The sequence below is a fragment of the Sciurus carolinensis genome, chromosome 10 (assembly GCF_902686445.1).
Source record: "Sciurus carolinensis chromosome 10, mSciCar1.2, whole genome shotgun sequence".
Taxonomy (NCBI): Eukaryota; Metazoa; Chordata; class Mammalia; order Rodentia; family Sciuridae; genus Sciurus; species Sciurus carolinensis.
In genome coordinates, this window is record NC_062222.1 from 97,857,357 (window position 1) to 97,929,445 (window position 72,089).

Genomic DNA, 72,089 nt, shown 5'->3' on the forward strand with positions numbered 1-72,089 from the left:
TAGCCTGTTGCCTATCCTCATATGTACTTGTTAAGATATGAAGTCCAAAGTAGTGATGGTGATGAAACCAAATTCGGGGGCCACAGAGTGTAAAATATGCAGTGTGTTGGATGTGCACATTGTCTATTCTGTGTGCACAGGTCCAAAGAAATAGCCGGGGATGCAAACAATTCTGTGATTCAATTAAATTTTCCCTGGGTGAAGTTGTTGTGATGACTGCTCATTTCTGCTCCTATTACTATTATTTTCATCACTGTAACCCCAGCTCCTAGTATACTACCTAACAGATAGTAAGTGCTCAAAAAGGAACGAGTAAGCCTAATCTGCAGTTTGAATCTTGGCAGCTGAAGGAGTCTGTGCACTGTAGTAGTATAACCAAACTTTGCAGAATGTTTCTCAAGGTGTATCAAGGTGAACACCTTGTCTGGGAGTGCCAGCTGCTGAGTCCTATTCTAAGTGTTTTACATGTATTAATTCACTTAATTCTTGTAAAATCTGTATGAAGAGGATGCTATTATAATCCTTTGCATGTTTTATAGAAATGTAACCCATAAGTTAGTCAAGATCATATAGAGACAGTAAGTGATATATCTGGGAGCCAAACCTAGGCAGCATGGCCCTGGAGACTGTGCACTTAGTCACTCCTCTGCAGTTTCTCTGAGTGCCATCTATGGAACACAGAATATACTTGGGGTACTTTGCTAGGTGATGGCCATTTTATAACATCAAATTAGCTTACAAAAATCAATCCTTTGCAATGCCAGAAAATGGGAGGCAGGCATTGCACATGGGACATTTTTTTTTTTTTTAACAGACCTTGCCATTTTTCACAATCAAGGCACTTCTAAGTGCTGTGTGGGAGGGAATGTGGTAGACTGATTTCATTGAGATCCTGCAAAATTCTGGTCCTGTGGCCATCAAAGATACATCATTTCCTCCAAGACTTCTAAAGGGGCTTTTACCACGGGGCCTGCAGGTTCTGGTTTGCATTTAGAGGAGACACTATCTTCGCAAGTAAGACATGGAAGAGGAAGTGTCATGAATTGTAAATAACGCTTCCAGAGAGAAGAACTGTTTGGGAATGAGATGGAGAAACATTGCCTTCTCCAAACCAGGATCCATCTCTCTTCTCTTTATCCAGTTCTGCCAGACCCCATCCTGGTTTATTTGCTAACTGTAGTAGCAGAAAGAGTTTCTTTAAGGATCTTCTCCTCTCTTCCCAATAAATACCTAGAAAAATATTAGTAGATCTACACAGTAGAACACTATTTTTAATGGTGTTAAAATAATGAGAAGGGCTGATGGAGAAAAATCTCCAAGATCTATTAAAATTCAAACAACATGAAGGCTCAAAACTGTTTATACCAAGCCACCATTTGTGAAAAGAAGGGTGGGAAATACCTATACCTATATGAACATAGAATTTGCTTGGGAAAAGGAAACATAAAATGTTTGACTGCAAAGGAAGATCTTTCGACTCCAAAACTTTTCGTATTTTTTCTAAAAAATTTAACCATCATATACATTATTGTGTTTCAGACACTGGTAAAATATTTCTAATTGTCAACCTGGAAAAGTAGAAGAGTAAATACAGTAAATACTTTTAAACAGAGAAAGAGAAACACATTCCATTTTCTGTGTACAATTAATCTGATTTGAATTAGATATAGAAACAATAATTCTGTTTCTTCATCTTGCTGAATGATGTTCAGCTTGTCATTTAAATAGCACCTGCTTATATCTGGGAAGTAAAAGACTATATAATCAAGAGGACATCTGATGTCGCTCCCCAGGCGTGGGAAGAAATAGAAAAGAAGGGACAAATGACCTAAAGGAACCAGGATTCCCCTCCAAACAGTGCTACACGAAGTCAACACATGAGAAAGTGGTGAAATTTGGTCAGTGTCCGGGCCCCCAGGGTCTCGGAGCCTTGGCTTCATTGCTCCTTCAAAGACACTGACTGGCCAATACCTCCTTTCCGTGGTCCAGCCGAAGGATATCTTGGTTGTGGAATCTCTGCTCTGAAAAGGGCCTGGTCAAAGTCATGCTAGGGTTCCTTGCCTGGGAACACAGTAGACAAAAGCTTCTCCACAAGGCCAGCCTCACTGGAAGAACCAGTCATCTCCCTGCGACTGCGACTGCGCTGCAGCCCTGAGCACCTCCAGTTCTCGGGAGCCCTCCTGTAGGTTTTTGGTCAGAACCAGGCAGGAGTCCTGAACTGAAATACTTCCTGGGTCCAGGAAGGTAACTTCAAAATATTTGAGGCTACCGGGTAGGCGAAGAAATAGCGGGAATGTTGGCAAATTGGACAAGTGTATTTTCTAAATAAAGCCGTTTAGCCAAAGTTGTCTAAAACGAACACTCTAGTACAAAACTCAAAACTACTGACTGAGTACTGCCAGGTTGCGACTCCACGTATGTGTAGGCTCATTATCCACTTCTCACCGGTTGCCCCAAGCTGCTGCGGATCCTCTGCCACTTGGGACTCACCGAGCGACCAAGCAGGTCCTGCTTTTTGACGCGCCTGGCGAGGGCGCAGTTTCCCTCGCAGCGCTTCTGCCGATGCTCCCCAGATCTCCTGGGTCAGCCACTGACTGAATCTGAGAGGGCTCAGGGCCCGTTACTGGCTACTGTTTATTTCCACCAGAAATGAAGTTCTAGCATCTGGACTTTCTACTCCAGGGCGATTCGTGGCACAGTCCGGGACAGGTGCGGTAACACCGAATACAGTGCGCACTGGGAGCAGGGGATCCAGGCCGGATACCCAGTGGTGGGCCGGGCTGGTCGCAGGGGAGCCCCGCCTCGCCCCGCCCACAAGGCCCTGCCCCCGCGATCTAGAGTTTCAGTCCGCGCTCGCACTGGGCACTGAGTCCCGGGACTCCGGGAGAGCAGGCTTGGACACTGCATTTCTTCTGCCCGAGCGGGACATTACTTGCGCACTAGAGTCCAGATCCCCTCCCACAGCCAGCATAACTTCTCCTACCCGCACCCGCAGAAGCCCCTGCAGCTGCGGCCGGAGCCAGGGCGTCCTCACCCTGAGTATCCTGGGGTCCTGCGCTGGGGAGCGCGTTCCACCTCTGCGTCCTCTTTGCACGCCAGGCGCGGACAGAAAGAGCCTGAGCTCGAGTTCTGGGCACTATGCCCCGCGCCAGGTGCAGAATGGAGGGCAAGGCGCTGCTGGCCATCGCTCTGTGGCTCTGCGTGGAGACCCGGGCCACCACTGTGGGTAAGGAGCCCACTCAGTAGGAGAAGGCGGAGAGGTCGGGTGCGGGTGGTGAGATGGGCCGTGAGAAGATCTAACCTGGAATCAGACAGTCAGAGAAATTGGAAGGACTTGACACGTTGGGGTCTTTCACTTACCCATGAGGGAAACTGAGGCTCAGAGACTGACCCAAGGTTACTCTGTTTCCTGAGCCCTAGTACAGTTCCCTTTCCAGGACTATGGTATTTTACTGGGGCCTCGCCAAGAGCTTGTCCTGCGGAGCCGAAACACCCTCGGGCTCTGGGGAGGCAGGAGTGGGAAGGTGCCTTGGGCTGGCGGGCTGGAGGTGCTCCCGCAGGCAAGAACAGGCGGTGAAACCTTGTTTGTGCACGACATCCTGAGGGGAGCGCGAACCTGGCTGTCTGGATCTCACAGTGCTCTGCGGTCCCTGAGGGAGTGGAGCAAGGTCTCCCAGGCTGCTGCTCCCTTTAAGCTCGAATACACACGCGCACCTATCCGATGAGGTGGGGTCCAAACGGAGGGAGACTTTTTTATCTTCCTTGGTGCAGGATGACACTTTTCTAACACAGAGAAGGGGAGGACATTGGGGCTCGTCCCTAAGGTTCCCTAAGTGTCTCCAAGAAACTATCAACTTTTTGTGCAAAACAACATCTTACGAAGTTCTTTAGTCGTTTGGTTAAGAGAATCGTCAAAATTCAGGTCTGCAAACCTCTGCGGAACTTAGCACCTAGTTCTAGAAGGCGCTCTCCTTGTCCCGTAAAATTTCCCTCTCCTTTAGATTAGAAACACACAGGGTCTTGGTGTTACAGCCCTCCCTTCCTCCTCCTCCTTCCTCTCTCTCTTTTCGCTGTCCTCCTCTCCCTCTACCTTTTCCTCCTCCTCTGTTCCCCTCTCCTCACTCTTATTCTTTTCTGTAGCTACAGCTTTCCAATTTCCAGATTTCCACCCTTTGGAGGGTGAGAAAGGGGACAGGGTGCAAGAAAGGAAAAAAAGCCAAAAAATTCCTTATATCAAAAGAAAAGAATACTTCGTCTTAAAAGACACTGGCACTCACATACAGTACCAAGATCATCTGTCAGCAGTTATTGAATTTTCTTAATAATAACTTGGTTCACTGGGGCCAGCTCCACCATGGACACTCATTTGTCCCTGACAAGACCTCCATGCCTCACTCTCCCCCTTTCTTGGAAGAGAATGAAGGTTTGGAACATGTGGTTGTTCTGTATTCCAAAAAGAAGTGAGTGGCTTTAAAGCCTGGGGTGTTTCCTAGTGCAGCAGTGGTAACTGTGATCTGGTTGCCCTGAATATAATGGTGAGGTTGCCCTTTTGGAGTGTGCAACTTGCTTAATTGGATTGGGCTATAATTGGTGCCATCGAATTCTAGAGACAGAGCCACTGTTGTTTTTCCTGCCTGTCTTTGAGCTGGAAGGGTAACAGTGCACAAATTAATTAATATTGGTTATGGGATTTGGACATAAAAGGGCTTTTTATTGAGTAGTAGCATATGTACCTCTTATAGTCATTTTATTTAGAACTTTCTGAAGAGTAAGACTCAAATTTGCCAATGAAAACAAATGAAGCTTAATGGAATCGAAAAAAAGAAAGAAAGAAAGAAAGGAGTCTTGGTCTACAGAGATAAATCTGTAGTTATTATTGATGGCCTTGTTGAATAGATTTTTTGTTGTAGATAGGGCTCTAGAAGAGTATGGTGATGTCTTGGCTGCCTATGAATGAAGAACATGTCTTTAAAAAAATTACATAGCTAATATGTCTGGAGTATGAAATGATCTATGGCAATAATTTATGATAGAACCTAAAGAGTATCTTAGGAGTTGGGAGTGTAGTGTGGTAGTAGGGTGTTTGCCTAGCATGCATGAGGCCCTGGGTTTGATCTCCAAGACTACAAAAAACCAACAACAACAACAATGAAAAAGACCCCAAATCTTTTACTTTGGTGGTGGAGTGGGCATAACTTATTGAGCAGCCAGTCATTTTAATGTGTTTAATTTCTCACACAAATGTGTTTAATTAATGGTTTCTTTCTCATTTGGATCCTTGTGTGAATTGTGTTAAGTTAGTGTGTCAAGGGGAACTCCCTTATTGGAAGATTTTCTTTTGCTCTTAAACACTTTGCTCTATGTTTTGCTTATATTGGAGACAATTATTTCCTTCATGTTGCAGAATGTTATGCTAATTAACAGACTGTCCATGACTAGGTACATAGCTATCCAAGAGTGGTCCTTAGACCTTCTACGTTGGATCAACTGAAATGCTTTTACAATGCAAATTTTGTAAGTCTAGGAATATCATAACTCAGTATGAAGTTTGAGAATCACTGCCCCAAACACAGGTTAACACTGATGTCAATTAGTTTCTGAGATTAATTGATCTAACTTAATTTCCAGTGCTTTTTTCAAAATGTTATTGTTCAATAAATCCACAGTGATGTCAGCAACCTATTTTGCACATCTGTATGGATGTGAGAAAGTGTGCTATCAGTTGCCCATTTTACCTCCAGTTGTTCTTGTTGGGACCACAGAGTCAGTGCACTGAATATTTCTACTGGCTGTTTACTTACACTCTCTTTATTCATACTGTTTCATACTTATTCATATTTGTTTCATCCTCACTTATTTTCCCATCAGTCAATGACAGCGTAGGCCTAGGGAGTCATTTGTCCTTAATTGATCTGAGTTAGAAAGCTGGGGTGCTTGCCCAGTGTTAGTTACTTTTTAAGCTGATACCTTAAAGATCTTGATATCCATTAAGCGCCTAGCAGGGCGGACAGTTTTTCTTTCTCTGATGCTTTTCAGCACCTGCTGGCTTTTCACCATTAATTGACAGAGAACTCAGTTATCTTGGTGTGAAGTGACCCACAGTGAAGAATATGTCCTATGGTATTTTGCTGCCTCCTCAGCCTTTAGATAAATACAAGTTTACAGGTTTGAGTTCCAAACTTGGTGTCAGGGTAAGCTTAGAGCTTTGATTAATAAGTTAAGATTTCCCACTTAGAGTTCATTTGTATTCCATTAGTTTTAGTCCTGCTCTCTAAGGGAAACTATATTAATATGCATGTGTATGTGAAATTGGGAGATGTTTTCTCTTCCTGAATTCCTCTGCTTCCATTTTAATGTGTGATCTTCATGAGCCATTATTTCAACTTTTGAGGTCCAGTTACCAGAGGAAGTGCACTAGAAAATTGACAAAGGACAATGTGATGGGGTCATAGACACTCTCCCACCCGCTTCAGGGTACGTAGATAAGCTGTATAGAAATCCCTCCAAGTGGTTTTTCATTAATCAGCGATTTGGTCAAATGTGTACATCCTATGTTTTATAAGAAATGTCAGCGGGTCCTTTCCCAAGGGACTGAGATCATCCGATGAAGGTTCATTTGGTTTCAATGTCCCATATCCTTTTGTAAGACCTTGAAGTTGGCAATGCAGGAAAACAGGAACTCCACCCTAGCTCCATGAATTGCAGAACTGTTGTGTTGGTTTATGACCATCTGCCCATTCTTCCTGTTATGACACAGCTTGTGAACTTTTACTGAGAATGGTGAAAAGCAAATCCCAGTTTCATACAATGAATTGCTGAAGAGGCCTTTTAAAGTGTAGAGTATGCATTGTTTATGGAAGGTGTTTCCTATTGGGTCTAACTCAATGGCACCTACATTCATTTATTTAATTTGTTTCTAGGTTTGCCTAGTGTTTCCCTTGATCCACCCAGGCTCAGCATACAAAAAGACATACTTACAATTATGGCTAACACAACTCTTCAAATCACTTGCAGGTAAGGATTCATTTTAGATTAAGATATCCTGTGTTGAAGAACTTATTGTTTATTGAGGGAAAAACAATTTTCATTATAGCAGAATTATAATAACATTATAGTAATTGTTCATCAGTTATGAGGTTTCTAAGCAGTGATGTAATCATGAAACTATGACAAAGGTCTCTTCTCAAGAATTACGTACAATTTTGCTGGTATTTTTTCTACTACTCTTTAGCATGCACGTATACAACCCCCCCCACACACACACACAGAGGTCAAAAACCAGTATAGCACCTGGCATACCACATAAATGAGGTTTGAGGACATAACCTTATAGAATAGAGTTGAAGAAGTAAGAGTCATTATTTATTTTACTCAGTATGGCTTTTGGATATCTTTTAGTTCTTTGTAGGAACTTTATTTCATGAAAAAATTCTGACTGTAGTATCAGTTTAACATTAAGCCAGTGATATTATTGAGTGCATGTCCTGCTTCACGGACTTCATGCTCTGGCTTGCTGTTCTGGAATGTCTCTCCTCCCACTTGCCAGCAAGAAGTCATGCTATTGATTTTTGATAACTGCAAAAACAGATCTCTTGGATAAGAACAGGGCTTTAAATTTTGTTTTCTAACTAGAAAGCAAGAAAAGAAAACTCGAAGACCTTGGATCAAATGTAGTGATCATTTACGAAAGACCCACAGGCTTCTCAGGACTAGTATGCTTTTGGCAGAGCATGACAGATTAAGGCAAGATCGCTCTCTTGTGTGTTTTTGTGACAAGAGTTCTGGGGTCCACAAAGGATCTTGGGCAGCTAATTGCCATTGCTCCATACTTGCAGAATACCAACTGGTCAACAGAGTGACACACATCTGTTTTAGATTGCAGAGCAGAAAGGGTATCCCCCTTATTCAATGGAAGGTCCCTACTGCCCACTCTGTGGGAAAAAACATAGTAGCAGGTGCTGCTTCTTTAGCTTTGCTAATTCAAGACATTCCCCAGAAACAAAAGTTATTTAAAATCCACCAAGATTCCACACTTCTTTTTGCAGCTCTGCTTGAAAATTCCTTAGAGTCTGAAAAAACTGTGGAATATATTAAAAGTAACTTCATTGATATAGCTGCAACCTCATGGAGTTTTGGAGTTCTTTGAATAAGGTTATGTTCTTCTTGATGTTAACTATTTTCTGTGGGGTCTTGCAGAGAAATGCTATGATAAAATTAATCTATGCTTCAATGCAGTTTTTACTAGGTCCTTACTAAGGTCCTGATCAGCCCTTGGTTCCACCTCCGTCCTTCCTAAACTCATCTCTTACTCTCTGCTTTGCCCACTCTTAACTGGTTACTCTTTGCCAGTAAAGGTAACTTTACTGTTCCCTCTGCCTGAAATATCCTTCCTCTCAATTTTCATACGTCCTGTTTCATCAAGCCCCTTCCCTCCAGGACAGTTTGTGCTTTCTTGCTCTCTCTCTCTCTCTCTCTCTCTCTCTCCCCTATTTTCTATATTTTTTGGCATAATACTAATCCATGTTTTATACGATAAACTTTACTTTTTTAAAAAATTGACTATCTTCCACTAGACTAAGACTCTATAAGGACATTGATTTTCTTTTTCATGTTGCTGGGGTTTGGACCCAGAGGCTTATAGCCTTCAAGCAGGGACTTTACCACTGAGCTTCCCCCATCCCTGAAGGCACTGATTTTTGCCTGACTTATTTGCTGCTGTAACCTCAGTCCTCAAAAAATGATTTACACATAGTAGATGTTCAATTAATATTTGTTTAAGGAATGAATGTTTGAACTAGTTGAAAACTCAGGACTCTTGATAACTGATTCCTGAAGCTAAGTCTATGACCTTTTGTCATATGTCAGTCCAACTTGTTATTGGTAGAAGGCTCTGAATCTGTCTGCTAGGAGTTTATGTAAGTTTGAGGAATTTTTTTGTTTTCTTAGAAGCAGCCTCATGGTGTGACACTTCCCATCAATATCTTCCTGGAATTAATTTTTCAGGGGACAGAGGGACTTGGACTGGCTTTGGCCCAACAGTCAGATTGTCTCTGAGGAAAGGGTGGAGGTGACCGAGTGCAGTGATGACTTCTTCTGTAAGACACTCACAATTCCAAAAGTGATCGGAAATGATACTGGGACCTACAAGTGCTTCTACCAGGATACTGACGCGGCCTCGGTCATCTACGTCTATGTTCAAGGTGAGTGGTGGAACAGAATTCATTTCCCACGTTAATTTTCCAGTTATAAAACACAATAGACACAAAGAAGAATTGAGTCCAACAAAGACTTGCTCCAAAGGCTGATTGCCAAGCGGAATCTACAAAATTCTTCTCTCCTGGGGCTTCCTTTGAGAAATGACTCACTGGTTGGGTCTGGAACTTGGGCCACGTTTCATTGCTTTTGCCCAATTAGTTCAGCTCTGATCTCTGTTCCTATGGTAAATCTGTGTCCCCCATTGTCTGTGGAGGCTCATAAAGAGCCTTCTGGTGTTTGAGGGAAAAAAGCTGAAATCTTTGAAATCAAGAAAGATTGGAGGGTGAATTGGAGCGAGGTTTCTGTGGCGAGATAGGTTATCTACAGCAGGGTAGGAGATTTTCACAAGAATGTATAGGAAAACAGCCGAAGATTCTGGAGTATTTTTGTACATAGGGGCTTTCTTTTTCCTACTTACACTTTGTAAAATATAATTCACATACTGATGTGCAAACAATGACTCAGCCTCAAAGGGCCCTGTGAGGACAGCATTTCTTTTCTTTTGTTGTGTGATTTGACAAAATTTGCACTTTGGAACCGACACCAGAGACTCACCTTAGTGTCCTTATAATGTAAAATACAATGTTTCGTGTATTTAGCATTTTAACACAAATTATGCTATCTTTTATGATGTAAAAATCTGATACTACCTTAATTTTCTTGCGTCCTAACTAATGAGATACCTATGATACTGTATAATTTTGAAGAATGTAAGTGTTGCATCATGTTTTGTTTGGCTATACTAAAGTATTTTTTCTTTTCAGTGAAGGATGAATTTTACTTATCTGTGTATATGCAACTTTACATCCCAGGGGATTTGAGGCAGATGAACACGACTTACACTTTTTCCCAGAAGTGACTTTTACAGGACAGGAATTTCTCAGCTTTGGGAAACATTCTTGCATATCTTCACTTACATCTCTGTGGTGCAGTGTGATCAGTCCCATGGAAGAGTGGAGACCACATCAGAATAACCTAGGTCACTCCTGCATTGCACAATATTTGAGAATGATTTTTGCCCAGGGTAAACATAGTGCAAGATAGTGCCCTCCTCCTCCCCTCTGCAGGATTTGAAAGAGACAGGGCTCAGATCTTGGAGCATTTCTGGCTCCTTTTGATCTGGCAGTCTTGGGAGATGAGGCTCTCTCAGAAGATTGTAAGGATTTCCTGCTTTCGGCCTGTCTGGAAATACTACAAGACGAGCCTCTCCCATTATATCTCGTTATTTCCTTCTCCCCAAGTCAGGAAACCTGGAGACATGTGAAGATGCATTTCATGAGTTACAGTAAATATTTTATTTTGAAAGGGTGGGTGGTTGTTTGGGTTTCTTTTGTTTACTTCCTATTTTTCAATTACTGAAAATAGAATTGATTTACTGAATAGCTTTAGTCTTACATCAAAGAGTTAATTTAACTTCCAAAGGTTTGCAAGTCATGTAATAGTTTTCAACCCGTCGATGAAACGTAGGTGATATTGAAAAATATTGATTCCCAGCACTATTTTGATATTACTCGTCTTTGGGTATACCATTCAATTTCACTTCCTGTTTCAACTTAATGTTCCTAGTTGAGCTATCTAAGATTTTGGTCATGAAGCTTAACAATGGGAAAGAATACATTGAATTTAGTATGCCCTATAGACAGGTCTTTAATGTGCCCTGTGGTCCCCACCTTACTTCCTTAGTCTTTTGACCCCATTCCTTCCAGCAGTGGATGGAGCCAGGAAGTAGGCCCTGGCCTCCTGAGATAATGGCTATGGCATGTGGTGGGCTAGATTGGCTGCTTTTCTGTGCTTTCCAGCTGGGAAGGAAATCAAACTTCTGCTGTTACACAGAATAAGCTGCTTTTCTTCCCTTTGGTTCAATTAACGCTTTCTTCACCTCTGAAAATGCTCAGTCAGATGTGTTGGGCATAGCAAGATGAAATGTTATCTTTGAGCTTTCAAGCATCATCGTTCTCTCTAGGGAATGGAGTAGGTTCCCTGTACAGCATTAACATAATATGAATAATGTCTGAGTGACAATAAAGTCTTTTTGTTTTTTTTTCCTCAGTCTCTGACATTGTGGCTTTTCAAGTATTTGTTATTGGAGATATTAATAACTGTTGAATCTTAAACTAAATGTAGTAACTATTAAGCATTATTTTATAAAGACTCACCTCTAATCTTCATTCACAATCTTAAAATGCCATATAAAGTATTTTCATGAATAAAAATCACTACCTACTTTCTGTTAAAGATCTTAAGTTGTTTTCATGGCATTTACATTATTTGCCTAAAGAGAGAAGATAGATTTTTCTTGACATCAGTAAAATGTGTAGGTAAAGCATATAGATTTAGCTTTAAAATTTAAATTAAATAGCCTTCTTCATTTTGAAAAAAAATTATAGTAGTCTGTCAAAATGCAGAACTTATAAAATATATTCTACTTGTTGATGTTCCTTGTGAAAAGAGTCAATCTCATTCTTAGAGATTTCAGTTTTTTTACACACGAGCTTGTGCACATGCGCGCGCACACACACGTATCTTTGGAGCCAGGTATCCCCCAGCAGATTAACGTGTGGACAGTGTTGCCAGTGTGAAATGTCATTTCCAATCATTCACTTGGTTGGAGTTTATGAACCTGAAAAGTTTATGAGCTTTTCTTCCAGTCACTCACAGTTGAAATTGCATTTTCTTCTAGATTACAGGTCACCATTTATTGCTTCTGTTAGTGACCAGCATGGAGTTGTGTACATTACTGAAAACAAAAACAAAACTGTGGTGATTCCCTGTCGTGGGTCCATTTCAAACCTCAACGTGTCTCTTTGTGCAGTAAGTTATGTCTTTTCTAATCATCTCTCTCCACGGCTTTCGCTTTGGGATTGCACTGGATTAAATATTTAATATTTCTCTTTGTTACCCAGAGGTATCCAGAGAAAAGGTTTGTTCCTGATGGCAACAGAATTTCCTGGGACAGCAAGAAAGGCTTCACCATTCCCAGTTACATGATCAGCTATGCTGGCATGGTCTTCTGTGAAGCAAAAATAAATGATGAAACTTACCAGTCTATTATGTACATAGTTGTGGTTGTAGGTAAGAGGACATTTCCTTCCCATGTTATTAATGTCAGACAATAAAGAGTGGCTTTTTGCAGGAAGCTTCTGGAGATTAAGGTACAGGGTGAAGTACAGGGACATTGGCAAATATATTAACTCAGGATATGGAACTGGGCAATTCATTACAACTACCCTTCCCTATCCTATAAATTCTTGTGTAATTGAGTTTTTCTCCTTTCTTATCAACACCAAGAATGAAAAAGAATGCCAATTCAGAGCACATTTTATGAAAAATTCAGTATTTGGAGCATTGTTTGGCATCAGTTCTTTTAATTGTGCCTGTTTTATGGAAAATTCAACAGTTTGCTAAAGCTGATCCCATTGGCCTAGACTTTTATTTTTTTATTATTTTTTTATTTTTATTTTTTTAATTGTAAACAAATGGGATACATGTTGTTTCTCTGTTTGTACATGGAGTCAAGGCATACCATTTGTGTAATCATAAATTTACATAGGGTAATATTGTTTGATTCATTCTGTTATTTTTTTCCTTCCCCCCCACCCCTCCCACCCCTCTTTTCCCTCTATACAGTCCTTCCTTCCTCCATTCTTGCCACCCTCCTTAACCCTAACCCTAAGCCTAACCCTAACCCTAACGCTGACCCCTCCCATCCCCCATTATATGTCATCATCCGCTTATCAGCGAGATCATTCGTCCTTTGGTTTTTTGAGATTGGCTTATCTCACTCAGCATGATATTCTCCAATTTCATCCATTTGCCTGCAAACGCCATAATTTTATCATTCTTTATGGTGGAGTAATATTCCATTGTATATATATGCCACAGTTTCTTTATCCATTCATCAATTGAAGGACATCTAGGTTGGTTCCACAATCTGGCTATGGTGAATTGAGCAGCAATGAACATTGATGTGGCTGTATCTCTGTAGTATGCTGATTTTAAGTCCTTTGGGTATAGGCCAAGGAGTGGGATAGCTGGGTCAATTGGTGGTTCCATTCCAAGTTTTCTAAGGAATCTCCATACTGCTTTCCAGAGTGGCTGCACTAATTTGCAACCCCACCAGCAATGTATGAGTGTACCTTTTTCCCCACATCCTCACCAACACCTATTGTTGCTTGTGTTCTTGATAATCGCTGGCCTAGACTTTTCTATCCACTGGGTTACAACATACTTGAGATCCTTGAAGGTGGTGCTTTGTAAATCTCTGTAAGCCATTTTCCTGAGAGTGACCAAGTATTTATCGATGAGGCCCTTAGGGGAAAATGATGTCACACATTTTGCGTCACTTTCAAATAAATTTGGACCAAGTTATAGGTTTCTTTTTCCTCTCACTTTCTGTATTTTTAATTTGCTTGCTCCAGGGTACAAGATTTATGATGTGGTTCTGAGTCCTCCTCATGAAGTGGAGCTATCTGTTGGAGAGAAGCTTGTCTTAAATTGTACAGCAAGAACTGAGCTAAACGTGGGACTTGATTTCAACTGGGAATACCCTTCTTTGAAGGTAACACTAACAATTCAAAGTCAGACCTCTAAATACTTTGATAATAAACCCCAACAAAGTCTCGTTAAGAGATAGGACCCTCTCTGGCCAGATAAAATATGAGGACCTTAACACACACACACACACACACACACACACACACACACACACACACTTTAAGTGCATTGCAGAACATAACAAACCACAAAAAAAGATGCAGCACTAAAAATTCTGCTCCACTCTGCTGTAATCAGGCTGAATATTCATTTTCGTTAGGTGGTTGCTTGCCTCCCCCTTTAAGGAAGTGTCTCTTTAAGGAGAGACACTTCTCCTAAAACAGTGGTCACTTTTACTTGTGTTTCTGCAATCCACAGGCATCTCCTTCTCCCCAGGTGGGATTTTTACATCCTAATTCAGTTGCTTCCATTTATTTCTCCTGAATCCAAATGAATTTGCTGTCTACGTGATGTTAAAAGTCCCTTTACTAACATTAAATAGTTAAGCTTGATTTCTTGGGCCTCTCGCAGCTGTTGGTTAATGTTATGCTGGGCTTTTGAAGTTTAGGAAACTCCTTTTTTTCAGCATCAGCATAAGAAACTTATAAACCGAGACCTAAAAACCCAGTCTATGACTGTGATGAAGAAATTTTTGAGCACCTTGACCATAGATGGTGTCACCCGGAGTGACCAAGGGCTGTACACCTGTGCAGCATCCAGTGGGCTGATGACCAAAAAGAATAGCACATTTGTCAGAGTCCATGGTAAGTTGGCATCTCCTTGGGAATTATGCTCTAATGCTGTACCTAGAACAGTGAGATAACTGAAATATATTTAGGTCACCTGAAGATTCCTCTTTTGTTCTTTTAGAAAATACTTTTGAGCTCTTGCCAGGGAGGATATATGACCTAGAGGTCAAGAGCATAGTTTTAGAGTCAGGATTTTGGGTTAAAATCCAAATTTTAAAATACAATGAGCTAATATTATAATTGCTTACTAAATAATGCTTGTTATAGTTAATTGTGATTATAATTATTACTACAACAGGCATAGTATTAGTGTCTAAGGTAGTTTTAAAAATTTTCATTTTACTATAAAGCTGAGAGGCCTGAGTATGAGCTTTGCAAATTGGGGCAACTCAGATTCAGTTATTTACTGTAGAGTTCTGGGCAGAGATGCCGTGTGGCTCTGCTTTTCCTTGGAAATCAACTTAATTTTTCACTTATTCTCTTTCATGCATGTACATTTCTCAGTTTTAAATAATTTACATGGTTCCTTTTTTACAAACTTTGGAAAGGATTTCAGATTTCATATATGGAAATGCATCAGAGAAAGAGGAGCGTTAGCTTCTGTTTTATAGGATTACTCTGTAGCTTGTAAGGAATACCAAGTAAGTAAGTAAGGGAAAGAGAAGGGACACCAGGCAGGGGCTCACTGCAGTAATTCAGATGAGAGAGGGTGAACGATGTGGGTAGTAGAGGTAAAGACAGTGAGAAGTGTTCTGATTCTGCCGGTGTTTGAAGGTAGAGTCGACAGGGCCTGCTGATGGATCCTCTGACTGTGAGTGTAAGAGAAAAAGAGCGGAAGGTGACTTGAACTTCAGTTTGAGCAGCTGAGGAGATGGTGATGTCTTTACTGAGACAGGGAAGATTGAGGAGGGAGTGTGGTTTGGGGAAACGGGTTGGGTATGATTATTCAGAGATGCCCATTAAACATCCAAGTGGAGATAGTTATTATGTAAACCTGGAGAAGTCCAGACAGGAGATGGAAATTTAAGATTATGTACCTGGTACTTCGAACCTGAGACGAGAGCAGGTGTAGAGAAAGAAGTAGGTCTGGAATCTGAGTCTTGGGGCACATAAACACAGGGAGGGCGTGCGGAAGTTGTCATGGGAGCCGAGGACCAGAAGTACCCTTGGGTCCCTGGGAGACTTGGAGAAGCTGCACGGAGAAGTGACTATTTTGGGATAGTGGAAGTGCACTGGAGGGGTGAGAAAAGTCAGTGCAGAGACTGGAGACAAACTGGCATGTGCCCTACAGAAAGACAGAGCAGGGAGATGCAGAACTATAGCACTCAGACCCCAAAGGGCTTTCACTTTTCAGTTGAAATGAAAAACTAAACCAAATCACCGTTCACAATACCTTGACATTTAAGAGAATAATTGTTTTCATTTTCTTCTAGCAAAACCCTTTGTTGCTTTTGATAGTGGCATGGAATCTTTGGTGGAAGCCACAGTGGGAGACCGTGTCAGAATCCCTGTGAAGTACCTCGGTTACCCAGCACCTGAAATCAAATGGTAACTCTTGGAAGTAAGGGCAAAGTGTGCTTCCCATGAGAGCACACCCTTCAGTTGCACTAATTTCTAGAATTTCTCTCCCTCCTACAGGTATAAAAATGGAAGACTCCTTGAGTCCAATCACACAATCAAAGTGGGGCATGCGCTGACGATTATGGAAGTGAGTGAAAAAGACACAGGGAATTACACTATCATCCTCACCAATCCCATTTCAAAGGAGAAGCAGAGCCACATGGTGTCTCTGGTTGTGAATGGTGAGTCCATTCAGTTTTCCCCTCTGCCCAAGATTTATTATGCAGAGTGTGACTGTGTCTTTCTAAACTGTCAACCCACACTCTGTTGCCTCCTGCTGCTCACTCACATCATGGCTGGGCCAATGTGCAAATCTGAAGGGGGTGGAGTTGAGATGAGATGTGGGTCAGTGTGCTCTGGCCTTGCTTCCTTTAAGAAGCCATGGACACGAGCAGTTTGGTGGTCAAATGAGAGATTAGTGCACTCAGTGGTCCCATACTGTGAAGTAAGAATGCCCGCAGGGCCAGTTTGCTCCTGTCTTGGGGGCTTGTGCACCTGGTCTGCAGATGGGGAAGACTCTTGAGTTTGGTGCCATGCATCTGTGATGCATGGGCAGACCCCACTCAGAAGGCTTTTGCAGAGTCACACTGACAGCTTGCCTGGAGTCCAGGATCTGACTCTGAGTCTGTAAAAGAAAGACAGTAAGCATTTGATTTAAGGAGGATTTAAAATTTGTTTCCTCACCTTGAAAGATATTAAATATTTGGAGTGGGGGAGAGAAAGGTACTATAGTCAAGTGACTATGGGGGGGGGTACTAAGGTGATGTGAAAGAGTTTCCTTATTGCAGGACTTCTCAGGACCTTTACCAGGCTAATGAACATTACCATTCTCCAGGGGAAAGAAGGAGTATTCAGGATTTAATAAACTTATCTGGCCAGTGCACTTTTTTTCCCTGAGTAAATCCAAAAATGTCTCACTCCAAAAACAGTTAGAGAAATGCTTTTCTGTTGTAATTCTTTGTGTTCCCTACTGACATGCCACATTAAAACTTTAAGATGCTCTCATGACGTTAAGGCACTTCCCCACATGTCCTGATATTCCTCTGTATGTCTGCTGAACTTGGCTTTATTTCTTTGTTCAGGGAGTATTTTATAGATAACAGGTTCTAGAAAGTTGCTTAGAATCAGCCTGGGTATAGGAGATGGGGGAAGAGAGAAAACTGGAAAATTGAAAAGAAGGACAGGAGAAGGAAATGATCAAGCAAAAGCAAAAGAAAAACGAACAACAAATGACTCCCATATTATCAATTTATGAAGTCATGAGACACTTGATTCACCCCAGCATTTTCCCTTCTTTTGAAAGTAGAGAGGAAGGTGTAAATCTTTATAGAATGCATCCCTGTGGCCATCAGCCTTGGTTTTCATTCTCTTTCTCTCTGAGACAGGATTTATGTTGACTGTGATAAGATCATCATTTTATACTAATGACTTTGGAACTGAAGAAGAATGAAAAGGGAGAAAAGGAGGGAAGGAGGGAGGAAGGAAGAAAGGAAGAAGGGAGGAAGGGAGGGGGAGAGAGAGAGCAGGATGCTCTCTAAGGATTTACAACTTCCTTTCTAATGCCCTGATTTATCAGTGCTTGCTTTCAGAAGTGAGAGTGTCTGGGTTTGTGCTGGTTTTTGCCTCATATTGACTGGGTGACCTTGGGCAAGTCTTTGAACTTTTCCATTTCATTTTCCTCAGATGTAAAGTGATTAACCAAAGTCATGCACACACAACAATGCTTGGTGCATAATAAACATATTTACTATATTATTCCAACTATTTCCTTCTGTAGCCGTGCTCTGATGTCGAAAGATTGGGAAGACAGGGAGAATTATCTCTGAAACACAGATGAGGAAAACTGAGGCATACGATTGTGAATCTTGCAGAAAGTCATGCAGCTTCTTAGTTTTTATTATTCCTGGTTTAGTGTTATTAGTATGAGTACCACCAGAACTCGAAACTTCTGTTTTCAAATTTAGATGTTCTGTGGCAAAGAAAGTGGAGGCAAAAGCAAATGCTTAAAAAAACCAGCTTCTGTAGCTGAAATCCTTTACTTTTATTCCCCAAAGGTGACTGACAGTTCAAAATTGTTTCTCCCATCTCCAGTCCCACCCCAGATTGGTGAGAAGTCCCTGATTTCTCCCGTGGATTCCTACCAGTACGGCACCACGCAGACACTGACGTGTACGGTCTATGCTGTTCCTCCCCCGCGTCACATCAACTGGTATTGGCAGTTGGAGAGCGAGTGCTCCTACAAGCACAGGTGGGTAGGGCCACATGCCCTTTTTCCTGCCAGTTTGCCTTTCTTATAGCCACACTATGCCATGACTTCATTCTGCACCAAGGAGACTGTCTCAAAGCAAGGTATCCCTCCAGTGGAACTTGGAATCACCTTCTGTCTTTTTTTGTCTTCAGTTTTAGCAGGTATTTTGGCTTGGGGTATCCCAACATGTGATTAGCTAGCTCTCTTTTCTTGGTCCTGATACGCACTTCTACAAATGCCGGTTATTTGCTCCGTTTGCTAATTGCCAATCTTTGACTCTTCTTCTGACTGTCAATGGGAGACCACACCACCTCACTCTCACTTATCTGACAGAAGGTCCATCTCTCAGAGGAAGTGCGGATGGATGGGAGGCAGTGATAAACCTCGTCCAGCCTGCTCCCAGAGTCTCAGGCCCAGCTTATCAAGTCCCAACACAAATCCAGACATCCTTAAGGAAAAACAACAACAACAACCAACCATCACCACTGAAAGCAGTCCACTTCCTGTTGTTGTTTTTGAAATGGCCACTACTAGTTTCTTCCTCAGCTGCTGGCCATTTCCTACACAAAGGCCATGGTCCCAGAAAGAAATGACTTTAAGAAGCCCAATGGCTTCTAAGTTTCCTTACCTTCCTTTGAACTAAATTAGCCTGAATTGTCTTGTCGATCCAATTTATGAATGGAGGTTTGTTCCCAAAATAGCTGCTTCCCTCCTGTATCCTGAATGAACCTACCTAGGACCTTTTCCTTCAATGCTGAGGCCTATTTTTAATTGGCGCCAAGTCTTGTAAAGTGGTAGGCTGCTTGGAAAGTTATTTCTAAGAACACAATCACTAAACTCTGACCCTTTTCCTCACTTGTACTATTGATTTGAATAAAGAGGTTAAATCATAATGTATCTGTTATCTCTTTTGTGTAGCCAAGCTGCCTTAATGACAAACCAATATACCTGTAAAGAATGGAGAAATGTGGAGGAGTTCCAGGGAGGAAATAGAATTGAAGTCAACAAAAACCAATATGCCATAATTGAAGGAAAAAATAAAGTGAGTTGGAAGTTCTTTAATTTGAAAATCTCCTTATTTCTCTTTATTGGAAGAACGGTATGATAATATGTGAGGCACATTGGAGATTAATAATCCAATAGAGAGATTGATAAAATAATAGCATATTAAGTCAGTTTTAAAATACCATTGACTTTTAGTGCTGCCATTAGCTTACTAATAACTTATCAGAAAAAATCGAAATATGAATGCTATTTAATTTAGGCATCTATTGTAAAGTGATTTCAATTTTATAGCTATGAGAATGAGAAAATGCACCTGTTATATTAAAACACATCATTAACCTAATGATTTCCAAAACACTTTTGTATAAAGTGTGAACTACACTCCTGCATAAGTTTGAGAGTGGTCAGGGTGGTAGTGTGAATGGAGTGGGCTGGTCTTAGCAATTGTGAGGACTGCTGAGTTTTCTTCTGAATACATGTGCACAAACACAGCCTGCATTGTTGATGGCCTGGGAATTGTTTTCCCCGCAGACTGTGAGTACTCTTGTCATCCAAGCTGCGAATGTGTCAGCTCTGTACAAATGTGAAGCCATCAACAAAGCTGGGAGAGGAGAGAGGGTTATCTCCTTCCATGTGACCAGTGAGTACTCCTCTCTGGAGGGTGGGTTGGGTCACTCACCACTCACAAGGGGCTACTGAGCTTGGAAATTCTCTTGTTCTTGCCATTCATGTGAGAGGGATGGAGGGCAGGAAGAAGACTTGGATCTAGAACTGGTGCTTTTGTTCACAAATTAAAACTCCCCAGGTAGCTCCTGGGCTATGTGAAGTCAGTTCATATACCTTCACTGGAGAATCATACGTGGGTCATCTCTCATGCTCAGCGGAGTCTAACACAGTGGATGGCTTACTGAGGGTCAATAAATATTGGTGGGTTTGCTCTGAACAACTGCTGGAGTTGGGGCTTCTGGGAGCCATAGGAATGACATGGAAACAGTACTGTCCAGTGTTTCTGATTTTTGCCTGTATATCCTAGTTTTTTGGATAAACCTTAGTTGACTGTACTGGATAAAATATTTTAGCCTGGGCTAATTAGTTGTAATAAATGTAGCTGTATTGTCGTGGAGTATTGTGTGTTAATAAGCAACTGATTTTTAGAATTCCATGATATATGATTAGATAACTTGCTTTGGATTTTACTTTTTAAATCTTAAAAGCTGTATTTAGAGCTCCAAGTGGAGATGTGATATATATCTAGGGAATTAATTTACATTTCCAGATAATTAATTTTGGTACTGGAGTCATTCAGTTTGGTTGTCTCTTTGTAGTAAATTGTCTGAGACTGCTAGAACTTAACTTCTCTTGGTACTTTATCACAGTTTGAGGACAGCAAGAAGATGGTAGAGTACTATACCAAGTGAAGTCACCATTCTCTAACTATGGGCTTTATATTTCAGAGGGTCTTGAAATTACTTTGCAACCTGCCAACCAGCCCACCGAGCAGGAAAGCATGTCTCTGTGGTGCACTGCAGACAGAACCACATTTGAGAACCTCACGTGGTACAAGCTGCGCCCTCAGGCTATCCCCATGGGAGAGCTGCTCACGCCTGTTTGCAAGAACTTGGATGCTCTTTGGAAACTGAATGCCACCATGTTCTCTAATAGCACAAATGACGTTTTGATCATGGAGTTCCAGAATGTGTCCTTGCAGGACCAAGGAGATTATGTCTGCTCTGCTCAAGACAGGAAGACCAAGAAGAGACAATGTGTGGTCAGACAACTCATAGTCCTAGGTAAAGAGGCAGCTCTGGATCATTGTCCCAAGACAACTGGAATGCCATAAAAATAGTGCTTTCAAGTGCTGTGTGAAGATTATTGTCCTCTAGGAGCTTGTGAAGTAGACTGTACACACTGGGTCACTGAAAGACCTCAAGGCAGAACAAAGCTAGTAATGATGAAGTGATGCATTAAAAAGAAGATAATGTAGCTCTTTTTAGCCTTTATGATGGGGTAACTCGCTAGGGTCTGCATGGGATTTACTTGAACTAGGGAACTCTGCATTCATTTATTTGAATCAAGACTTTTGTGGAATACTACTATGAGCCAAGAAAGTGCTAGAAGTTGGTTTTGATGGCCAAGATGGACAGGATAGAATGTAGGCAATCATGGGCAGGCACAGCACAGTGAGTTCTCCAAGTCCATGAGGGTAGGGACTGGTCCTGTTTTGCATCCTCCTGGAGCTCTACTCACAGAATACAGTGGCATCTACTAGGTGCTCAATGAGATTCCTGCTGTGTGGACAGTGACAATGGTTTGAGTTTAGACCTAGCAGAGTCCATGGGAGGGCCCCTCCATTCACTGTCAGTCCCTCTGGGGCATCTCACATGGCTCAGGACAGCTCAAGGTCAATAAGATGATACTTTTGGTAACCAGAAAGCTTTGTAAATTCCTAGTTGGAGCTGCTCTCTCTGTAAAGCTTACCTGACCTAGTGCTTTATACAAAAGCTGGGTAGTCATAGCTTTGTTTCTGGGGAAAACTGGGTGAATTTGGAGAAATTCTCTGTGCCATGTCCTTCTATTTTCTCCTTCTTATAGGGTCCCTTTCCAGTGCTTAGAATGAATGTGTTCTCTCTTTTCTCTCTCACTGTCAGGAATGGGAACTTTCCAGGTAAACTAATCTATATGAAAGTTTTAAAGGAAATAGTGCCTTGCTCAGAGAGTTGGTGTATTTTAGGAGGCATCTTCAGATAGAGAGTTATATATGATTTGCTGGTTTTAAAACTCAGCTGACAGAAGAAAAGATATTGTGGGATCAGATCATCCCCAGAGTCCTTGAAATTATACCACACACATGACCACATGACCTTGTATTTTCTGTTGGCATTAGTGGCTGTGCTGGTTTCAAGCTAATGGAAGAATTCAGAAAGAGCTCTGAAGGAGGCTTCCGGCTTTGCCCAAGGAAATATGAGCTCCCAGTTAGCTGGTTTGCTTCTCTAAGGATGTCTAAGTCACTGTCCTGAAATCTATTCTTAGAAATAGACTGGATGGAGTCCTGTACATTTGCTCCCATGGACTGCACCGAGATTATCTTATTTTCTTAAATATTGCAGTGGATTCTTCCAACATGACTCTTTTTGATGTTCATTTGTTTTTTTGAGGGGGGGAGTACCAGGGATTGAACTCAGAGGCACTCAATCACTGAGCCACATCCCCACCCCTATTTTGTATTTTATTTAAAGACAGGGTCTCACTGAGTTTTGTAGCACCTCACCATTGCTGAGGCTGACTGTGAACTCACTGTCCTCCTGCCTCAGCCTCTGGAGCTGCTGGGATTACAGGTGTGTGCCACCACACCCAGCTTGTTCATTTGTTTTGGACAAGATAGTTCTACAGCACTGTGGATGATTTGCAGGGAAAGGGTAAATCTAATTTTTCACACTAGAAAAAATTTTCTACACTAGAAGAATAATCAGTCAAAGGAGAAACAAATTCAAATTAAAAACTGGAAATAAATCAAAATGACATGGAAAAGTTATTTCTCAATAATAACATTGAATGTGAATGGCCTAAACTCATCAACCAAAAGACATAGACTGGCAGATTGGATATGCTTTTGTTGTACATTTAAATGAATTCCAATAGACTTCGTGTACTTTAAATCCCTGACTTTCCTCAGGATATTGTTCTTTTAGTTTCTGTTTTAGTGGAAATAGCACTGAACTTTTTAGGTTTACCAGGTCCTGTTATTAGTTCAATTGTTTTCTTAGACAGAGACTAGAACAAGTTGTTCGAACCACTGAACTGTAGTTATTTCATCTAAAAATAAGGCTACCAGACCTGACCTGCTCATTCAAAAGACAGGTATTATAAACAAATATAGTTAGTTTATACCATAGTATATATTATAGTTATAAACTATATATAGTTTGTATATAGTTACAAATAGTATAAGCAAATTTTGTAAAAATTACCAAATATTAGGCATTCATTGTGGAATTACACTGAAGTCTGGTAATTTCCAAGAGAAAACACTGCAGCATTCTAGGGTATCATTGGCTAGAAATTTTATGAGAGCAGAGTTTCACATTGGGGAAATCTCAAAACATGCCCCTGAGCCTTTATTGTGTGATCTCCAGGAAGAATCACTAATGTGACTCTTCAGAGACATGCAGTGATCTGTCTGAACACTTTTATTTGACTTTATTTTTATTTTATTTGACTTTACTCAGCCACCAGCAGGGCTGTCATCAACTTCTGTGTATTTTCAGCTTGGTAAATCAACAGGTCGCTGTTCAGCAGTTCATTGATACTAAAACCATAACCAAAGTTATGACTGCAGGTTCTCTGATTTTATTTTCATGGGCACAGAGCGCATGGCACCCATGATCACAGGAATCCTTGAGAATCAGACAACGAGTATTGGTGAAACCATCGAAGTGGCCTGCACAGCATCTGGGAACCCTCCTCCACAGATAACGTGGTTTAAAGATAACGAGACCCTCGTGGAAGACTCAGGTGAACAGAACTTGTCTATCTCTTTGGTTGTAGAAATGTGCAGGAATGTTACCCAAGACCCACATTATTTCTTGACTTAAGTTAGACAAAAAGGCAGAGTTAGTGTACGTGGTTCTGCTCATTTTATAGTCATGGAAGCAGAGTACTGATGAATTCTCATGGAAGCCTCCTGGGACATGGGTCAGCGGTGGCTCCTGTGGGAATCTTCAGAGTTAGAGAAGAGCCCAAGATGAAGGGCAGCATTTATATTTTTAAAATTTCTTACTGAAAAACTCCATAGATCACATCATCAGAAGTAAGAATAACTATTTCCGCCCTCTCTTAGGCATTGTGTTGAAAGATGGGAACCGGAACCTGACTATTCGCAGAGTGAGGAAGGAGGACGAGGGCCTCTACACCTGCCAGGCCTGCAATGTGCTTGGATGTACCAAAGGGGAGATGTTCTTCATCATAGAAGGTCAGTGTGGGGTCACGGACTCATCACCGGGTTTTGAAGATTGTATCTCTTATCCCAAATGCTTGGAACTAGAAGTGTTTCAGATTTTGGATTTTTTTTTCAGATTCTGGAATATTTGCATATATATTAGATCTTGGATGAGACCCAAGTCTAAAATCAAAATTCATTTCTGTTTCATGGAAACTTCATATACATAAGCTGAAGGCAATTTTATACCATCTATTTAATGTTGCCTGTGTTTTGACTGAGACCCACCACATGAGACTGGGTGTGGAATTTTCCTTTCTTAGTGTCCTGTCAATGCTCAGAAAGTTTCAGATTTTGGAGAATTTTGGAGTTTGGATTTTTGGGTTAAGGATGGTCAACCTGTACTTTATAAATTTTTGTCAATAACCATATATCCTTTTAACAGAAAACATAATGTTTTTTTTTTGAATTCTGCTTGTATCACATTTCCTATCTGTGCAGATCTCATTGTGGAAAAAGTCTTAGCCAGGCAGGGTTAATGCATGGAAATGATACCTCTGCATTTATTTGGAAAAACATTAGAATTGCTGTTTAATCCTGAAGATCAATGCTGTCCAATGAGTTTCAAGGGTGCAGAGTTTTCATTAGACTAAGGATAGTCAAGATTCACTTGCAAACAATAGACCTTTGCTTTTCTGAAATGGAAAATTTTGGTTCTCATGTAAATCTGAATGGAAACCTGGGAGTGATGTGACATCTGGCATTTTCTCAGATAGGGAAAGCAATTTGTGACAGAATACTTTTTCTTAAGACATGTATTCCTGTGTCTTTTTGGAACCCACCAGGGGAACATGAAACCATACTGTGTATGGGATGAAGAAATGGTGCCCAAGTGCAGGAGAGCAGGGTGGTGGTAGAAGAGGGACTAAGGGGTTTCTACGAACTCATCCTAACTTGTCTCTTGGTCTCGATGGTTTCTACGAACTCATTCTAACTTGTCTCTTGGTCTCCCTTTAATCGGTCATATCCAAGTTATTGCATCTAGACATATTGACATATTTTCAAATCTGTAGGTTTATTACTATTTCATAAACTGCACTTGCAAGTAAAGGATGTGGCGGCTTTGTTTCTTTCAAAGGAACTCATGTTCAAGGGTGAATCTTAGGGAGCCCTCTTCCATGCTCTGCCTCCCTCTATCAGCTGTCTGTAGCTGGTTACTGATGCCCAAGAGGGACTATTGGGACAGAGATTACAGGGACTTCTTACCTGCAGAAAATGCCAAGAAAAGGAGAGGTCAATGTTTGATTCCCCTGGTAGGTTCCCAAATGTTCACATAGGAATACTGATGCACATACTGCTACAGACAATTGAAATCTTTGAACTCTCTGCTCTCCCTGTTGAGATGGATCTTAACTCTCTCTCTCTATAAATGCAGAATCACTTCCTTAGGACCACTAAGGAGAAGCAAAACCTACTCCCAGACACTTGGAATCCTGTCCTGTTAACTCTTATTTTGTCAACTAATTAATTGCTTGTCTCTTGTCTTCTGGAAGCTACTGTGGGCCTTTCCCACAGCTTGTGGCCTGATTTGAGCCACATGGCACTCTTCCAATGGGAGACCCCATGATGATCACTTCTTCATCATCACTTGTAGTCCAGGGCCTCCTTCTCACTGATTTCTCCCACTGGGAGCTGTCCTCGGGAGCCTAGAACACCTGCAGCTTTCCTGTCCGCCTTGAGCTTCTCCTCTTCTCTTTCCTTTCATGAGTGGTTTTAAACTCCTGTTCCTAGGTCACGCACGATGTGCTCATCTCAGTGCTGCCTTTTCCTCACTCAGGACCCTGCTATGTGGGGGCAGGGGAGTGTAATGGTCAGCTCATGTTGGACAGACCTGGTTTAACTGTTGACTGGCTCACTCACTACTGCCTGTGTGCTTCCAATCAAGTAGTGTAACCTCTCTGATCTTTTCTTTTTTCTTCTGAAAACTGCAGGTTGCTGAGAGAATTAAGTGGGACAGCATATTTAAAGTGCAGAGTAGGCGTATGGTCACGTGTAGCTCTCTGGTTAAAGGACTTGATTTATTTCCTATGTGGTTTCTTAAACAATCCTTTTTCAAACTCCACACATATCAAAACATTGACTGTCAGAATAACCAGACTTTGTTATCCCCCAACAGAAGTACCTTTCTTCTTTTTAGAATGTCATCTGTTTTCTCATCAAATAATACTTTCTCCAACCATATCCTATGTGTGTCTTTAAGGACATTTATACTTCTATTCTTCATTACTTTAGAATTTTATCCCTGGAAGTTTTCATGAACAACATTTTTTAAGCTTTAAAATTTCCACAGAATGCTCTAGACTCCATGCAACTTCAGGGTGCATGGTTATTTCTAAGATTCTTCAGAGTGGATAAGCTTGAGATCTTGTCTTTTACTACTGAACCTGCCTCCAGCTGTGATGCTCATTCAATTGTGTCCTCCAGGTGCTCAGGAAAAGACCAACTTGGAAGTCATCATCTTAGTAGGCACTGCAGTGATTGCCATGTTCTTCTGGCTACTTCTTGTCATCGTTCTACGGACCGTTAAGCGGGTAACAAAATAATTTCCCTTCTGTCCCATGCATGTTGGTTTTCATGATTAATGAAAGCTGACTGGGCTTCTTTGAGTTGTTTCTTCCCATTGTTATTGGCTCAATGGGCACATTTTTATTTCAGTACAATAACATTCTTGCCCATTTTCTTTGGCTAGACCATTGGGCATTAATTGATAGAAGCCACTAGAGGAGAAAAGGGTTTGGACCGTCTAGTGTAATTAAGATTTAAAAACTTAATTCTGCCCTCATTTTGGGAGAGGAGGGGACACTGGAAGCAGTCTGAAAATAGGACGACTCTCAGACTCCAAGAGTTTTATTGGACAATGAGACATCAGGAATGAGGTTCCTATTAAACAACAACAATAAGTACACAAAACAAGGGCCAAACAACAGGGTGTGTGTGTGTGTGTGTGACTGGAAGGATTGATGCTTTCCAGGCCAATGGAGGGGAACTGAAGACGGGCTACTTGTCCATTGTCATGGATCCAGATGAATTGCCCCTGGACGAACACTGTGAACGCCTGCCATACGATGCCAGCAAATGGGAGTTCCCTAGAGACCGGCTGAAACTAGGTGCCTTTTCAGTTGATATTAGTTTGATATTGGGTTTACCAAGCCATCTTTTCCTCCCTTAGAATGACGACAGACCTAGGCTATTTAAATGTAATCTAGTTCCGAAATACTAATTCCACCTCTTGAACTGGGTAATCATCCCTTTAGCCTCATAGAGGGAGGGTCCCTGTATAATCACCCAAAGCAGGTCATTTGGAGAGTAATAGTCTTAAATGTTTAATCCAGGACAAAGGAGTGAACTGTGTTGTCTGTATTAAGCTGGGATGTATGATCACACTATCCAGTTGGAATCTTTGCATATAGAGTTGGTGTTGTGATAATCCAAGTCCATTTTGTCATTGCCATTGTTGTTTTAGGTAAACCTCTTGGTCGTGGTGCCTTTGGCCAAGTGATTGAGGCCGATGCCTTTGGAATTGACAAGACAGCAACGTGCAAGACTGTGGCCGTCAAAATGTTGAAGGGTAAAAGCAAAATTATATGGTGATTTATCTTTGGTGTCCTGTCATTCTGTGTATCAGTGGCTCTGTGCTTATGTGGACCCGCTAGCAAGCACGCAGCCAGTGTCTACAATGCCTTCATGTAAATTGGAAAAAGTTTCCTCCTTTTTAACCTCATTCCAGAGTGCATGGCCTAGCAAGCAAAGTTGGGAATGGATTTACCCACCATGCCTGTGCTTCTGTGCAAGGCTCTGCTTGCATAATTGTACTGATGGTTCTGGTTATGAGGAAAAAAATCCGTTAATATTAAAAATTTTTAATATGTTGTGGTGTAAGGTAAAATTATAGACCCTCTGAAACATGGAAAGGAATTTGATGTCAGTAAAAATAGTAGAATGCAAAAACCATATTCTCTAGTATTGAAAATATGTAAAAGAACTTCACACATAAAACGTAATGTGCAAAATAAGAATGGTTATGCAAAGGAATAAAGGATTATGGGTTGTTCTTTTAAAATCAAAAGCTTTGTAAGGAATTGTTAGTCCTAATAGTAATGGAATTCTGGTCTTGCCATTTTGATTTGGGGAGGGAATGCTTATGAAGTCTTTATGCTCCAACTGTGAAGTGCTTTCATTAATGAGGATGGTGCTACTTACCCTCTGTCAGAAGGTGCCATTTCTCTCTTATGCCTTTCCTCTCTAGTGGCGAGAGAGGTATATAGTTTTTGAGATGGCTTGCCAGGCTCTGAGGTGCAGACCATGCCTGTGAATTAAAGGGACGTGCAGCTGTCCGTCCAGGATCAAATGCTTAGTCTTAGCTCCGTCAGTTTCATGTGCCAACTGGCCTTACCAGCTGGCCCTTGTTAAGTGGCCTGTTGGCACAGGCTGGTTGGAACATCAGTATACACAAGGGGAATATTTAATGCATGGCACCAGAATGATCAGGTCTTAAGAAGCATAGTAAACCTGGAATATCAAAATCCAGTTTTGTACAATTAAAGACTCTGGACATGATTTAGCTGCAGGCAGGTTCTTTACTTCACAGAAAAATTTCACAATATCGAACATTCTGGGCTCACTTTAAAGTAAGAAATTGATTTCAAATTAGAAAATAGAATTTACACTTGATTTTTCAGAAAAATGTTCCTAGTCTCTAAATTAGGTTACAATTATATTACCCAGAGAGGGTAAGTTGCACAGTCGCGTGCTCTGGGGAAGGAGCATCAGTTATTCCCAGGTATTACCCATGTGGATAATTTTCCTTTTTATCCTGAATTTGTAGAAGGAGCAACACACAGTGAACACCGAGCCCTTATGTCTGAACTCAAGATCCTCATTCATATTGGCCACCATCTCAATGTGGTCAACCTTCTAGGTGCCTGTACCAAGCCAGGAGGTGAGTACCGAAGGGTGGCTCTGGTTGCTTGATTTTGACACATGCTTCTCTGCTAGCATTTGAGGGAAATGATCACTGCCCATAGCCCTGATTTCCTTAATCTAGAGTACTTTGCAGATTCCTAGATGTACTTACATTTCACAGAAAGTTCATGAGCACTATAATTAAAATATTCTAAAACTTCCTGTGCATTAAAGAATGTCCCATCACTATGATACAGTTAGTGCTTCTTGTGTACAGGTGTTCAGATAAGAAAAATAAACTCCTCCCAGAAGAGGTCATCTCTGTGCTTACATCCAAAAGGAAAAGGATAGGTTTTCATTAGAAATTTCGGTTAATATCTGTGCAATCAATTTTTGGGAAAAGAAAATCTACAGCATCAGAGGGATGGGCCCAGCTGATTTCTGTAATTCTGTCTCAAGGAAAGGTTGTATGAAGGCTTCTTCTTTTGGGCTTATCAATATATTAAGAACTTAGGGAGAAGCAAGTGGAAATGGGTCTTCCTTTCCTGACATGCTCTGCCCATCTACAGGGCCTCTCATGGTGATTGTGGAATTCTGCAAGTTTGGAAACCTGTCAACCTACTTACGAGGCAAGAGAAATGAATTTGTTCCCTACAAGGTATGTTGTTTCCTAACTCGACTTTGCCATGTGGTAAAATGAAGAAAAACTCAATGTGGTGCAGGTCAGGATTTTAGTTGAATTTCTGTGACGAGCTTGTGAGGAATCTTCTCACATGACCTCTTCCTTGTTGTAACATCCGCTCTACATGTGACTTGAATCCTTGACCCAGTACAGAGGGTGCCACAGTTGGGAGAAGGCAGTTTGATTAACAAAAGGGAAGGGTGGAAGACAGCTCTGGGTTATACTCTCCCTGTATTTGGCCCTGTGAAGTTCATTCCCTCTGTCAAGGGCACACCAGTTTTGGAATTGTGTGTCTGGGTGCAACTTGAAAGAGGTATTTATCTCTTTGAGCTAAAGAAGCAGCTTGGTTTTATGGAAGAAACCCTATTATATACAAAATATGCCCCAAATTTCTGCCCAGCAATAGCATAATCCTAAAATTGATGTTTGTCTTGTCTGCTTTTATAGAGTTTCAGTTGTTTCTACAGTTTATTACATTTTAGGGACCCATTTTGTATTCCAAGGATTTGTTTTCTTCATTTGTTTCTTTATAGACCAAAGGGGCACGGTTCCGTCAAGGGAAAGACTATGTTGGGGAAATCTCTGTGGATCTGAAGCGCCGCTTGGACAGCATCACCAGTAGCCAGAGCTCAGCCAGCTCTGGGTTTGTTGAGGAGAGGTCCCTCAGTGATGTGGAGGGAGAAGAAGGTACATGCCTTTGCTAACTCCAAGCCTGACCCCTGCTCATAGGAACAGAAAAGGTGGCAGATGTTACCAGGACTTTGGTTGTGGCAAAAGGTTCATGTTGGAAAGAGATCTGAATTCCTAGGCAGCTTCTATTCAGTCTCTCCAAATTTGAAGCGTGAAAACCCTAAATAAATACTGGGCTAGGTACAGTGGCAAAACAGGGCCATGCTGAGAAATCTGGGTGGCCCAAGTAAGTACTTGCTAGCAATCAGACCAATATTGTTAAAATCCTGGATCAGCCTTCCTTGGCAGGAAGGCTCAGTAGGAAGGAGTAAGGGGCTCCCTGGGGCCTGAGTGGCCTCCCCATTGCTTTAAAAGATTAGCCCCACGTTGCACACTTCATCAGCAACATGGAAACCCTTCAATCCATCCTATGCGATTTTCCCCAAAGCAGTTTAGGAGCCAGTTTTTGTGTCTGCTCCACCCTGAGTGGCTTTTCATGTCTTGTCCCAGCCATTCTTCCTCGGTGGAATCTTGGTAAATATTCAGATATATTCCCAGCGATATTTTAGTGCTGTTTGTGGGTGGAGCTGTGCCCTCAGCCTTATCTCCAGGACTTCAGTCAGCTCCAGGACACACTGTGTATATGCTTTCCTCAGAAGGAGCAGAGATGGCCCCATGGATGGAGACATGGGACTTCCTGATGTCTGGTCCTCTTAAGGTGTGGGTTTAGAAGAAGCCAGTCACGAAACAGTGGAATAGATTCACTTCCATTTTCTTTGACATACGTCTACAGGTAGAACTTAAATCTAGCTTGTTCCCCTTAGAAGCCGAGCAGGCAGTGTGAATTCAGGCCTTGGGCTAGAAGAGAGTGGGGAGATTGTCTTTAACTCATCTAATGTGGGCTCACAACCAAGCCCTGCTCTCTGTCTGTCACAAAATGGTGGCCAATGAGCTGGAAACCTCAGGGGATTAAGGTAGGGTGTTGAGGTACAATGGGTGTTGGCTTGGAATTTTGCCTCCATTTCTTCATTAGGAAAACAAAGGGGTCTCACTAATTGTCCTTGAAGACCCCCTTAGCCTTAAGTATAAAAGTCATTGAGGAAAAGGTTACAGCCTTTTTAATACTTACGAGGTTATTATTACAACTAAGATTGTGTTTACTCTGGTATTTGTGTCCAGGAAAGAGGTCATAAGTCTTATCTTATCCGACCAAAGTTAGAAGATCATTTTGAAACCCCATTAATGTCCCAGTGTTTATTTGTATCAGTTGTACCAATTTACGTAAATTCATCTTTCTGTCGTGCTCCTGTTATCTCTCATTTGTATCCTTGGAGGAAAAAACATCCTCACAGGGGAGATTTAGTGTATTGACAGCACTTTTTAAGTGTGAAAGTGAGAGAAGTAAGTCTGTTTCTGGCATTTTTAATTATTCATCGTAGATTATAGTTTGACCTTTGGTCTTTGTCCCAGGACAAAACCTGGAAAGAAAAAAAAATTTGATGACCCTGAATATTGTTGTTTTATTTTTAGAGTTTTTGATATGAAACTATTGTTTAGCCCTCTGGGTAGATGAAAAAAGCAATTGCTTAAAACAGCAAATTTGAAAAGGTCCTTTTTTGCTCCCTGTTCTCTAGGCCAATTTTACCTCTATTCTACTTCCTGTATTTACTAGTTCAATTTGACTAAAATGGAAAAACCAATACTTTCCCTAAGGGTATGATGAAGGTTAATAATACTGGGATTTAGCAAATTGACAGACGATAGAAGTATTTTCTCTCTGCTTCTATTCTCTGAAATTTACCTCCCAAGTCTTAAAAAGATCATTTACTCTAGCAGATTTAGAAACAAAATGTACTGACTGGTGGGAATCCTCACCTCTGTCCTTCTGCCTCTTCTGGCAGCTTCTGAAGATCTGTACAAGGACTTCCTGACCTTGGAGCATCTCATCTGCTATAGCTTCCAAGTGGCTAAGGGTATGGAGTTCTTGGCATCACGGAAGGTAAGATGGATCCAGGGCAGGAGACTTCTCCCTTCAGAGCACAGGCATGCAAAGAAGGTGTCTACAACCAGTCACTGTGTCTGTTTGGGACAGAAATTCCTTCATCACTTGTAGGATTCATAAAAGAGTTCTGCTGGGGAGGCTCTTTTTCTGTTAATAAGGGTTGGTTAGGGATTTCACGAAATTAATTCATGTAATAAGTACTTGCTGAGCATCTACTAGATGCCAGGCAGTCTTCTAAGCACCACTGTGGTGTACCAACCAGCAAAGTGCGTCATGGAGTTTCCTTTCTAGTGGATGAAACCAACCATAGTGATATACGTAAGTTACGTACATAGCAGGTTGGAGCATTGGTTGTGGGGGGAAGGAAGCAGGAAGGGCCAACAGTGTATACAGGAGAGGTATGTTTGTGTGTGTTTCTATGTGTTTGTATTTTGATTTTAAACAAGGTGGAAGAGGAGGGCTTTACTAAGAACATGACATTTAAGCAACGACCTAGATGAAGTGAGGAGCTGGGCCTTGCAGATATCTCGGTATAAGACAGTCTATTTTTAGTTTATTTTACATTCATCACCATCCACCAAGAAGTATTTGTAGTAGTATAATTAGAAACCAGGAAGGACGGGTTTCAGATGAAAGCGATTAAAAGAGCTAAAATTAGAAAAGTAGGGCAAACAAAGGCTTAGGTGGGGACGTGACAAGTTACAAATATTCCAGAGGTTGTAAACACAGGGTGAGGAGAGGGAGGTTGGTGGAAGTCACCACCAACCCTGGAAAGGGTCAGATGTCTAGTTTCCCATTCGACGGGAAAAAAATTTTTAAAAATTCTAATTAATGTTCAGGAAAAGCTGTCTGTTGACAAAATGTATGTGCTCTGCTCATACCAGGGAAAGAAAGACTTAAGTATTTTGTTTTCCAGATTACATTGAAATTCCTAACCCATTTTCTCCACTGAGGGTTAAAGCTCAATCACAGTTTCTAAGGCCTCAGGATCTCAGATGTCTCTGATGGGGAGCTCTGGTGTCCTCTCTCACAGGGGCAAGGGAGATAACCAGGGCCTTTCAGGGTGTTCCCAGAGATGGCCTTTTTTTTACTTATTGCAGATTATGATTTATTATTATTAATGTTATTATTGTTATTTAAGGCTGAAGCTCACCATTTAGTCAGGCTTCCTTTTGGCAACTAGGAAGGGAATGGGAATGGGATTGGGAGGTGTGGGAGTGAGAGGCCTTTGACTTCTCTTGAATCTATCAGATGATTTCTTGATTACTACCTGGTTGCTGGCCTTAAAAAAGGAAATTCTTTGTGACCGGGTAATATTCCATTGTGTATACATAGCACATTTTTTTAATCAGTTCAGCTGTTGAAGGGCACTTAGGTTGATTTCATAGCTTCGCTATTGCAAATTGAGCTGCTATAAACATCGATGTGGCTGTGTCATTGTAGTATGCTGATTTTAAGTCCTTTGGGTATAAACTGAGGAGTGGGATAGCTGAGTCAAATGGTGGTTCCATTCCAAGCGATCTGAGGAATCTCCATACTGCTTTCCATGGTGGTTGCACCAACTTGCAGGAGAATTTCATCCCCTAAAACCAGTGCCTGAATGTTCTCTCTGATATGTGGATGCAAACCCACAGTAAGGAAGGATGGGGAGGGGAAGATTCAAATTTCAGTGGATTAGACAAAGGGGAATGAAGTGAAAGGAGTGAGGATGGGAATAAGGAAGACAGTAGAATTAATTGGACATAACTTTCTTATGTTCATATATGAATACACCACCAGTGAAACTCCACATCATGTACAGCTACAAGAAAGGGATTCTAATTAGAGTAAGTTATACTCTATGTATGTATAATATGTCAAAATATATTCTACTATTACATATATCTAAAAAGAACAAATAATAAAAAAAAAAAAAAGGGAAGTTCTTTGGTTGGAAAGAGAGTAGGAAGTACTGAGTTTTTAGGAATTTCCGGTGTTGCTCAATCATGCTAGACAAGGTGCTTCTGAATGTACCTTGTTCTGGGAGAGAGCTGTATGCCCTCCAGATGCAGGGTGACAAGGGTGAGTAACGCCTGGCCCCGTAACTATGCCTACATTGACTTCAGATTCTCATTTGGTTTTTCATTCATTTCTCCAAGATTCTTAATCCCTCACAACTTTATCCTGTAATCTTAGAGGAGAATCGTGATAGTAATTAGGAGAAGTGTTTAGTTGCAGGAAGTTAGATGAAATTAGGAAATAGAAAAGAAAAATCGAGAAGCTGAAAAGAATAGAAGGTTTAAAGCCAAGGTGAGTTCATCTTGCTTTTCAGTGCATTAGAGAATCACCTTGACTTATGATAGGCTGAAATTGCTATAACAGACTCTTTTTTTGGGAGGGGGTACCAAGGTGTGAACTCAGGAGTACTTACCCACTGAGCCATATCCCCAGCCCTTTTTTGTGTTTTATTTGGAGAGGGTCTCACTGAGTTGTTTAGGGCCTTGCTAAGTTGCTGAGGCTGGCTTTGAACTTGCCATCCTCCTGCCTCAGCCTCCCAAGCTGCTGTGTGATAGACTGTTACGGTAAAATCTAACACTTTGGAAACAGGATGGGCCCCTCTGAGAACTGCTTGCCACAGCCAGTCCAGCTTTAGTCCATGTGGAATAGGGAACTCAACAGAGAGCGCCAAATAGGAGTCCTTGTTTTGGACTTCCGTGCATTAATTCAAAATAAATCCATTCAGGGATCTCCTTAGAATAGTACATTTTTAACTGTATACGGCACCATACAAAAGGGATGTGTGGATGTGACCAGAAACACATTTTATAATTGTGTCCGAGAGAGGTCTATTTATGACCCCATCATTACGCTATGACTGAATTATTCAACTCCAAAGGCTGGGGCTGTTTATGGAATAAACAGATGTGTGTCTCAACGAAACTCACAGACTTCTTTCCTGAAGTGTTGATAAAAGATACTAGCCCAGTCCTTGTTAATCAGTTGGTTCTCTGATGTGGGATTGTTTTGAAGCATGAGGTCACAACAGATGTAGAAGAGATCAACTGTGCAGAGACCTAATATATATACAATTCTCTTTGCAGTGTATCCACAGGGACCTGGCAGCACGAAATATCCTCTTGTCAGAGAAGAACGTGGTTAAAATCTGTGACTTTGGCTTGGCCCGGGATATTTACAAAGACCCAGATTATGTCCGAAAAGGAGATGTAAGTTCCAAAAAGATGAACCCTGTGATCTGTTAAAATGCAGAATTCAGACTCCTCACAGTAAACTTCAGGACCTGTGTTCAAGAACAAAGGGAATTTTTCCTTCAGTTAATTGCTAATTTGGGTTCTGATTTCTTGTCTCCCATTCTCTTAGGCCCGTCTCCCTCTGAAATGGATGGCCCCGGAAACAATTTTTGACAGAGTGTACACAATTCAGAGTGATGTGTGGTCTTTTGGTGTCTTGCTCTGGGAAATATTTTCCTTAGGTAAGTCGCTTCTCTTTGTCCCTCCCCCCAGACTCTCAATAGGATGGTAAAAGTTGATAACGTCAGTCCGTCTTTTTCTTTCCCATAATCTGCGTCAATCATGTGGAATTTCCCGGAAGCTTTGGGTTGTAAAATTCAGAAGGAAAAAAAGATACAGGGGCGATGAGGATGTTCAAGAACCAGGCTCAGGCCTCCTGCGAGGGAAAACGAAATCCCCTCATGCCCTTCTCCTGTTTTGTTCTAGGTGCTTCTCCATATCCGGGGGTAAAGATTGATGAAGAATTTTGTAGGCGATTGAAAGAAGGGACTAGAATGAGGGCCCCTGATTATACCACACCAGAAATGTAAGGCTTTAAAAAGTACCCTTCTGTTCTCTCTTTTGGCTTGCAAATCTCCCCGCCTAGAGGGCTTTCCATGATGGACACCTTCCTCTGGGCCTAGTTCATGTCTTTCCTCTGCAGCTTTCTATAATCTCAAGCACAGAATCATTGCTTCTTTAAACAACAGCATATTATTATCCATACTGAAACAGTTTTTATTAAATGAAAGGTGCTTTCTTTTCTATACACACTTGGACCTCCAAGAATAGGGCTCCAAGTTATAGAGATACAGCATCTCAGCTCATGGTGGGCTTTTTATAAATGTTCACCATTCTGCTGCTTTTTTTGAGCTTCACATGCAGGGGTGGGGCATGGGGGGAGAAGCAGATAATGCAGTCAGTGTTTTGCTCCTCTAGGTACCAGACCATGCTTGACTGCTGGCATGAGGAGCCCAATCAGAGACCCACGTTTTCAGAGTTGGTGGAACATTTGGGAAATCTTCTCCAAGCTAATGCTCAGCAGGTTGGTAAGCCTCCATCTGAGAAACTTCTTCAAAGAGTGCTCAGATACAAGGACTCCTCTACCTCTTGAACTTTCTCAAGGCTACCATTCTCTCTCAGCCACTGAATAAGGAACCTTGGTCTCCAGATGTGAGCAATGGCTCTTTTCTAAAAACTATAATTACCCTTTAGACTTTAGATTAGATGAGATCCTAATTCATAATTGGGGAGCAGACCACTTCTATTCCTACTTACTTATCTTTTTGTTACATCTTCAAATATTCTTCCAAAGTTTAAAAAAAAATCTGGTTGATCCACAGAATTTCAACAGAGGAAGAAAATGTAAAGAATTTTAAATAAAATTCTGCAGGCAAAACTACATCCTAGCTGTGCAAAACAGAAGGATTTTTCCCTCTTGGTAAAATCTCAGACCCCACAACTCCCCTATAACACATAGGTGTGACCTTTACCATTATAAAGTTACTCTCCAGTCAACATCTCTTATGACAATGAAGCCAGTTTCCTTCTTTTCTTTTGAACAACTGGGGGACAATGGGTCAAATCTGTTTTTATCAATAAACCGTCCAAGCATTGAAACATATCGAATTACCTTTTCTTTCTTTCTCTTGAGAAATACAGTTAAATAGTGCCATCTTTTTTTCAGAAGACCTGTTTTCCTGCCTGTTTCTTGTTTTTCTTTGGTCTGTCATCCCTTTTCCCATTGCCTTGAAATGCAGAGGCTAAAACTGAATGCTATGCCTTTTTGAAGGATCTGAAGGTGGAGAAATGATTTCTCTCCTTCTCTACAACTATGGCCTCCTGGACCATGTAACCAGGTTCTCCATGGCCCCTAAACCCATCTTGTGTTTACTTTACTCCTTGAGTATACCTTCACCCGCACATCCCTTCCAAGTGCCCTTTGGCTTTGACAAATTGTTTTTAATATTGTCTTGAAAGTCAGTTCAGTTGTTATGAGATCAACACATCCATACTCAAGAAGCCCCCCTGGCCTTTGTTTTTATGAAAAGGCCCTTGAAGGACTGAAGCCATAACAATAGTGCTCTGTGTTTATTGTTTCAGGATGGCAAAGACTACATTGTTCTTCCAATATCAGAGACTCTGAGCATGGAAGAGGATTCTGGACTGTCTCTGCCTACCTCACCTGTTTCCTGTATGGAGGAAGAGGAAGCGTGTGACCCCAAATTCCATTATGACAACACAGCAGGAATCAGGTACAGTATATGGGCAGCTTCCTCTGAGGGGCTTCAAGGCCATCTCTGGGAGGGGGCATGGAAGGAAGACATTTTATAAGGCTGCCACATGCATCACACTCCAGGGACCTCGAGCCCTGACTCTCACATAACGGGCCACGCTCCTTGAGAAGGTTCTGGGGAGGTGAGCGATTGCCCATCTGTAGCCCACACTGCTGCCACGGCTCTTTAAGAATTCTAAGCCCCGCAGCTGCAAATAGCTGGAATGCCACAGTTTGTTAATCTCTAGAGAGAGACAGTTTTACCAAGACATCTGTATTGAAATCATCCCCATGTCTGCTTTTATTAATGTGAATTAAGTGGCTTAGGAGAGACTTAGGGAGGAAGAGTTCTCTGCATATATGAAAACACACGTGTGGCTCCCTGGCGAAGACACAGCATGCCACGGGGCTCTGTCCCGAATGAGGCTGGACACCGCATCTCAGAAGCCTCTCCACGTCTGATTTTCGGCATTTTATTTGCATAATGGGACGTCTGGGCTTATTTAAAACACATGCGCCCCAGTCCTGTTCTGAGCCGTAAAGGGGCTCCTCAGGCGACTTCCTTTTTTCTGTCTCCCAGCACCTGTGCGTCAGGAGAGAATTGATGCTGTTTTCTCTGATATAATATTAAAATTGCCTTTACTAAGTCTGGGGCCACTTCACTTTGCTTTCGGTGCTTTCCTCTTCTAACTGGAACCCCTGATAGCGCGGGCCTGGCCTGCCCTCCTGTGTGCCCAGGAAAGCTGAGGAGGCCTTGGGGACAGTTTGCCTCACGGGATCCGCAGGGCAGCAGGAGCCCTGGATATAGAGAAGAGAGCCTAGAATGATTAGAAGCCAGGCTGTTCCATTTGTGTCAAGAGCAGTCTGCATTTTTTGCATAACTTTTTCATGTTTTATCAAATTTTGCCCACATGACAACTCAGAGTCAGGCAAGGTAGAAACTGTGATCTCTTCTGGATGTTGATATTAAAAGTGAGGCTCAGCCCCATGGCCTGCGGGCAGTTCAGGGTCGTGGTTAAAGATCCAGGCCTCAGAGTCAGACGTAGCAATCCCAAGGTTGCCTTTTAGTACTCTGTGACGTGTGGCAAATAATACAACCTCTCCCTCAGTTTCTTTATCTGCAAAATGAGGTGAGATCACTGGTGCTGTTTGAAAATGGTTGTTGGGAGAGTCACATGCTATAATGTATTCCTAAGTGCCTGGGACTCCAGGGCATGTATTAAGGACAATGATTGAGTTGCTTACTGTGGCATCCTTGAGATGGACCTGGTTCCTCTGATACCTAACTCTGCTGTTTTCTCATGTACAAGGAGGGGCCCTCAAAGAGAAAGATTTTTCTAAGACAACTACATTTAAATCATCCCTGTGTACGCTTTTCCTACTGTGAAATTAAATGGCTCAGGAGAGACTGGTTTCACTCCCACATGTATGAATTCCTAGTTCAAGTTCATCTGGCCTTCTAGCCTGATCCCCGTTCCTGCAACACTGTTATTGCTTTCTCCTTCATCAGAGAGCCATTTGATGGGTGAACTATATTCCAAGTGTTTCTGTGACCAAGTAGAGTGGAGATCCAAGCTGGCAGCCTCTTGGCTCTCCTGGGCGCTTTGCATACGGTGCAGAACAGGAGATGAAGTCATGTGGTTGTGATGGAAGTGCCAAATGCAATGCTGGATCTAAAAAAGGGCTGCTAACATTTATCCCCAGAAGCGTGGACAAATGTGACACCGCCCTCCAGCACAGGCCTGGCTCCTATTTTCTGCCTGTGAGTCTTGAAGTGGTCTTCCCACTCTTCGTTTCTCTTTAAGCCAGCCATAATTTGAAAAATAAAATGAAAATTGGAATCTTTTGTCTGCATCCCCTCCCGACTCCCTCTACCTCTTTTTCTTTCATACAAATAAAACTCACGCTTACCTTGTAATCATCTCTGAGGCATCCGCACACATTGCACTTCACCGTGGGGTGCTGCTTCTTTTGGGGGAGTGCAATGAGGCTGGGGTACCTCTCCGGGGACTTGTTCTGTCCTCTTTCCAGTCAAGTAGAAAAGCTGATTTCTCACTTGCTTTCTTCTTATAATTTTCAACTCTATCACATTATAAATAGAGCTGGACAGAGACATCACTGCGGGAGCCAGCCTCCTGGTTTGATGCCCCTTTAAACTCTCTTAAAAATATTTGTTCAGCATTTATTTAGAGAAGAGGCTGAGAAGTGTATAGGGAAAGGACCACTTATGTCTAGACTTAGCTTTGTCTCTAATTTCCCCTGTAGGTCAGCTCTGGCCCCAAATTTGCATGCTTCCTGCAAAAAACACATATTCATTGGATTCATCTCTTTGAGGTCAGTTTGGGGACCATCTGTGGTTACCTCTGTCATTTCCTCTGGGAGTTTCATCTCCCACTCCCAGCAGTTTATCAAAGATGTCTTTGCAGTTCTCCCCCAAAGACAGGCTTTGGTGCACGCTATTTTCTTCATTCTGTTAATTGCTGGTGGTGATTAAATGCCTCTGGTAGATTGATGTCTGGGACAGCCGGCAGGGCTGGATTTGGCTCTGATGTTAGGCTGCTTGAAGTGGGACTGTCCTTTGTCCATTTTTCGTCTGTTCCACACCCCACACTTATCCTTGCCTCAGCCCGCTACACGATCAGTTTACACATGAGCATGAGAACAGGGCTGTGCACATACTAGGTGCTTAAAAAAGACCCGAATGGTCTTGTCTTCCACTGCCTTCTTCCTTTTCCTTTCTCTTTCTTTCAAGGGAGTCAGTGTGGAGTAGGGGAAGAAAGAACCCACTTCCTATCTTTGGAGTGTGCAAACCTCAGTTTGAATCTCAGTTCTCCCTGACCCTTGGCTTCCTCATTTCCAAGTGGGAATAAGAAGTTCTATTTCATAGTGTTGTGAAGAGTGGATGCAATAATGCCTGTGAAAATGCCTTGCCAAATGTGAAGGACCTTGCCACTTTTTAAATTAGTGGGCTTGGCATTCAAGGAACGGAAGGCAACTGCATCATTTCCCAAGCCCTCTGATGCTGGCTGGTTCTACACCCAGGTCTCTCTGGAATCTCTTCACTTCTCCAAAGTCACTGGACATCCCTTTCTTTAATAAGGCTGCCCTTCTTTCTCCCAGACAAATGCAATATCCCTTAATTGGTCTCTCTGCCTCTTGTCCTTCCTAAAGGGCATATCTGACCTTGTCATTCTCAGGCTTACCATCCTTGTCCTCAAAATAATATTCCAGACATTCCGGTTGTTGTATTTTGGACAAGTTCTTTAACCTTTCTAGCCTCAATTTTCTCATCTGGAAAGTTGAGTTGATAATACCCACCCCTGAGGTATTTACCCACCACCATTGTGAGATACCATGAGATGATGTTTGGAGGGTATTCGGAACAGTGTCTGGCCGGTGCTGGATTCGCAATAGGGCTTCCTGAATGGTTGACTGTGGTACCAGTAGTTTTTGGTAGTCACTAATTTTGGGAACTGGACTTGGAGAACATGGGCGTGCTTGCTCCCTGTACCCCATGTCCCCTTTCTTGTGGAGTTCCCACAGGGATGACATCACTGGTAAACTTCATTCTCCCCTCACTAAGGGGAGGAACCAGCATCCTGGGGAAGAGGAGACTCAGCTTCTATTCTCCTTTGGCCCAGAATCTGTGCAACATGTTTCAGAGGCTGCTTGTGAGGAGAAGTAGGTGGAGAGGAGGGAAGACTTGTTCTCCATTCTTGTGACAAGCTCTTTCCTTCTCTCCACTTGGAGGCTGTAAGTGGTTTTACTAGAACGGCCTAGACTTACCCAAAGCCATGTGTCAGGGGAGGAATGTCTCCCAGGGAAGAGGTGATCTGCTGCCTGATGAGTCTCATTCTTTGGGCTCCGGAGGGAAACTGTCACCCTTTGGAATTCAAAAGAAAAAAACAAGCTTTGGTTGATAGAGTTTTATTCTTCCTACCAATACCAGGCCCAGCATTTTCCATGTTATTCGTCAACAATACACTCTGAAATATACATATCTTAAGATTCTCAATCCACTGCCCTTTCCTGAGACATGCTATTGTGGGAAATAAAAACAGCAGGTGGTGAGACTCAGTCAACCTTCCCCTCTGCACACTAGACCCCTGTCACCTGCAAGGGTCTAGAAGGGGTTCTCTTCAGATCATTCCCAAGTCAGTATCCTTAAAGGAGAGCTACAGGTGTTTTTTCTGTTCAGGTTGCTCTATGAAAGTTATCCAGAACAGCTTTCTAGGAGATGTCTGGAAAGATGTGAAATACTTGGTAAAATATCTGGAGCTCAATGGAGGAACTGCATACCGTCAGGGCCAAGGAGAAGGTAGCTGATCGCTAAGTCTGCTGTTGTTGTCTAGAGTCCAGTCCTGGACCTCAGAAGCAAGATTCAAAGAACAGGGTCTCCTCTAGGCTCTGCAGTTATATTATACTTTTAAATGAACTTTCACAGGAAATTAAGCCTTCAGTGTGTGCTAGCAAAGAAAGATTTTTGTTTTGTTTTTCTTTTTCTAAAGGATGTTTTGAAGGTTGCTATTAAACTTGTGGTCGAAAGATAATGAACTTAGGTATCGCTTGTGGTATCTGCAGCCAAATATACCACCACTCAAATATAAATATTTGTTCTTTTGCAGTCAGTATCTGCAGAACAGTAAGCGAAAGAGCCGGCCAGTAAGTGTAAAAACATTTGAAGATATCCCATTGGAAGAACCAGAAGTAAAAGTAATCCCAGATGTAAGTACATCTTTTAAAAATAGTCTTAGAAATAATACCAACGATGAAACACTAGCTAGATAAATATTAGCCTAAGCATTAGAGTCTTGGAGCCTCATTATAAGACTGTTCTTGAGAGTATGTGTCATGGGGTCATTATGGAGATGGAACTTGGGTGTTTTCATAAGAACAGTGCCTGGTCTGAAGTTCAAGGTAGTCTAGCTTTGTACTCAATTTCACTGAAGTGCAAAGGGATCCTTGTGAAAGAGGGATGGAAGCAGGAATCCTCAGCTTCTTCCTACATTTTATCTTCTCCTGGGTGTAGCAGTGGCCTCCTTTTGTATCCTGCACAGTTTCTGGCTAGGGTACCTTCCTTGGCAAGATGTTGGAGCATACTGTCTGATAGATGGGTTAAGAAATCAGAATACACTCAATCAACTGTGCCATCTCAATGTCTCTTAAAAAGGACAACCAGACGGACAGTGGTATGGTTCTTGCATCAGAAGAGCTGAAAACTTTGGAAGACAGAACCAAATTAGCTCCATCTTTTAGGTAAGACACAGTCAAATAAAAAAGACAATTTTCAATCAGAAGTTTTGGAAGGAATTTAGGACTTCCAACGTAAGTGTAGCTTTTCCTTTTAGTGTCTTTGATGGCTGAGGAAATTAGCATCCTAAATTAGCAACCTAACAAAGAACAGACAAACCAAACAATGAAATTTAAGTGACAAGTTGAAAGCATATCCAAAAAAAATTAAGATTTGGTCAATTTCTATGACCAAATGTACAAACACTAGGGAGTTTCTGAGCATGCGTACTGAGGCCAGTAGTTTGTATGGTACTGGCTAAATAATAAAAAGGTCATTGGATGTGACCCCTGAGAGATGATTAAAATCTTTGTGGACTCTGAGGAATTTTGAAACTGGTATATAAATGAATGCATCTGTTCTTAAGAATTATGGCATATAAACAGATACATATCTATTTGATTAAGGTGCTTAAATGCTATCATCTGAATTATTAAGCATTTAACTGTGGGAAAAGTATAAAATTTGATTTTGAATATAATCTTACCCATATAGTTCAGTAGGAATTTGTTGTTGTTTAATAGGTATATCTGCTTTTGGTATAAAAAATTAATGAAAATCTATATTTTTAAAAATAATAGAATAAGAGTAGTTATTCATTTATTAGAGGATTCTTTCTGGGTAAGAACAGAAAAACGATTTTAATCTACATAACTGCTGTATAAAATGGGAACACTCGTGGGTTTTTGAGTGATGCTTATTGCAATAATAGTAATGACAAATGTGTCACTGTGTGATTTTATTGTTTTCTTTAATGCCTAATAAGAAATTGTGAGAGTCAATCATATGTTTCACATATTGATTTAACACATTTATTGAGCAGCTGCTATGTGCCAGGCACCATACCATTGCTTGAGACACTTAAACTAGTTTTACCGTGATTGGATTGAAAGAAAAATTGTATTTCTAGTTCTTTGAAATAACTTTTAAACCGTATGTGAACACAGAGTTAATAAAATCCACTTTTTGCAGTTTTGAACACGAATAATTTAGGTAGAGCATCTATTAAGGAGAAAAGACATCTTAGAATGACTTGAGAAAGTGTAAATCCTGAAGTTTTGGATCCACACAGCCTACATTTATAAGCTTTGACCTGATTACCATGCCATTGAAAACATTCTCCAGTTGCTGCTGAGTGATTGGGGCCTGAGTCCATCCAAGGAATGTGGTTTTGATGAGTAAAGAGCAGTTTTTGACATGTCTGGCTTGATTGCACACACGCTTGAAGTTATTAAAGTTTAAAGTTGCTCAAGAACTTTATTAACACCCTACCCATGCCTTGTGGCCCCCTAATTGACAGAATGGGGAAAGCCCAAGTGAACTTGCAGAACATCCCAGTTTCCTTTCATATCATGAAAGAGGCCCATTGGCTGCTATCATTGTATACAAACTTGTCAATCTGCAAGGCCATAAAAATGTTCCATTGGTTGGAGTCTGTGCATAACTCAGCAGAACTGCCTTTCATCTCATCCCGGGCTTGAAAGACTTGGACCAGAACAAGAGGACTTATCTGCATCTACTAATTCATGCTAGTACCTGAAAATAGACATTGTCTGAGCAAACCCGATATGCTGATTAACAAGTGAGAGAGATAGGGAGCTTGTGTCTCCAGGGAGATTACAGCCCACGGAGAGCTGGGAGTGGGGTTAGGGTGAAAAGCCAAAGAGCTGTCCTCTCTCCTCCAACTCACTCGGTTGTCATTTCTTCCACAGTGGAATGATGCCCAGCAAGAGCAGGGAGTCGGTGGCATCTGAAGGCTCAAACCAGACGAGCGGCTATCAGTCTGGGTACCACTCCGACGACACAGACACCACCGTGTACTCCAGCGAGGAAGCAGAACTTTTAAAGCTGGTGGAGGTTGGAATGCAAGGTGGCAGCATAGCCCAGATGCTCCAGCCTGACTCTGGGACCATGTTGAGCTGTCCTCCTGTTTAAAAGGAGGTTCCCATGCTCCCCCACTCCTGTAAATCACATGAGAGGTGCTGCTCAGATTGTCAAGTGTTGTTCTTTCCACTGCCCGGAAGTAGCCACATTTGATTTTCATTTCAGAAAAGGACCTCGGACTGCAGGGCTAGTCCTCTAGGCATTTCCTGAGAGGTTGCTTGTGACCTAAGAATGTGTTTGTGTCTTCTCCTGGTATTGACTGTATTCTCTTTTTCATTCATTTAAAAACATGTATAGTGCACCCCACTGTGGGTCTCACCATGGGTTAGGACAAGAATGACCCTCCTAAAGAAGTGGCAATACCTGGGGAGTGGACACAGCTGTAAACTAGAAGATAAAGCAAGCAGTGTAAGTGCGTTAGGTGTTGAAGATGGGAAAGATTTGCAGGGCTGAGTTCAGCTTTGTCGAGCACTTGGGCTGTGAGTCCATCTTTTCTTAAGTGTGGGGTTTGGATTGAAGGAAAGGAAGACTCGAGCTTGCTTTGGAGAGAGCGCCGGAGTCTGCGGATGCTCTGTGTGGGCTCTGGGGAAGTGGCGTGTGGTCCGTTGGGAAATGTAAAGGCTTCAGACGAGGTTTCTGGTTTTAGAAGGTTGCGTGCACTTCACAGTTGGGCTAAAGGCAAGTTCCTGGTGCTGTTTCCGACTCCTGATGAGAGTTCCTTCCGGACCCTTACGTGTCTCCTGGCCGAGCCCCAGGAAGGAAATGATGCAGCTCTGGCTCCTTGTCTCCCAGGCCGATCCTTTATTCAGAGTGCCACAAAGAAGGGACATTCAGCCTGAGGCTCCCTGTCGTGTTGAAGGATGCGGACTGTACCAACCAGTTTCTGGCTTCTTCTGGATGAATGCCCACATGTGTCCTGATGTGAGTGTCCAAGATTGAATGCCGTCGGTTCAGTGTCCAGCTGTGGTGGCAAAGCTGCAGGAAGGGTTTTACCCTTTGTTTCCCCATCCTCACCCCCAGCCCATCAGTATTATAGTTATTTGGCTTCTCTACACTCCAGAAAACCTGATTTGGTTTGTTCACTCACTGAATGATTATTAGCCAGATTTCAAAATGACCTTATAGCCAAAGTTATAACAACTTCTATTGTATTATTTAGACTTTTAACACATAAAGCTATTTCTACTGATTTTTTGCCCTTGTTCTTTCCTTTAAAAAAAATGTATTTTTTTTCATTTGGTACCATAGTGTGAGATGCTGGGAACAATGACTAAAAAACATGCTATGGCACATATATTTATAGTCCGTTACGTAGAACAAATGTAATATATTAAAACTTTATATTATATATAATGATCTTTGTACTTTTCACATTTTGTATCAGTATTATGTAGCATAACAAAGGATGTGATGCTTTCGGCAACTGACATCATTTTATTAAAAAAAAAATTGAAACTCTTGAAGGAATCCTTTTCAAGATCACATATGCCACCGTATCATTTACCTCATTGCCAAAATGAAGGAGGAATTAGACATAACGAGGTTGTTTTCTATATTTACTTGTTCCTTTATTCTCCCTATAAAGAATATTTCTGCAAAATGTTTATATACTTTAAAATCCAATAAATGTATTCATAGTAAAAAATATAATGGTATACTCTCCTCACAACCATTTTGCGGATGAGCACTTCTGTTTGGAGGCTGATTGCTTCTTCCTCCCTCTTCTTCCCTCTACAAAGAATTCAAAGCCACATTCTCACCATATTCTGACAACCTTTGAGAATGTCAACATGTGGAGCAAGAGGTATGTGATTCGGTGGCCTCCAGTGAGCTCCATGTCTAGCCGACCTCAAAACTCAGGGGGTGAGAGATCCTGAGACAGGTAGCCAGAGCTCAGGGAAGCATGGACCAGGTGTACAGTGTCCAATAACATTTTACTCCATACTTAGAGAGTCAGAACATCAGGTTCCTTGTTGCCATTTTGAATGATTACCTTTGTCTGAATTTAGTTAGCACAGTTATTTAACTAATCATTGGCACTATGAAGAGACTATAGATTTTGTAGATTTATTTTAATATAAGATTTTGAAGTATTTATCTAGTCAAATATGCCTCTTACATTTAAAAAATGGCTTCAGGCTTTTTATTTTCAGGAAGTTTTTCTTAATTCTAAAAAAAAACCCAAATTCTAAATTTTCTGGTTTTTTTTCTGCATTTAAATACGCTTAGTATATATTTTATACATGGAGTGAGATAGGGTCTAACTTTATTAAGATTTTTTTCCAAGCAGATTGTGAAACATGGCACCATTGCTGGGGAAAATATCCCTCTTCTCCCTGTGGTTGGAGAAATGTGTATGTTGTAAAATTTTTCACTCCATATTACCTCATGGAGACATTCTGCACAGCTTGATGGTGAAGAAGATGGTTGTGCCTGTGTGTGGTTCCTGGGGACAGCACTTAGCAGATTGTGCGATTGACCGGGATTAGCGGGTTAGGTAGGATCCTCTGCCAACCTTCGTTAAACCAGGTGTTAGGTGGCCTGAAAAGAGTTCTTCCTCTGTTCCTATTATTACAGCCTCTTCCAGCAAATGAATGGAAGAAGAGTCGAGGCTCTTCACGACAGAAAAGACCTCATATAAAAACACAGGATTTTCTTCACCTTAGGAAAAAGAAAAGATTGTGTTTCTCCTAAGTGGCTCCTGGCTTTGTTTCCAAAGTAAGGAATTTGGATTCAGCTGAAACTTCACACTTTATTAAGAAATGCTTCCTGCACCTTGGACAGAATGATTAGGGGAGCGGTTCGGCCTTCTCTCCGCTCACTCTGTTTTCCACGTGTCTTATTCTTGGCTCTTTTTTCTTTCCTCACTTGCCCCTGTAATGAAGAAAACTTTGTGGCTTTTTAAAGAGCTTCCTGCATGGTCTTGCTTTCAAAACTTTAACTGGAGTCATTTGGTGTGTGTTAGGCAAGGGGACACTCTTTCCTTGGGGCTTCAGCCTCCGTCATCTCCCTCTTCTCAATGCCTTCTGTCACCTCATCCTCCTCTTCTCTTTCTACTGACCTTCTCCTTTGCACCCCACCCTGGCAGCCCTCCTCCTCAGCATCAAAGGAGAGGGATGAGTTTGGGAAGGTTCAAGTTTGTTACCCCAGGACCAGAGTTACCCCATCATTGCATATTCCTTTATCCTTTTCAAGGACAGGAAAGAAGAAAAGGACAAAATCTCAAGCCCACAACTTTGCATTTGCTAACTTAATCCAATTATACTGTATCTCCTTAGCACATCTTTCTACCTCTGACTCAGATATGCATCACTGGATGATAAAATGTAGGAAAACCCAGAAAGCTGAAGTCTTTGGTTTGGGGTGGGGGCAATGCTTTTCCTATACTGCTTTCCACATGCTCATGTCCTTTTCCTCTTAAGGACAGTGGGCATGTCCATGCATTCTTGGGTAGGCAGTGAGCACAGCCCAAAGTGGTTTCTAATTACTTTTGATAAAATTGCATTTTAAGTGAATCCTCCATGTTAAGGTTTAGACATAAGTAAAAATCTGTACAGTTTTTTTCAAAAAGTAATTTTAAATCGAATTCTTGGAAAAGATGCAGAATGCTCCTAGGTGATAAAATTATTTATTTTGTTTTTGATTGGAATGGATAGAAGTGGTAGAATCTGGGAGGAGCACCCCAGGAAGAACTTTAATAGGTTGGCCTGAAGTTCTGGAGCTAAAGTAGTAGATACCAACCCAGAAGCATACCAACCCAGAAGTCTAACTCAGAGATAAGGGTTCTGAGTCAGGACAACATATTCTAATGAAAACCACTGATAAGACAAGGATTACAGTAAACTGTAGTTGACATCAAGTGAATGTTAGTGAGAAGACATCAAATTGTACCTTAGATTCTTCTTTATGACACATGATTTTTATGTAACTTTTTAATGCTTCTAAAATAACATCAAATTTAGTGGTTTCACTATTTTTTTGTTTCAGTTTAAAAATAAAAGGGTGAAGAGAAAATATGCAGTTTGATTTTTTTTTTCATTTTAACCTCACCATTTGTTTATACCCAGAACGTATAATAATGTACTTACCAAAAACTGATGTCAGCATACCCTTATACCTTAATTGCTTGAAGTTCTCAACTTTTAGATCATTGAAATAGAAAAAGGGCAAGGAGACTGGCTTTTGCCCTAGTTTAATTCCATTTTAAATTCTGCTTGTCTTTTCATTTCTTTGGAAAGTGATATTTTGGGGGACGTCTTAGTCTATTGTCTGTTACTGTAACTGAATACCTCAGACTGAGAGATTTATAAAGAAGAGAGGTTTACTTAGCTTATGATTCAGGAGGCTGGGAAGTCTAAAATCAAGGTTTTGGCTCCTTGTGAGAGCCTTCTTGCTGCATTGAGGTAAGTCAGAGCAAGTGTGCTAGGCTGGGGCCTCTTTCTCTTTCTACAAAGACACCAATGCCATCAAGAGGGCCCCAATCTTCTGACCTCATATAATCCTAACTACCTCCCAAAAGTTCCACCTCCAAATATCATTAATATACGATTTGGGAGATTAAGTTTCTAGCTTATGAACTTTTAGGGCAAATATTAAAACCACAGCAAGGTGAATAAATTCAGGAAAGTAGGTGGAGTTCTTTAGTTAAAGGCACTTTTCCAATATCTGACTTTGGGTCCATGTGTAGCTCACAGGACATGGGGAATGGACTGATTCATCAAGAGTCCTCTGATCTAGCATTACTAGGAGAAGATTAAGGGGATCCTGGTCTATACATGGGGGATCCTTTCAAGATCAAGTGACTTATCCCAACAAAAGGGATTGAAGACATTCCACATTCTATTTTTGCCATAGAAAGAATGAAAATTCAGATACAAAGCAGAGGATTCAGGATAGATAGAAGATAAACAGAAACATCTTATGTGCATTCCCCAGGTTAACAGGAAAAATGGCAGACGGCGTCCTGCAGCATATACTGGGGAAAAGCAAGGTCTTCCATAGATAGCAGATGTCAAAGTTTCATACTAAATTTGACATAAGGAATTTTTTTTGGGGGGGTGGGTTTGGGAAGTTGGGTACCAGGGATTGAACTCAGGGTCACTCAACCACTGAGTCACATCCGCAGCTGTATTTTGTATTTTATTTAGAGACAGGGTCTCACTGAGTTGCTTAGCACCTCATTTTGCTGAGGCTGGCTTTGAATTCGTGATCCTCCTTCCTCAGCCTCTGAAGCCTCTGGGATTACAGGTGTGTGCCATGGGGCCCAGTTTATAAGGAATCTTTCATTTCTTTGTTTCCATTTGATTCTATCTGTAAAATGCTTACAATGTGCCATATAATCTTTGCAAAAGTTTACTAATATTAACTCATTTAAGTGGTAGGAACCTAAAAGTTAAATGTGTCCCAGCATAGCTCAGTTGGGTAAGCCAGAGCAAAACATACTAAAGGACCCTCATTAACAGCTTCCACAAGTGTTTTTAAGGATTTAGAATGTGCCAGACATCCTACAGCTGGTGGTAAGAATTATTTGCTTAGTTGCATGGTCCAAGAGTTATTAAAAAAAAAAAAAACACCATAGGAAGGGGGAACTCTGTTCTTCATCCAAAATTCTCTGTGAATCTTTATGGTCTTGCCTTAATGAATTGAGCATAGTTTTCTTATTGGTTCAGTCATTCTTTATCAGTCATTCTTGATTAGGTCCAGGAACCATGTTAAGTATTATAATACACAGATGCACCTTGGAGGCAGCTAGTCTGATTTTAGAGTCTGGAGTCACATGGGAACAACCAGGTAAGAACCTTCTTACTGAAGGCTGAGGAAATTAGGCTAATCTTTGTTCTCTTTGTGTAGCAAGATTTGTATTTCACTTGTAAAGCAAGGTGGGATTCTGTTCCACAAGAATTTTGTTTTGGCTGTCCTGAGGAGTGCTGTATTGCTTATTAAGCTTCAGTTCTGCATTTTAAACTTTTCCTATAGGTGAAAATCCGGAGTACAGAAAGAATCAATTTTATTATTGGCATTAGTGCTACTAGAAATTATTCAATAGGAATTGTTTCATGTAATGATTTCCCCTTGAGCATGTCAAAATATCATCAGGTTACATGAAACATTTACTAAACACATCAGTTTTGCAAAACAAAGTGAACTTCTGTATGAATCACTCTGAGAATCCTTTAAGTACTCTATAATCAGAATCAATAGAAATGAATTTTTTGTCAGTTCAGTCGCTGTGGATAGATCATGATATATTGCTATGTTAACACCTGCCCTGTATACTATGATTGGCAAATTACTTTGAAGATTTGTCATGAAGAGAGACAAAGATCCTTTTTTACTGAAGGAGAGCTCCTTTCTGCTTAGACAAGGAACAAGGCAGGAGGATGTTATGCCAGAATCCCTTCCTGAGTCAGATCCCATAGAATTTGTTAATAATGCTCACTTAAAAAAATGTTCCACTGAGTATTAATTTTGAGTGACATATATGTTGGAGCAAATTTAATCATGGAGTAATAGAACTTCTAGATACGTAGGTATTGGGGATTTAACTTTCATTAATTTTTTTATTTCATGGTGATGAAAATTTAAGTATCTCAGGCCTGAACAGCTTGAAGGGTGAACTAAAGTTGATCATCTACCATAGGCTAGGCATTGAGTCTCTTATATTATCTCATTAAATCTTTGCGATGGATTCTCGTGTTACAGTGAAGATTGGCGGTTAAGGTTCAAAACCTCCACTAGTATACACTGTCATATCAGGATTGAATCCAGTCTACTGAAGATCTTGGGCACATGTTCTTATTTGAGATAAGAATCAGGATAGGATCTTCTCTCTTGATGGAAGGCAGTGAACTGATTCATCCTATAATAAATCAACCCACCCCATGAAAGTAACATGTTAGGAGACCTGGTACCATTAACCGTCTTAGCGGGTGTTGGCTTCAGCATTCCCATCTTTAAGACAGTTTATCTACAAGATAAACCCAGTAGGCTGTGACTAAGCATAAAAGCTCAATGTCATAATAAACATCTAACTTCCAAAGAAAAGAAAGTGTGTTACTTACTAGCTGTGTGGCCATGGGTAAGTTGCTTAACCTCTTTGAGCCTCTTTCTCTGGACCGGGATTAAATGAGATGTCATATTCTACCTGATGGGTAGAAGGTATTCAATAAAGATTAGCTATTATTATATTATCATGATGGGGCTGATGATAGTTAGGCATGTTTATACCTTGTTGAATTATAGTGCTCAAAGATTGTGAGTTAACTTACAATTAACTCTTTATCTTTCGTCTCCAACGGATCGTACTGCTCTCTCTCTGGTCCACATGATTTACAGACTTGCACAAGGACTCTTGCAATGTGAAGAAGAAACTTCTGGTGACATGTGCCTGGGAAGGCTACAGTGTGACACAGTTGAGGTTTGGAGAGAGACACAGCTCAGGATTTGAAGGCTGAATCAAAAAAGTTTATTTGATTTTCTGCATAAATTGTGGAATAAAAGACCATAGCTTAGGAGCAGCTTTGAATTGGTTAACAAGTATCAATTTGTCAGGAATCAATTCAGCAGTGATCAATGTACTAAAAAAAACCAGTTTGTCAGATGGTGAATCTGCCGAATAAATAACTCATCAAATTAAATTTATTAATAAACCTGAATCCTTAAGAACTGCCTAAAAATTTACAACAATTTGTACTAAAGATGTCTGCAAAGTTTTAATGGACTGATTTTTACTCTGTCTCCATAGCACAATTTTATGAAAGGTGCAATTTTTCCAAAGTTGAGGGACATAGGCTTAAACCTCCCATGAATATATTTAATCATTTTTAGTGATTCATACTTATTGATTTCAGTTTAAGATTGTATTATTTTCCATTAATATAAAAATCCTATGGAAAGAACCACAGTAATCACATTAATATGTAATGCTGATTTTTTTTCTCATCAATTGCTAGAATTGCAAAATTAAGGCATACATGATAGTCAGGCATCCTTGAAAGGATGTGAAAAACGTCCCAATATTGAAAAATTTAAAATGACATCCAAAAGGAATGAACTCAGAAATGACCGGATCTCTTCCATTATGCTGGAATGTTTTCTTCACCATTTGTTACCTGTGTTATCTAGAAAGGTGCCTGACAATACAGGCACCTGATAAATAAATAGGTCAATAAATGGAATACAAGGGTAAAAATCAGTCTTTCAGTGACTAGAATCTTACTGATGGCCCTCAGGAAGTTGATTTTTTTTTTTTTTTTTTTTTTTGTCATTTGTTGTCATTATCTCCAGTAAGTGCAAAAAATCTTGAGAAAGACTTCTGTTGACTGTTTTCAGGGTCCTGGGTTTCCAATCAAGTGAGGCTAATTTTAAGCTGTGTAACTAGATAGACATGTGGAGACAGGCAGGGGTTGTCCTACAGTCCTCAGGCTGGTCAGACACACTTGGACTCTGACACTCAGCGCTTGTAAACCACATTTAAGAGGCAACGACGAACTGTAGCAGACCCAGAGGAGGCCAACCAAAGTGGCTTTATCTAAGGAATAGCTAGGAAACTAAATAGACTGGACAAGATTTAAGGAATACACAAGGGCTCTCTTTCAATATACGAAGAGGTTTCCATGGAAAGTACTGTGGTTTTCTTTTGTCGTCTCAAAGGGCAAAGTTAGACCAATGAATAGAAACCATGAGAGTGGCAGACCCTGGGTCAACCACGTGCCCCTTCCTTGTGCCTCTTGGATTCTCCCCTCCCTGCAGTAGGTGGCGGCTGTTCTGTAAGATTGTTGGACAGAAGTCAAGACACTGTGTAGAGAGTTAAGAAATCAGAATAACAAGTGGACAAGGAGATCTCCAGGTTCCCTGTCAGCCCAGCATATTAGAGTCCTGAGTGAGGCAGGCCTGTGTTTGGATCCTGGCTGCACCGCTATTTAGCTGTATGATCATGTGGAAGTTATTCGACCTCTCTTAGCTTTGGTTTCCTCATTCACAAAGTGGAGATAATATGACTAATGCATTTATGACAAAGTGATTATAAGAATAATACAGTAATGGATATAAAGTGCTTAGTACAGTGTCTAGTATATAATAAACACTCAGTAAATGCCTTAAGTATGAATCAATGTAAAGGAATGCATTGTGCCTACCTCTCATTTTTCAAGAACTGACAAGGTTTCAGTCTCAAATGGTTCAAGTATACACTTCTAAGAGCTCACCAAGATCTTCTGAGGGCAGGGAAGTTATTTTTTATTGTTGTTGTTGTTTTGAAAATAGCTGCTTCCACAGATGACGCCCAAATACATACGCAACACTTCAGTCTTTGCAGCGGACTCCAGACTTCTGCTTTGTTTAGGGGTCTGAGCGGAATGGAGACAGGAAGAGGAGTTGAGACACAGTGGCCAAGGAGTGGAGGCCAGGCTGGGTTCAGCAGGGAAGTGGGCCTATGAGTCACAGACTGGAAAGCGACAGCACTGTCCCTCCGGATCCTGGGCTCTTCACATAGGGAGACATTTCCTGCTCTTTGCATTCTAAGGGCACCCCACCCACCCAGAGTTTCTTAAGACAAGGTCTTTAACTGAATTGTTATAACCCAAGGGAAGGAGTGCTCTTAGTGTCTGCCAAGGCTGGGAAACTCCCAAGTCCTGAGAAAATTGTGTGTGAGGCAAGCTGGCTCCCCTGCCGGGCCTCCCTTGCCATCATGGTGAAAGGGAACATTGACTGGTTTCCTCCAGGGCTGGAGAAGCTTGGCTAGCTTGGGAGTTAAAAGACTGAAGACATATCCTTTGAACACCAGGGTCACTATGAAAATAGCCCTTCCACAGCACCCCTGGAAATGGAAAGACTTCACTTTGACTTTGGCGGAAGGTACCCCCCGCCCAATCTGCTGGGATTTGGACATTCAAGGTCCACACTGCATGAATGTTGGAAAAGGAAGTGCTGGTCACCTGGGGAGTGGGGCTGATGTGGGGTCATCTTGGTCCAGATCCTCGACCTTTGACAGGTTTATGGAGGATAGAAGGCAGGGAGCAATCTTCCCTCTTGGCTGTGACCTCCTTCCCCCCCACTTCAGGTTGGGACCCTGTTCAGGCTCCTTCTCTGACCTACGGACTGATTAGGTCCTAGAAGGCTTTCCTGGGGTCACTTGGAAACTGCACAGGCCCTGGAACATATGGCGCTGATAAGGATCTCACGCTCCAAGATAAGAAGCTGTTTCAGGGAATCTGAGGAAGCCCGGGATTGTTTCCATAAAGCTGGACAATGTAAAGTATAATCCCTACACAGATGTAATTAGCTGTTAAGCATATTAAGTCAGTGCGGAAGGGGTACTCTGCTGGCTCATAAATCACCAAGAGCCTGCCCCAGGGGAGCCGAGTAGAGAGCAGGTATCTTTCCAGTGATTGTTAGAGTGGCACCTGATGATGGATTAGGAGACTGAACTTACAGTAGTTTCAGCAACTCCTGGGGTCCTGAGGAAGCAGGACCTGGGGGAACCAAAGCCATGAGAGACCAAAGGTTCTTGAGTCTTTTGTTTCCACCAAGGAGGCTTTGAAGAAGTCATGTTAGAGCTCAATATGGTGGCTCCCTCAGTGTTTCTGACTAGTTTAAGGGTTTGACACTGTGATGTTAGGTTGCCTGGGAGGGCCAGGCAATCCTAGTGAAGGCTGCTTCCCCTCCAGAACTACCAAGTGGATGCTAGGCAAGGCGACTAAAGCTGTAGTTTTGAATGGGGTTAACATTCTATCAAAAGGAAGGAGACTTGGTCTCATTTCTGGCCAAGTAAGCTACTGAATGGCTCTTACCTCATAAGCTCATGGCACTTAGGTATTAATTCCATAGACTGAGTGTAAATAAAAACAATGAAAATAACAATTATTAAGAATCTACTCTGTGCTAAGCAGAGTACTAATAAGCAGTGATAAACCTGTTCTCTGATATATTTCTCACCACGACCCTATGAGCTCGAGTCTAATACCATTGTCAATTTATCGATGAAGAAATTGAGGTTTAGATAGGTTAATTTATTTGTTCAAAGCTATATAGAAGATCCAGGTTTAGATCCCAGAAGCTAATTCTAGAGCTTATGCTTCTACTAATTCAGTATTCATTAGCAACGTCTCTCAATGGAGAATTTGTCATTCCTCAAACTCCAATTGGTATAAAGATCAACCTAGAATAAATTTAAAAAGTTCTTCTAGTTATCCTCTCTTGCCTGGCCCAGCCTGATCTTTTGAAATTCATTGGGATTGTTCTGTCATAGTTAGTGCTATGTTGTTTGGAACTTTTCAAGATGGTGAAAGAACAGGACAAAAGTGAAAAGCACTTGCAATTCTATCTTTGGATTTCTTTAGTTTTCCAGGGACGGGCTTTACAGGCAAAGAAGCAACAGTGGGGATGAGATGATAGGGAGGTTGTTGCAAGTTTGGGACTTTAAAGTCAAATGTTTCCAAAGGTTTTTTTCCCTTGGAACTGGCTAGCTAGTGCTGTGGTAGAAGAGTTTGCCTTTCCATACTTGGGTAGCCTGCAACACTGCATATGGCTGGCTCCCTTTCTGTGAGTTGACGTTCTCCTTCTCTTCTGTTCTCTTCTAGGCATCCTCCAATCAGAAATATGCAAACACTAAGAATGTCTACCCCGAAAATCCAGTTTGCATTCATTGCATAGACAAGATGTGGCAGCACAGCTCACTTAAACATGATAGATAGATCTTTCTTCCACTGACGTGAGAGGGAAAACTTCTAGAAACTGAATCACTCTAAGCAGCAACTTTAATGATTTCTCTTAAATGACCAAAGTTTCTCCCACCAGGCACTTAATTAAAAGTTAGTCTCTGCTGACTTCTGCAACCTACTGGTGGGATTCTTGGTGCACAAGAATTAGATCCTGCATTATAAAGCACTGAGTCTGTATGAGGGGATGGCAGGCACATTCAACACACCAGGTAATGGAGTTTGTGCAGTAAATGTAGGTTAACAGGAAAGCCCGTGGCCTTGTGTTCAGCAAGGATCAGGTAGGACTGGGGCACAGAGTGCTCAGGTCAGTCGCGCTATGCTGAGAATAAAACACAGTTCCCCATATCTTATCAATTGCCATTTTGTGTGATTTAAGACAGCCCAGCACTAATTTTTAAAAAAGGGTCTGTGGGAGTGGTGTGGGACAGGCGTGGGCGGAAACCTCCTGAATGCCAAGGCACTCCCGGGTTTCCAGAGCTTTCAGGAGATAATGTTCCACGAGGAGCTGTGTGGGGGCACTTAAGGGTAGCTTTGCCCTAAGGCATAATAACAATCTCAAAGCATCTTTACATTTTCTGATAAAGCTCTCCCTCTTGCCTACTGGCAGAAGCTGATCAACATTACATTTGAGTTAAGCACTAAAAGCAGCAGGGAGCATTGAGATAAACTGCTGCAATTATTAACTTACTTGCTGTTTAATGGCACGAAAACCATCAGAAGTGTGGCAGGCCTGACCAGGTTCCCATAGTGAGCTTGCATCTTTGGGGGGCTGGCTTATTATGTTTTATTGGCAGCCCGCAGCTTGTGTTAATTGTTAGAACCAAGAATGGGAAGGGTTAGTGGCTGAAAGGTGCACACTTGTCTCCTCAGCCCAGTGTGCTCCTCAGGCCTGGGCAGATAGAATGGTGGGTCAGTTTGAAATTGTCGTTCTTATTTGGGGTTCTCTGATTTCATGTACTTTTGATCTCAAAAGAGGGCTATGTTACCCCATTGCACCTCCAGCTCCTCAGACATGTGCTTCCCATGGTCTGGGCTAGGAGCTGCTGTGCAGCTGATACCAAGAGCTTGCAGAACACCCCCTTTAAGCAGGTGCTATTTAAAGGCTTCTTGCTAAGAACTACTTAAGAATATACTTGCACCAAACTCTTCTGAGCCCATTGGTATTTTCTAAAATCCCAGTGAGTGAAGGTTTTAGAGCTCTGTACAAAAAAACAAGACCTCAAGATATTTCAATACTGTAGTCCATTGATAGCATACCTCAACTCAACATTTACTGAAATAAAGTAAAACTGTTGCATTAAAGGTAACTCTTTACAAAGTATTTTTTAAAACAATCAAGGAGCACTTTTATAAAATAATTGAGCAGGTTTATCTATATATTTGATCCTTAACATGTAACAAATATCCAAAGTCATCTGCAAGTGGCCTTGGGAGGGTTTTGCTATTAACACTCAAGAAACGGAAGTAATAGTGGATCACTTTAGATGCCAAGAGTTCAGTCCCAGGAGGAATCTGGGGGCAAACCCAAAGCAAATCCCTGCCTTGAAGGTTTAAGAAAAACAATAATGAAGATGTCCATGAAGGTGTCCCTGTCCATCAGAACACTTCTAATATTCATTCTTTTTTTTTTTTTTTTTTTTTTTTTTGGTGCTGGGGATCGAACCCAGGGCCTTGTGCTTACAAGGCAAGCACTCTACCAACTGAGCTATCTCCCCAGCCCCCAGAACACTTCTAGATGTACCTAACAGAAGACCCATCTTGTAGGAGTTCGCCTCTGATCCTGGCTTCCCGTTCCAATAACCTGGGAATCAGTACTACTTAAATTTTCTCAGGGATTCTGAGACATAGTGAAAGTTAGGAATCACTGGTTTAAACAAGAGAATTTGCTACCTCATATTTAAAAATCATAACCAGGTAGAGAGCCACGTGTGCTTTCCAGATCAGTGAGAAGATTATTTCCAGATATACACAAGGTAAGCTTTTCTGTGCTCTGACTTTCTGCAGGAGCCCAGGCCTTTCTCCCAGATACGCAAGCAATTTACCTGTCCTGGTAAGGCCTTCACGTCCCAGGTCAAAGGCTCTTTAGTTCAGAACACCTGTTACCTACTAAGCTTCAGTTACCTGTTAGGACTTTCGTACCTAGGGATTTCTCGTACTTCTTTTTGAATTTCTGCTATGGATACCATATTTTCTAACTTCTTATTCTCATGTGTCAGATAAGTAACAGAAACTGTCTAAATCTGCTTGGCACATCATATTAACCATATTTTTGTTGCAGAAAAATATTTATTTCTATCTATAGGGCAACTTCAATATAAAATAGTAAGGGTTCTTTTAAAATTTCATAGTTTTCACTGTGGGAAAGATTTGAATGGAAAGTAGCTGAGACCATTTCCAGGTGGGGTGTAACCTCTCAACCACCAAAACCCTCAGTGGCCACCTGAGAACAGAAATAAAATCACTGCTGGCCAACTCTGTTGACATTACATGAATTCAGGCAACAGAGATAAGAAGGAGTAGCTTCATTTGTAACATGTAATACTCTTTCTGTGAATGATTTGAAGCAGTGAATTCAAATGCCTTTATACCAAGAGATTTTAGCAGAGATGTCGTTTCTCTTTTACCAGTGGTAAGGCATCAAAGAAAGAAGTGATCTTGAGCAAAATGTGGTTTGATGGACATTAGGCATTCCATTAGTCTTAGGCATTGTGTTGGTTGGCCTGTGGTGCTATAGCATGCTTCCACAACAGAAATAAGTGTTTTACGGTTCTGGAGGCTGGAAGTCCAAGATCATGTTTCAAACCTGTTTGATTTCTGGTTAGGGCTTGCTTCTCTTGTAAATGGCTGTTTTCTTGCTGTGTCTTGAGACAGAATTTCATGAATACATCTGTGTTGTGTGGAGGCAAGGAAAGAGAGACAGAGAGAGAGAAAGGGTGCCTGTTTAAAATTCTTATGGTTGAAATTTGTTGCAAATTCCAATTATATTGTTTTGGGACACACATAGACACATATAAACTGTAAATAACAACCTTTTGTAATCATTAGAGGATTTTTTTTATCACTAGAGATTGGTGACTAGTGGTCTTGTCTGATAAAGATGCAGGAGAAAGTGAGGGGGAGGGTCATGTGGGGTTTTCTGGGACACTAGCTGTGTTCTATTTCTTGAATCAGAGAATTGTTCTCAGGAGTGAACTTTTTTAGGGGTTTGATTATTAAGCTGGGTATTCTTTGTAATTATTATTTTAACTGCACATGTGTAAATCTTATATATTATTCCAGGCTATGGCATATCTTATAATAAAGAGAAAATATATAGTAATTTTATTTTATTTTCCCTTTCTGTTCAATTTTCTTATCTAATCCTATGATATGTGTTTGCAGGAGTGAACTGCGGTTATAACACTGAGTGTGTTGAACAAGAGAGCACTTGTAACTGAGGCCTGGTAACCACCTGTCCTAGGTCAGACCTGTGTATCAGTGGGTGTTCTTTTCTAATCAAGGTTCCAACTAGATGGGGAGGTTTTCAACCCGGAGAAGAGGGACATGAATGAGAGCAGTGGCTGCCGTGGAGACCCACCTGGGGTGCTCTGGATTTGGCCAGGATTTAGGCTCTTCCCCAGGTGGAGGTGCCTGCGCTTTCACAGTGGTGCTATTCTTGTGTGGTTGCTTAGGGATGGTTGTGATGTCCAGGGTCTAGACACAGCTTCCTTGTGGAGAGGAACAGGGCTCTGCAGTGTCCATTAAAGAAGGGCATGAAGAAACAACAAACCCAGTGGGGGGTGTCTCATGAGAACAGCTATGTAAACAGAGCACTGACACCCCCAAACCTGGGCTGCCTGGAGAAGAATAATGCTGAGGCCACCACTTCTACTAGAAGTAGGAAGAGCCCTCTGGTTTGGATGGACTTGCATTGACTAGAGGGTGAGGAAGGGAGAGGCCAAAGGCCAGAGAGGATGTGCTTCCTTCCTCCTTTTAATTGTTTAGGCTGTTTCTGCACACACACACACACACACACACACACACACACACACGGGTCTGCAGTAGGTGTTTGCCAGGAGTGGACTCTCTATGTATGCACACGGAGAAAAGCAACCTAACTGGATAATAGCTTTTCTATATTTATTCCTGTGTTTTACTGCACAGAGCACATGTACCTTCTACTATGATAGATGTTCGTGGCAAACAAGCTTTGGAGTCAGGGAGCTTACAGTGGAATGTGTTAGGTCTTATTAGCAGCATAGTCTTTGGTGAATTATCTTGACTATGCACTGGTTTTCTCTTACCTTTTAGACTTATTGTAGAAATTGATAACAAGTTTAGGTGCCCAACATGGTTTCTAGCATTTATATAAGCTGCTCAATAAATGGCAATAGCAATAGTAATTGTTGTTTTGGGTTTTCTCTTGTTGAAAAGATATATTAACCATTCAGATAAAGATGAAAATTCTATATTTCGTCAATGCTTTAATGGCATGTTATTTCTATTGATCCAGAATAGTGGGGGCAGTCAAAATATGTGGATCATTTATTCCAAAATTTACCCAATGATTTCTTATAGGAGGGATTATCATGCATTCATTTATATGGTCAACATTTAACAGGGCTTTGCTTTGTGCTAGATTCTGTACTAAGTACCATGAATAAAATGATAGCAAGAAAATTGTTCCTGCCTTCACAGAATTCAGAGTACAGGGAATTCTTTTTCTCTTGTGTCTTTTCTAGGACTCCATGGGAAGCATTCTTTGGGCTATTATAAAATGATAAGATCCTTTGAAAGGTATAGACCTTGTCCTTTCAATAGGTCTCTCAGCCAGAGTGTTTCTGGAAGCAAAAGCTTACTGCACTGGGAATCTCTAGTTCAATTCCAAACAGGTGACCAGTGATGAAGAGGCCATGGCAAATCCAGGCAAGGAAATCTCCTACAACTTCAGGAACCTGGGTATTTCCGACACATTCTGAAAGGATTTAAAAACTACTTAATATAGATACCCTGTAAAATTCCACTCTATTGGGATTTTTGTTTACTCAGTTTTTATAGAAGTGTTTTCTTCTGTCTATAAAGAACCACGGAAAAGACAAAGGAACAACTCCCTGACCACTCACTCCCTGTCTGGACCCTCTCCCTTGATTAAATCATTTTTTGGTTTTAAAAAAAATCTTTGTAGCATTTTACACAGCACAGTTGAATTAACAGTGAACACCTGTATACCTAGTGCCTATCAACATATAATTGTATATACTTTATCATTATTCATCTATTTATCCTTCTATTCACTCACTAATTCATCTTTTCTTTATTGCTTTCTAAGATACATTGTAGACACCAGTATGCTTCTCTTTAAATATGTCAGTTTGCATAACATTAAGTAGTGGTTAGTATTTGTTGTATTTTTTTCTTTTGATGTAAAATTTATAAATAAGGAAAAGCACACAACTGAAGTGTGTATATGCTGATTTTGACAATTCATGCACCTATAAAACCCAAATCACTTTAGGTTATGAAACAGTTCCATCGGGTCCAGCAATTTATTTTATGTCTTTCCATTCGACCTCTGCCAACTTCCTACCCCACCAAAGGCAGCCACAATTCTGATTTTTTTTCCACCATAGATGAGTTTTGAGTTTTCCTGGTTCTAGAATTTTAAATGAACGAAATTATATACTCTACTCTCTTTATACAAGGCTTTTTAAAAAACTCAGCATTGTTTTTAAGATTCATCTACATTGTGGTGTATAGTAGCAATGTATTTTTATTACTGACTAGTATTCCATTTTATAAATATTTCAGTTTGTTTCTCTCTTTTCCCAATGATAGATACCTGGACTGGTTCCAGTTTGGGTTGTATTAGCAAAGGCACTGTGAACACTCTTGTATAAATCCTCTGTGAACATACATTTTATTTCTTTGGAGTAAACACTTATGGATGGAATTACTGAGTCAAAGGTATGTACATGTTAACTGTATAAAATATTGCCGAACTGTTTTCCAAGGACAACATCTTACACTCCCTCAATAAATGCGCGAGAGCTGTAGTTGATCCAGATTGGGGGTTGGTAAGGCCAGATAGTAAATATTTTGGGTTTTGCCAGTCATATGATCTTTGCTACAATTTTTCAAACTTACTGATCTCTTAAAAAAACAACTTTTTGCTTTTTTTTTTGGCTGGTATTTGTCTCTTTCCTATTTCATAGTTTTTCACATCTGTCTATTAAGCCTTTTTTGGGTTTAATTTGCTCTTCTTCATGTGTGTAAGGAAGAAATTTAGCTCACTTATTTTAACTTCTTATTCTTAGTATTTTAAACTACAAATATTTTCCTAAGCATTACTTTACCCACCCTCCATGAATTTGGATATATTTTCATTACAACTTAGTTGAAATCTTTTCTAATTTGTTCTGAAATTTATTCTCTAGTTTAGGGTTATTTAGAAACATGTTGCTTAACTACTAAATATGTGAGACATTTTCTCTATATATTTTTGTATTGATTTCAAATTAAATTTCACTGTAGTTATATACTTGATAATTTTCAGTTCTTTGGGTTTTATTAAAATTTGTTTTATGGCCAAGATATACTCCATTGTAGTAAATATTACATAGGCATTTGAAAGGATATATACTCCAAATTGTGTGTTACATGTTCTATGAAGTTGGTTAGTAATGTTAATCAAATATCATATATCTATACTAATTTTTATCCACTTGTTCTGTCAATTAAGGATTTTTTAAATTTCCACCTATAATAGTAATTTTATTTCTTTCTTCCTTTAATTTCATCAATGTTTTCTTTATCATTATAAAGCACATTTAAGATTTGTATTCTTCATGAATTGATCATTTCTTCAGTGTCAATATCTTTCTTTATATCTAATTATACTCCCTGTCTTGAAATCTACTTTGATTGATACTAATATATATACAAAACTACTTATACATTTTCCCATTCTTTACTTTTACCTCATCTATCTTTTTTTATTCAAAGAATTTCTCTTGTAAATAGTATATGTATTTTGGGAACTACATTATAATACATCTAATAATCTCTGCCTTTTTTTGAAGTGTTTGGTTAATTTTTATTTAATATAATTATTGATATGGTTATCTATTGCTGCATAACAAACCATTTCAAAAATTAATGGCATAGAACTTGGCTGAGAATCTGTCTGGTCCTGAGCAATTCTTAGCAAGAAAAGTGAAGCAGGAGGCATCACAATAACAGACCTCAAACTATACTACAGAGCTATAGTAATAAAAACAGCATGGTATTGACACCAAAACAGACACATAGACCAATGGTACAGAATAGAAGACACAGAGACAAACCCACATAAATACAGTTATCTCATATTAGACAAAGGTGCCAAAAACATTCACTGGAGAAAAAATAGACTATTCAACAAATGGTGCTGGGAAAAATGGGAAGTCACCTGTAACAAAATGAAATTAAACCTCTATCTCTCACCCTGCATGAAACTCAACTAATAAGTGGATCAAAGACTTAGGCAGTAGAATAGAGACCGTGCACCTAATAGAAGAAAAAGTAGGCCCAAAGCTTCACCATGTCAGTCTAGGATCTGACTTCCTTAACAAGATCCCTAAAGTGCAAGAAGTTAAATCAAGAATCAAAAAATAGGATGAATTCAAACTAAAAAGCTCTTCTCAGCAAAAGAAACAATCAATAATGTGAAGAGAGAGCCTACAGATTGGGCGAAAAATCTTTACAACATGCACCTCAGATAAAGCATTAATCTCCAGGATATATAAAGAACTCAAAAAACTTAACACCAAAATACCATTAACCCAATTAGTAAGTGGGTTAAGGAACTGAACAGACACTTCACAGAAGATATACAATCAATCAACAAATATATTAAAAAATGTTCAACATCTCTAGCAATTAGAGAAATGCAAATCAAAGAGTGAGATTCCATCTCACTCCAGCCAGAATGGCAACTATCAAGAATACAAGCAACAATAAATGTTGGTAAGGATGTGGGGAAAAAGGTACATTCACACATTGCTGGTGAGACTGCAAATTGGTGCAACCACTCTGGAAAGCAGTATGGAGATTCCTCAGAAAACTTGGAATGGACCCACCATTTGACCCAGCTATTCCACTCCTTGGTTTATAACCAAAGGACTGAAATTCAGCATACTTCAGTGACACAGTCGCATCAATGTTTATAGCAGCTCAACTCCCAATAGCTAAGCTATGGAACCAGCCTAGGTGTCCTTCAACAGCTTTAAAGAAGAATGAAATTATGGCATTTGCTGGTAAATGGATGGAGTTAGAGAATATCATGCTAAGCAAATTAAGCCAAACCCCAAAACCAGGGACTGAATGTTTTCTCTGATATGAGGAGGCTAATTCACAAGAAAGGGAGAGGTGCTAGGGAAGAATAGAGTTATTTTATATTAGGCAGATGGGAGCAAAGGGAGGGGAAGGGATATGGGGGAAGGAATGATAGTAGAGTGAGACAGACATCATTACCTCATGTACATATATGACTGTATGATTGATGTGATCCTACAATATGTACAATCAGAAAAATGAGAAATTACATTCCATTTTTGTATGATTTATCAAAAAATGCACAGATGCATTCTACTGTTATATACAAGTAATTAGAACAAATAAAAAAATTTAAAAAGGTTAGTGATGTAACAATAACTATTACATTATGTTCACAGGTTAGGTGGCTTAGGAATTCAGGAAGGGTACAGCTGCAAAGGCTATCATCTGCTCCATATGGTCATGGGCTTTAACCAGGACTCAAATGACTGGGATTTGGAACATCCAGGGTTGGAGGACCCACTTTCAAGGAACTTCTTCTCTCGCATAGCTATTCCTGGACTGCAGTGACTGAAGGACAGGTCTTGGGGCTACTGACTGAGGCACTGAAGTGGGCTTCCTTTCCAGGAAGAAATGCTTCCTTTCCAGGAAGAATGCATGGTTTCATGCAGGGTGAGAGATAGAGGTTTAATTTCATTTTGTTACAGGTGACTTCCCATTTTTCCCAGCACCATTTGTTGAATAGTCTATCTTTTCTCCAGTGAATGTTTTTGGCACCTTTGTCTAATATGAGATAACTGTATTTATGTGGGTTTGTCTCTGTGTCTTCTATTCTGTACAATAGCAGCTCAGAGGTATGAGTGACTATTCAGTGAACAGTGAAAAAGCTGTAGGACCTTATATGATCTAACCATAAGAGTCACATTGTTCAAGGCATCCACAAGCCATTCAGGACACAGGCCTTGAACTCTTTCAGTGACATGAATATTCAAAGAATTTTCAACTTTTTTGTTGTTTTTTTTTTAGGAGTACTGGGGATTGAACCCAGGGGCGTGGCTACACTGAACTACATCCCCAGCCCTTATTATTTTTCAATTTTCGGACAGGATCTTGCTAAATTGCCCAGACTAGCCTTGAACTTGCAATCCTTCTGCCTTAACCTCCGGAGTAGCTGGGATTACAGGGTTGTGCCACCAGGTCTAGCTGCAAACATTTCTTAAACTAACACAAGTGCATTCAAATCTATCATTTTGTGTTTGTTTTTTATTTATTTCATCTTCTTATTTATTTCTATATTTTTGCTTATATCTTTTCTTTTGCATTAACTGGGAAATTTTTAGTAGTGTCTTTTGGTCTGTAACTGTTTTTCTCTCTTTCTCTCACTCTACTGCAATACATATCCTATCACATCTCAGTCTATCTTAAAATAATTTTTATCATTATGTATATAACTTAAGAACTTTACAACAGCATACTTCCATTAACCCCCTCCCCCTGTCCTTTTGGGATAATGTTTTTAAGTATTTTACTTTAACATAGGTTATAAATGCCATTATACAATGATGCTATTTTTGCTTTTAAAGAAATGAAGAGGAAAACACTATTCTTTATAGTTAGCCATTTTAAAAAATAAAACTTATTTTTAAGCAGTTGTAGTTTCCCAGCAAAACAGAGTAGAAGGTACAGAGAATTTGCATATATTCTTTTTTTTTTTTTTTTTTTTTTTTTTTTTTTTTTTTTTTCTTTATTTTATTTTTTTTACGTTTACATAGGGTAATGATGTTTATTATATTTTTCCCCTCCCCCCCACCCCTCCCACCCCTCCCACCCCTCCCACCCCTCTTTTCCCTCTACACAGTCCTTCTTTCCTTCATTCTTACTGCTCTCCTTAGCCTAACTCTAAACCTAACCCTAAACCTAATGCTAGCCCCTCCCACCCCCCATTATATGTCCTCATCCGCTTATCAGCGAGATCATTCGTCCTTTAGTTTTTTGAGATTGGCTTATCTCACTTAGCATGATATTCTCCAATTTCGACCATTTGCCTACAAATGCCATAATTTTATCATTCTTCATTGCGGAGTAATATTCCATTGTATAAATATGCCACAGTTTCTTTATCCATTCATCAACTGAAGGGCATCTAGGTTGGTTCCACAATCTGGCTATGGTGAATTGAGCAGCAATGAACATTGATGTGGCTGTATCTCTGTAGTATGCTGATTTTAAGTCCTTTGGGTATAGGCCAAGGAGTGGGATAGCTGGGTCAAATGGTGTTTCCATTCCAAGCTTTCTGAGGAATCTCCACACTGCTTTCCAGAGTGGTTGCACTAATTTGCAACCCCACCAGCAATGTATGAGTGTTCCTTTTTCACCACATCCTCGCCAACACCTATTGTTGCTTGTATTCTTGATAATCGCCATTCTAATTGGGGTGAGATGAAATCTTAGGGTAGTTTTGATTTGCATTTCCCTTATTACTAGGGATGTTGAACATTTTTTCATATATCTGGTGATTACTTGTACATCTTCTTCTGTGAAGTGTCTGTTCATTTCCTTAGCCCATTTGTTGATTGGATTATTTGTATTCTTCGTGTAGAGTTTTTTGAGTTCTTTATAGATTCTGGAAATTAGCGCTCTATCTGAGGTATGGTTGGCAAAGATATTCTCCCACTCTGTAGGCTCTCTCTTCACATTTCTGATAGTTTCCTTTGCTGAGAGAAAGCTTTTTAGTTTGAATCTATCCCAGTTGTTTATTCTTGCTTTTATTTCTTGTGCTATGGGAGTCCTGTTAAGGAAATCTGATCCTGAGCCAACAAGTTGAAGATTTGGACCTACTTTTTCTTCTATAAGATGCAGGGTCTCTGGTCTGATTCCAAGGTCCTTGATCCATTTTGAGTTGAGTTTTGTGTAGGGTGAGAGATAGGGGTTTAGTTTCATTCTATTGCATATAGTTTTCCAGTTTTCCCAGCACCATTTGTTGAAGAGGCTATCTTTTCTCCATTGCATATTGTTGGAACCTTTGTCTAGTATGAGAAAATTGTATTTATTTGGGTTTGTGTCCATGTCCTCTATTCTGTACCATTGATCTACCTGTCTATTTTGGTACCAATACCATGCCGTTTTTGTTACTATTGCTTTGTAGTAGAGTTGAAGATCTGGTATTGCAATACCCCCTGCTTCGCTCTTGCTACTGAGGATTGCTTTAGCTATTCTAGGTTTTTTATTCTTCCAGATGAATTTCATAATTGCTTGCTCTATTTCTGCAAGGTACATCATTGGGATTTTAATTGGAATTGCATTGAATCTGTATAGCACTTTAGGTAGTATAGCCATTTTGACGATATTAATTCTGCCTATCCAGGAACATGGGAGATCTTTCCATCTTCTAAGGTTTTCTTGAATTTCTTTCTTTAGTGTTCTGTAGTTCTCATTGTAGAGGTCTTTCACCTCTTTTGTGAGATTGATTCCCAAGTATTTTATTTTTTTCGATGCTATTGTGAATGGAGTAGTTTTCCTAATTTCTCTTTCTGAAGATTCATCACTTATGTATAAAAATGCGTTGGATTTATGAGCATTGATCTTGTAACCTGCTACTTTACTGAATTCACTTATGAGTTCTAAAAGTTTTCTGGTGGAATTTCCAGGTTCCTCTAAATATATAATCATGTCATCAGCGAACAGGGATAGTTTGAGTTCTTCTTTTCCTATTCGTATCCCTTTAATTTCTTTGGTTTGTCTAATTGCTCTGGCTAGAGTCTCAAGGACGATGTTGAATAGAAGCGGTGAAAGAGGGCATCCCTGCCTTGTTCCAGTTTTTAGGGGGAACGCTTTCAGTTTTTCACCATTTAGAATGATATTAGCCATGGGCTTAGCGTAGATGGCCTTTATAATGTTTAGGAATGTTCCCATTACCCCAATTTTTTCTAGTGTTTTGAGCATGAAGGGATGCTGTATTTTATCAAATGCTTTTTCTGCATCTATTGAAATAATCATGTGATTCTTAACTTTAAGTCTGTTGATATGGTGAATGACATTTATTGATTTCCGAATGTTGAACCAACCTTGCATCCCTGGGATAAAACCCACTTGATCGTGGTGCACTATCTTTTTAATATATATTTGTATGCGATTTGCTAAAATTTTGTTGAGAATTTTTGCATCGATGTTCATTAAGGATATTGGTCTGAAATTTTCTTTCCTTGATGTGTCTCTGTCTGGTTTAGGTATCAGGGTGATATTGGCTTCATAGAACGAGTTTGGTAGGGTTCCCTCCTCTTCTATCTCATGGAATAGTTTGAGGAGTATTGGAATGAGCTCTTCTTTAAAGGTTTTATAGAACTCGGCTGAGAACCCATCTGGTCCTGGACTTTTCTTTGTTGGTAGGCTTTTGATGACCTCTTCTATTTCATTGCTTGAAATTGGTTTATTTAAGTTGTGTATGTCCTCCTCGTTCAGTTTAGGTAGTTCATATGTCTCTAGAAATTTGTTGATGTCTTCAAGGTTTTCTGTTTTGTTGGAGTATAGATTTTCGAAATAGCTTCTAATTATGTTTTGTATTTCACTCGTGTCTGTTGTGATGTTTCCTTGTTCATTCCGAATTTTAGTAATTTGAGTTTTCTCCCTCTTTCTCTTTGTTAGTGTGGCTAAGGGTTTATCAATTTTATTTATTTTTTCAAAGAACCAACTATTTATTTTATTAATTTTTCCGATTGTTTCTTTTGTTTCGATTTCGTTGATTTCGGCTCTGATTTTAACTATTTCCTGTCTTCTACTACTTTTGGTATTGGTCTGCTCTTCTTTTTCTAGTGCTTTGAGCTGTAGTGTTAACTCGTTTATTTGTTGATTTCTACTTCTTTTTTTGAATGCACCCCATGAAATAAATCTTCCTCTAAGTACTGCTTTCATAGTGTCCCAGAGATTTTGATATGATGTGTCTTTGTTCTCGTTTACTTCTAAGAATTTTTTTATTTCCCTCCTGATGTCTTCTGTTATCCATTCATCATATAATAGTGTATTATTTAGTCTCCAGGTATTGGAGAAGTTTCTGTTTTTTATTCTGTCATTTATTTCTAATTTCAATCCATTATGATCTGATAGAGTACAAGGTAGTATCTCTATCTTCTTGTATTTACTAACAGTAGCTTTGTGGCATAAAATATGGTCTATTTTAGAGAAGGATCCATGTGCTGCTGAGAAGAAAGTGTATTCATTCTTTGTTGGATGGTATATTCTATATATGTCCGTTAAGTCTAAATTGCTGATTGTGTTGTTGAGATCTATAGTTTCTTTATTCAATTTTTGTTTGGACGATCTATCCAGTGATGAGAGAGGTGTGTTAAAATCGCCTAGTATTATTGTGTTGTGGTCTATTTGATTTCTGGAATTGAGAAGGATTTGTTTGACGTACGTGGATGAGCCAATGTTCGGGGCATAGATATTTATGATTGTTATGTCTTGCTGATTTATGCTTCCCTTAAGCAGCATGTAATGTCCTTCTTTATCCCTTCTGACTAGTTTTGGTTTGAAGTCCACATTATCTGAGATGAGGATGGATACTCCAGCTTTTTTGCTGTGTCCGTGTGCATGGTATGTTTTTCCCCATCCTTTCACCTTTAGTCTATGGGTGTCTTTTTCTATGAGATGTGTCTCTTGCAGGCAGCATATTGTTGGATTTTTCTTTTTAATCCAATCTGCCAGTCTGTGTCTTTTGATTGATGAATTCAGGCCATTAACATTCAGGGTTATTATTGTGATATGATTTGTATTCCCAGTCAATGGACTCATATTTGTTTTTGACATGATTTGGTTTCTCCTTTATTTGGCTATTCCTTTAGGCTAGCGCCTCCTGTTGCTGATTTGCATCGTTGTTTTTCATCTCTTCCTCATGGAATATTTTGCTGAGAATGTTCTGTAATGCTGGCTTTCTTTTTGTAAATTCCTTTAGCTTTTGTTTATCATGGAAGGATCTTATTTCATCGTCAAATTTGAAGGTAAGTTTTGCTGGGTATAAGATTCTTGGTTGGCATCCATTTTCTTTCAGGGCTTGGTATATGTTGTTCCAGGCCCTTCTAGCTTTTAGGGTCTGGATTGAAAAATCTGCTGATATTCTTATTGGTTTCCCTCTGAATGTAATTTGATTCTTTTCTCTCGCGGCCTTTAAAATTCTGTCTTTATTTTGTATGTTAGGTATTTTCATAATAATGTGCCTTGGTGTGGGTCTGTTGTAATTTTGTATGTTTGGAGTTCTATAAGCCTCTTGTACTTGGTTTTCCATTTCGTTCTTCAGATTTGGGAAATTTTCTGTTATTATTTCATTGAATAGATTGTTCATTCCTTTGGTTTGTTTCTCTAAGCCTTCCTCAATCCCAATAATTCTCAAATTTGGCCTTTTCATGATATCCCATAGTTCTTGGAGATTCTGTTCATGATTTCTTACCATCTTCTCTGTTTGTTCCACTTTGTTTTCAAGGTTAAATATTTTGTCTTCAATGTCTGAGGTTCTGTCTTCCAGGTGTTCTATCCTATTGGTTATGCTTTCTATGGAGTTTTTAACTTGGTTTATTGTTTCCTTCATTTCAAGGATTTCAGTTTGGTTTTTTTTTCAGTATCTCTAACTCTTTATTGAAATGATCTCTTGCTTCCCGTATTTGGTCTTTTAACTGTTGATTGGTGCGATCATTTAATGCCTGCATTTGCTC

At 40.5% G+C, this 72,089-nt stretch overlaps 1 protein-coding gene across 2 annotated transcripts; it reads left to right on the top strand.

Moving 5' to 3' along the window:
- The first annotated feature begins 2,878 nt into the window (after positions 1-2,878).
- On the top strand, positions 2,879-49,383 carry Kdr (kinase insert domain receptor). 2 transcript variants are annotated; one of them, XM_047566657.1, is made up of 30 exons: positions 2,879-3,226; positions 6,921-7,014; positions 9,004-9,200; positions 11,936-12,066; positions 12,159-12,327; positions 13,674-13,813; positions 14,375-14,552; positions 15,971-16,085; positions 16,176-16,339; positions 18,249-18,405; positions 19,324-19,447; positions 19,942-20,050; positions 20,865-21,200; positions 23,776-23,922; positions 24,248-24,379; positions 26,831-26,937; positions 27,378-27,513; positions 27,870-27,974; positions 29,232-29,345; positions 29,878-29,966; positions 30,524-30,677; positions 32,561-32,658; positions 35,742-35,864; positions 36,019-36,130; positions 36,375-36,474; positions 36,867-36,972; positions 38,031-38,182; positions 42,828-42,927; positions 43,373-43,458; positions 45,205-49,383. In XM_047566657.1, exons 1-30 carry the CDS (start codon positions 3,139-3,141, stop codon positions 45,425-45,427), a joined length of 4,086 nt encoding a protein of 1,361 aa, XP_047422613.1. In that variant the 5' UTR covers positions 2,879-3,138; the 3' UTR covers positions 45,428-49,383. The 2 variants fall into 2 exon arrangements, with proteins under 2 accessions (XP_047422613.1, XP_047422614.1); XM_047566658.1 differs by lacking the exon at positions 43,373-43,458 and having other exon boundaries at positions 45,205-45,393.
- The last annotated feature ends 22,706 nt before the right edge of the window (positions 49,384-72,089 follow it).

Bases quoted from the DNA above. Each gene is read 5' to 3' on its own strand.
- Kdr (XM_047566657.1), top strand. From the start codon at position 3,139: ATGCCCCGCGCCAGGTGCAGAATGGAGGGCAAGGCGCTGCTGGCCATC. The intron at 12,067-12,158 runs GTAAGTTATGTC...TTTGTTACCCAG, and splicing joins TCAACGTGTCTCTTTGTGCA to AGGTATCCAGAGAAAAGGTT. The intron at 27,514-27,869 runs GTGCCTTTTCAG...TTGTTGTTTTAG, and splicing joins TAGAGACCGGCTGAAACTAG to GTAAACCTCTTGGTCGTGGT.